At 45.8% G+C, this 70,702-nt stretch overlaps 6 protein-coding genes across 6 annotated transcripts in view; 3 read left to right on the top strand and 3 right to left on the bottom strand.

The window, feature by feature from the left end:
* Positions 1 to 23,663, top strand: part of FIGNL2 (fidgetin like 2) — a 61,674-nt gene extending 38,011 nt beyond the window's left edge. Inside the window, exon 2 of the mRNA XM_083427491.1 lies at positions 18,278 to 23,663. Coding sequence (XP_083283617.1) covers positions 18,292 to 20,445 — 2,154 coding nt within the window. The 5' untranslated portion in view covers positions 18,278 to 18,291 and the 3' untranslated portion in view covers positions 20,446 to 23,663. The remainder of the gene's footprint in view (positions 1 to 18,277) is intronic.
* A 21,448-nt stretch (positions 23,664 to 45,111) lies between these two features.
* On the top strand, positions 45,112 to 48,077 carry LOC310671623 (transmembrane and death domain protein 1-like). Its single transcript, XM_083427977.1, has 2 exons — positions 45,112 to 45,188; positions 47,097 to 48,077. Exon 2 carries the CDS (start codon positions 47,107 to 47,109, stop codon positions 48,007 to 48,009), a length of 903 nt encoding a protein of 300 aa, XP_083284103.1. The 5' UTR covers positions 45,112 to 45,188; positions 47,097 to 47,106; the 3' UTR covers positions 48,010 to 48,077.
* Positions 48,078 to 49,782: 1,705 nt separating this feature from the next.
* On the top strand, positions 49,783 to 50,358 carry LOC310672730 (histone H4). Its single transcript, XM_083430337.1, has one exon. It carries the CDS (start codon positions 49,794 to 49,796, stop codon positions 50,103 to 50,105), a length of 312 nt encoding a protein of 103 aa, XP_083286463.1. The 5' UTR covers positions 49,783 to 49,793; the 3' UTR covers positions 50,106 to 50,358.
* Positions 50,359 to 50,783: 425 nt separating this feature from the next.
* Positions 50,784 to 52,087, bottom strand: LOC310670049 (histone H3.2). The gene has a single exon (XM_083424493.1). The coding sequence runs from the start codon at positions 51,408 to 51,410 to the stop codon at positions 51,000 to 51,002; it is 411 nt and encodes a 136-aa protein (XP_083280619.1). The 5' UTR covers positions 51,411 to 52,087; the 3' UTR covers positions 50,784 to 50,999.
* Positions 52,088 to 52,743: 656 nt separating this feature from the next.
* On the bottom strand, positions 52,744 to 53,547 carry LOC310673140 (histone H2A type 2-C). Its single transcript, XM_083431075.1, has one exon. It carries the CDS (start codon positions 53,277 to 53,279, stop codon positions 52,890 to 52,892), a length of 390 nt encoding a protein of 129 aa, XP_083287201.1. The 5' UTR covers positions 53,280 to 53,547; the 3' UTR covers positions 52,744 to 52,889.
* A 1,408-nt stretch (positions 53,548 to 54,955) lies between these two features.
* Positions 54,956 to 55,648, bottom strand: LOC310670026 (histone H4). The gene has a single exon (XM_083424470.1). It carries the CDS (start codon positions 55,628 to 55,630, stop codon positions 55,319 to 55,321), a length of 312 nt encoding a protein of 103 aa, XP_083280596.1. The 5' UTR covers positions 55,631 to 55,648; the 3' UTR covers positions 54,956 to 55,318.
* Between the last annotated feature and the right edge of the window lie 15,054 nt (positions 55,649 to 70,702).

Below are 70,702 nucleotides of genomic sequence, written 5' to 3'. Positions count from 1 at the left end.
TGGAATGTCCCGCATTTCCTTAGTACGTCCCTATTTTCATTGCAAAAATGTTGAAGCAGGGGTCAGCAAACTTTTTCAGCCAGGGGCCGGTCCACTGTCCCTCAGACCTTGTCAGGGGCTAGACTATATATTTTTTTTGGGGGGGGGGGAATGAATGAATTCCTATCCCCCACAAATAACCCAGAGATGCATTTGAAATAAAAGGACACATTCTACTCATGTAAAAACACGCTGATTCCCGGACCGTCTGCGGGCCGGATTGAGAAGGCGATTGGGCCGGATCCGGCTCCTGGGCCTTAGTTTGCCTACCCATGTGTTGGAGGGTATGAAGATATCCGGCCCCTGAGGCAAGGAGATAAGTAACTAGACAACCTTTAGAAGACATTGGAAGGCAGCCCTGTATAGGGAAGTTTTTTTTTAATGTTTAATGTTTTATTATGTTTTTATATATGTTGGAAGCCGCCAACATATATAAAAACAGAGTGGCTGGGGCAACCCAGTGAGATGGGATGGGGTATTATTATTATTATTATTATTATTATTATTATTATTATTATATAGGACATCCCTATTTTCGTCAGAGAAATGTTGGAGGGTGTTATTTGCTCTAATCTGTAGGAGAATCTGTATGTGCTGATCTAGCGCAAAGCTAAAGAGAAAATGACCTTTCTGCCCCTCTCCCAGGAGGCCCAGAAATGTGCAACCTGACGTGAGCTCTCTCTGCGGGTGAATCTTTACTTAGAGCTCTTTACTATTCTCTTATTAGTGGCTCAAGCAGATAGATTTCTTTTTCTTTTTTTGGTGTGTGTGTGTATTTATTTGAAACGCAAGCAAACTGATGGCTGTAAATAATTTTGATGGCTTATGCAATGCCACGCGCAGCCAAATAACGCGGAGCCGAGGGAGAATATGATGAGCTTGCTGGAATAGATTGGCAACATTTTGCTTAATAACCAACTTTCCTTTCTGTGTGCGATCTGGTACCTCCATGCAAGTGTGTTAATCACCTGTCCTTTGTGGTTAGCAATCTACAAATTGCTAGGCGGAATTAAAATAACCCAGGCCTCCTCTGCATCTTGTCAGGGATGCTTCAGAAGAAGAGCATGCAAAGAGACACAGAGATGTCTATGGCTGCACTGGGAGTTTCGCGAGGGAAAATTGTAGGCTGCAAAAAAGCTTGTGTCTTCTTCTGCTTCTTTGGCGATCACTCGTAGCTGAGTAAGATTGTCTTCCATAAACACGGTTTTAACAACGAGTCTATAAGTGACTGTGGAGGCCAATTCTGCACCCACACGTCCTTTCACAGAGGGGACATAGGTTTCCGGGCGGGAGTTGATCACAGTGTGGATTTGCCAAGTGTGCCTTCCTCTTAGCACGTTTCTCCCTTGCGTCCTGAGTTCGAGTGTCTTCAAAGCCCATGACACCTTTGGTAAAGGCTCTTCTCCAATTGGAGTACTTGCAGGCCAGTGTTTCCCAATTGTTGGTGTTTATACCAAAAAAAATTTAAAATTTGCCTTGAGAGAGTCTTTAAACCTCTTTTGTTGACCACCAGCATTACTCTTTCCATTTTTAAGTTCGGAATACAATCGTTGCTTTGGAAGACGATAATCAGGCATCTGCACAAAGCTTGTGTATATACCGTATTTTTTGCTCTATAAGACTCACTTTTTCCCTCCTAAAAAGTAAGGGGAACTGTGTGTGCGTCTTATGGAGCGAATGCAGGCTGCGCAGCTATCCCAGAAGCCAGAACAGCAAGAGGGAGCGCTGCTTTTGCTGCGCAGCGCTCCCTCTTGCTGTTCTGGCTTCTGGGATTCAGAATATTTTTTTTCTTGTTTTCCTCCTCCAAAAACTAGGTGCGTCTTGTGGTCTGGTGCGTCTTATAGAGCGAAAAATACGGTAAGTGCCAACAGTGATTTACACCCAGCCAGCGAATATAACCATGTGATGCAAATCAGGCACTGAGAATTCATGTCCATCCAACTGGTGGTTTCCCCTGCAGGTATATTTTACAACATGCCACAGATGCAATCATAGTACATTTGTGGTGGGTGTATACAGGGCTGTCCACACGTCATTCCGCTTTAGTCATTGTTCAGCAATGCTTCCCTGATGTTACAGCATCATGGTCTTCCAGAGGTCTTCCTGCATTGTAGTGCAATAAATGTGGGATAAAAAAACAACAACCTCTAATTCAAAATACTTGTGGGATGAAAAGTTACAGGATTTTAGCAGGCATGGGACAGGAGTTGAACTGACTGGAAGCTAAGCAGGATGTCCGCTGTGAAACTTTTGCAGGTGCAAACAGTATCCAAAGTGTGATCGCTTCTAATCACCCCAATACCATCATGAGCACAAATGCTCAGGAATGAACAATAAAAGGGACATCTGTCAAGACCTTTAGGCACAGGAGAAAATACTGAGCACAAGTAACGTGTTTGTGGCATTTCATAGAATTGTAGAGTTGGAAGGGACCCTAAGAGTCATCTAGTCCAACCCGCTGCGATGCAGGAACCTCCGTTTAAGTATCCATGGCAGATGGCCATCCAACCTCTGCTTAAAACCCTCCAAGGAAGGAGAGTCCACAACCTCCCGAGGGAGACCGTTCCACTGTCAAACAGCTCTTACCATCAGAAAGTCCTTCCTGATGTTTAGTTGGAATCACCTTTCCTATAACGTGAAGCCATTGGATCTAGTCCTACCCTCCAGAGCAGGAGAAAACAAGCTTGCTTCATCCTCCATGTGATAGCCCTTCAGATCGTTGAAGATGGCTTTCATATCTCGTCTCAGTCTCCTCTTCTCCAGGCGCAATGAGCTCCTTCAACCACTCCTCATCAGGCTTGGTTTCCAGACGCTTCTTGGTTGCCCTGCTTAGCGCACCTTCCTAAATTGTGGTGCCCAGAAATGGACGCAGTATTTCCAGGTGTGGTCGGACCATAGATTGATAGAGTGGGAACTCCCAGGGGCCAGCTAGTCCAAACCCTTGTAATGCAGGAATCTTCTTCCCATCGTGGGGCTTGAACCCACGACCTCGAGATTAAGAGCCTCCTGCTATACCAAGCGAGATATCTGCATCTTTGCAGCCTGTTGAATACGTCAGCTGCATCTTGGTATAGCAGCCACCAATACACTAGGACAGGGGTCAGCCAACTTTTTCAGCCATGGGCTGATCCACTGTCCCTCAGACCTTGTGGGGGGCCGGACTATATTATTTTTTTTGAGGGGGGGGAAATGAACAAATTCCTATGCCCCACAAATAACCCAGAGATGCATTTTAAATAAAAGCACAGATTCTGCTCATGTAAAAACACCAGGCAGGCCCCACAAATAACCCAGAGATGGATTTTAAATAAAAGGACACATTCTACTTATGTAAAAACACGCTGATTCCTGGACTGTCTGCGGGCCGGATTGAGAAGGCGATTGGGCCGCATCCGGCCCCCGGGCCTTAGTTTGCCTGCCCCTGCACTAGGAAGATGAAGCTTTTCAAGGTTCTCTTAGCCAGAAGCCGCTACCCTATTTCTTTGTGTTTGGCCTTAAGCAAAGAGGCCAAGGTGAAAATGTCCTTCTGGAGCAGTGGGAAAGCTTGATATAAAAAGGTTCTAGAAACGAGACTTCTAGAACTGGTATTGTTTAATACCGCATTACAGTGTTGCATATATAATTTAACAAAGATGGGGGGAACATGCTTCCCTTAAAAAATAAATAAATCACCATCAAGGCTTCAACCCTGCCCAAGACGAGCACTTCGATTCCCATTAATTTCAACCGAGAGACCGAAACACATGTGCTTAATTCTCTTATTGAAATAAATTGAAATAAATGGGACTTGAAAATGGCTGGATGATGGCTCGAGCGTTTTGTTTCTTTCTGGATGTATCCCCATTTCCTTAGCAGCAGCAATTGCAACGCACCATTAGCACACGCTGTTTGGGAGCGGAGGGGCTTCCCATCATTCACTCACTCCCAGACACAAGCTAGATCATGGGTAGGCAAACTAAGGCCCGGGGGCCTGATCCGGCCCAATCGCCTTCTCAATCCGGCCCACGGATGGTCCAGGAATCAGCGTGTTTTTACATGAGTAGAATGTGCCCTTTTATTTAAAATGCATCTCTGAGTGATTCGTGGGGCCTGCCTGGTGTTTTTACATGAGTAGAATGTGTGCTTTTATTTAAAACACATCTCTGGGTTATTTGTGAGGCATAGGCATTCGTTCATTTCTCCCCCCAAAATATACAGTGGTACCTCGCAAGACGAATGCCTCGCAAGACGAAAAACTCGCAAGACGAAAGAGTTTTTTGTTTTTTGAGTTGCTTCGCAAGACGAATTTCCCTATGGGCTTGCTTCGCAAGACGAAAACGTCTTGCGCCTTTTTCTTAAAACCGTCAATGCATTCCTATGGGAAACCGTCAATGCGTTTCCTTTGGGAAACCGTGCTTCGCAAGACGAAAAATTCACAAGACGAAAAAACTCGCAGAACGAATTAATTTCGTCTTGCGAGGCACCACTGTAGTCCGGGCCCCCACAAGGTCTGAGGGACAGTGGACCGGTCCCCTGCTGAAAAAGTTTGCTGACCCCTGAGCTAGATGCTCTTTGCTAAGGAACTGAACAGCAGAGACATAGCCTCCAACATTTCTCAGATGAAAATAGGGACATCCTAAGGAAAAGCAAGACGTTCTGGAGTCAGATCAGAAACCGGGACAGCTTCTGTCAAATCTGGGACTGTTCTGTAAAATAGGGTCAGCAGAGAGTGTTTTTTAATCTAGGAAAAGACATACGGTGGTACCTCGGGTTACATACGCTTCAAGTTACATACGCTTCAGGTTACAGACCCAGATTATGCTTCAGGTTACATTACCCAGAAATAGTGCATCTGGTTAAGAACTTTGCTTCAGGATGAGAACAGAAATTGTGCTCTGGCGGCGCAGGAGGCCCCATTAGCTAAAGTGGTGCTTCAGGTTAAGAACGGTTTCAGGTTAAGAACGGACCTCCAGAATGAATTAAGTACTTAACGTGAGGTTCTACCATACAGTGTTACCTCTGGTTACGAACTCAGTTTGTTCCGGAGGTCCGTTCTTAACCTGAAACCATTCTTAACCTGAGGTACCACTTTAGCTAATGGGGCCTCCTGCTGCCGCCGCACAATTTCTGTTCTCATCCTGAGGTAAAGTTCTTAACCTGAGGTAGTACTTCCGGGTTAGCGGAGTCTGTAACCCGAGGTGTTTGTAACCTGAGGTACATGTATAGAAATATTTCCTTAGCCTCTTGGGCAGGCCTGGCTTTTTTGTGGCCTTTCCTGATTTTGTTAAATACGCCTCCGGATGTGCTGTTGTGTGCTTCAGGGGAACCTTACGCAGCTGCGATATTACATTTGTGCACATCGGTGCAAAGTGCAAGCTGATGTGCTCCTCTTGGGGCATGTAGGTAGAAAACGTGGCTGTGCCTGGGAATTTCTGGATTTTGAATTGTTTTGCAGATTTGTGCTTGCATGGGATGGCAACGGCTGGCTGTTTTTCCCCCCTCGAGCTGGTTAGGGGCCTTTGAAACGATGGCTAGGTTTTGTTTCGTTTAAATAATAAAAAAAAGGGGGGGTGGAGAGAGAGAGAGAAACTGCAAAGGAGTTTTTCCTTCTGCTGTGGAAGCAGCGGCCCAGGTTTGGGGAGCAGCAGGGGTGTGGGCTGGGGGAGAAGACACCCATTCAAAACATTGAACAGTTGGAAACCCTTTTGCTGTGGGGAGCCTTAGCCTAAAGAGCTCTCTCTCTTGCCTCCCCTCCGCCCCTCCCCAAACAAAAACCCAGTCCATAGTTGCTCCTGAATAGATTAACCAGATTTCCATAATTAGAGTGCGAGAGGACAATGGGATTCTCTCCTGTCCGGCCCCCCCTCCTTCCTTTTGTCTTGCGCTTTTAGATAATGGGGAAGCCAAGAGGGTGGGAAACTGACTGCCATTTGGCCACTGGACAGTAATTTTCTCACACTGCCAAGGGAGAGCATTGAAACATCTGCCTTCTACGGGAGCAGCAGCGTTTATTCACGTTGCATTTCAAATGCTTGACAACTTCTCTTCTCTCCCTCTGGGCCCCTTCCCCCTCCACTCCTGCTTTCTTTCTCTCCATCCCTCCTTTTCTTATTTTCTTATTTATTTTTTACATTTATTTTAAGGGCCTGCAACTAGTTCGCCTTTTTTTTTGGCTGCATTTTGCTTCTGGTTGCAATCAAAGGCAGCCTCAATCACACATTCTGTCTTCTTATACCATCTTTCAGATATAATTTCCAACCAGCTCTGCCAAAAATTTGGGGGCGCTCCCAACAGAGAGAGAGAGATCGCTTTTATAAATACATATATTTATTTCTCATATTCAAATGTCCAAAGTGCATTTAGCTTGACCTTCCAAGCAAAGCCCGCCTCCCGGCTGCCATCAGTAAATAAAAGATCGGATACAAAGAAATTGCCCTTAGTTAAAACATAACTTTTAGAAGAGCAACTCGCCCTTCGTTTGAAAGCTGCAAATGATGGAGAATTTTTACTCCCTCCCTTGGGGTGCTGTTCCAATGGTTAATCGCCCTCATTGTTAAACATGGGTGGGGTGGGGTAGAGAATTTTGTTCCCTCCACATTTTTAAGTCAATGGCTTTAATTCATACCTCCCCGATCCTTCAGAGCTCACCCTTCTCCAAATTTTTCAATGCAGTTCTCAGATCAAAAACATAGCAACTTTTGTTAAGAAAAAAAAATGACAGATAGTACGCATTTTGCTACCCATTTGCATCTAAACACAGGTTTTTTTTAATACATATGAGAAACACAAATCTATATTTATTTTGCATTATTTACATGCCATTTGGCTGCGATAAAACCTCTTTAAGTGGTTTACAAGAAAATAAAATAAAACATCAAACGTATCAGTAAATGATGGCTGAAAACAGGTGTTTGAAAAGATTCAAAAGATAGTTAAGAGGGAGAGAGAGTTTAAAATACAGGTCAGCATTGTACATACTTTATCTGAATAAGCTTAAAAATGGTTTAAGCATGTGCCGAAAAGAGTGGAGCGAAGGCATCTGCCTGGTGTCATGAGGCAGAGGGTTCCAAAGACTCCTTACAAGCGTGGAATAGGCATTATGCGGCACCTGTAGCACTGCCAGTTTCATAGATCAAAGTGGTTGGGTGGGCAAATAAAGGGTAATTTGATCCTGGAATTAATGCCACAACAGGACGTCACAGACTTAGGAGATGAACACATGCAAAACGGACACTAAGATGGAAATAAGACTTGATTTGTCCACCCCTAAACATGAGTTTCTGAATTCCTGCTTTATATTCTCCCTCTGTGTCTTAAATTCTAGTCTGTTTTGTGTGTGTACCTATATATATGTCTCTGTCTCTCGGCTGGTACAATGGACTTTGGATTTCCGCCAAACAAGCTATTTCGCATGCTTACCTGGCTATGGATTCTCTCTGCCCAGCAGAGAAACAGCCCCTTCTCCCTGATTGTAGAGGATAGCGCATGTAGCAGGAATTTTGTAAGAGAAATTCCAATGCTCGGATCTTATTTTACACGGGATGTGCAGGGTGCATGCCTGCTCTTTTTGCCACACTGAGAGAGTCTTTGGCTGCCTGAGTGCCCTTTAGGTTTGGTCAGGGATGGGGAACCTGTGGCCTTCTGGATTTGAAATCACATCAGCCCCAGCCAGCATGACCAACGGCTGGGGGTGGTGGGAAGAAGAAGAAGAAGAAGAAGAAGAAGAAGAGTTTGGATTTGATATCCCGCCTTTCACTCCCTTTAAGGAGTCTCAAAGCGGCTAACATTCTCCCTTCCCTTCCTCCCCCACAACAAACACTCTGTGAGGTGAGTGGGGCTGAGAGACTTCAAAGAAGTGTGACTGGTCCAAGGTCACCCAGCAGCTGCATGTGGAGGAGCGGAGACGCGAACCCGGTTCCCCAGATTACGAGACTACCGCTCTTAACCACTACACCACACTGGCTCTCAACAACATCTGGAGGACCACAGGTTCTTCACCCCTGGGTTAGGTTGAAATGATATGGGCAGATCACTCCACATCTTATTTCATGTTGGGACTCAGCTAAAAGGTAAAGTTAAAGGGACCCCTGACCATTAGGTCCAGTCGTGACCGACTCTGGGGTTGCGGCGCTCATCTCGCTCTATAGGCCGAGGGAGCCGGCGTACAGCTTCCGGGTCATGTGGCCAGCATGACTAAGCTGCTTCTGGCAAACCAGAGCAGCACACAGAAATCTACTTGCACTTTGACGTGCTTTCGAACTGCTAGGTTGGCAGGAGCTGGGACCGAACAACGGGAGCTCACCCCGTTGTGGAGATTCGAACCGCCGACCTTCTGATCGGCAAGTCCTAGGCTCTGTGGTTTAACACACAGCACCACCCGCGTCCCGTGGGACTCAGCTATGCACCTTCAAATAAAACGTTTTAAATGTGTTGTGAAGTGCAGTTGTACAAATATGACACCAGATGGCGAAAGTGAGCTATGCAAAATTCAACGTGCTTTCAAAACGTTTTAAAATACAGTGGTACCCCGCAAGACGAGTGCCTCGGAAGACGAAAAACTCGCAAGACGAAAGGGTTTTTCGTTTTCTGAGGTGCTTCGCAAGACGGATTTTCCTAAGGGCTTGCTTCGCTAGACGAAACGGCCCTGCCTCTCATGTCATGGTGACTGTCACTGCACACACGCACGCTCGCTTCCCCGCTCCTCCGGTTCCCTCCCACCTTCCGGCTGACGGCTCCTCCGGCTCCCTCCCACCTTCCCACTGACGGTTAGTGCCTCGCGCTGCTGCCCACCCCCCTCGCGTGCTCCCCTCAGAGAGCCGTTGCCGCCAGCGCCTCTCTCTCCCTGGAGTCGCGCTCCTGAGCCCCGCCGCCCTCCAGCAGCCGCGTCGCACGGTGGCCACAATGCGCGGGTAAGTCTGAGGTACCGGCTGCGGCAGCTGTCCTGCTTCTCCCCCCCCCCCCCCCGCCGTTGTCAGTGTTTAAATGCAGTGGTGCTTCGCAAGACGAAAAAACTCGTACAAACGAAAAAATGTCGTCTTGCGAGGCACCACTGTAAAGGATTTTCATAGCGTTTTTTTATATGTATGTAGATTGCACCTTGGAGTCTAGCATTTCCCCCCTGTGGAATCAGAGTTGGAAGGGACCACGAGGATCGTCTAGTAGACCAATTCCCTGCAACGCAGGAATCTTTCACCCAGCGCGGGGCTCAAACTCACAACCCTGAGGTCTGTTACCGCAGATTGTAAATTCCAAACGTTTAAAGTGCATTCAGATTTCCCCCAAAGAATCCTGGGAACCAGTGGCATGCAGTGAAATTATTCATAGGGGAACAGTTAGGGCTATAGGTGGCAGCTTGTGAGGGTGATGGGGAGGGCAACGTATCCAGTTGCCTCAGTTCAGTATACCTGAAGGAGCATCTCCACCCCCATCTTTTTGCCCGGACACTGAGGTCCAGCGCCAAGGGCCTTCTGGCGGTTCCCTCGCTGCGAGAAGCCAAGTTACAGGGAACCAGGCAGAGGGCCTTCTTGGTAGTAGCACCCGCTCTGTAGAACGCCCTCCTATCAGATTGCAAAGAGAAAAACAACTACCAGACTTTTAGAAGACATCTGACGGCAGCCCTGTTTAGGGAAGCTTTTAATGTTTAATAGGTTATTGCATTTTAATATTCTGTTGGAAGCTGCCCAGAGTGGCTGGGGAAACCCAGCCAGATGGGCGGGGTATAAATAAATATAATAATAATAATAATAATAATAATAATAATAATAATAATAATAATGTATTATAATTGTGAACCTAGGGCCTCCCTCCCTAAACCAGGCAGAAGCTTTCCAGACTTTGGAAAGGAGGTTCAAGCGGGAATGTATAGGGGACCAGCTTAGTTCCTCTATTCCACGCCACTGCTGGAAACTGTATTCAATAAAGGGTGCTGGGAATTGTAGCACTGTGAGGGTGCTACAATATTCAGGAATCTTTGGAGAAAGTCATCTGCTTCAAATATAAGGCATGTTTCTATCTGATATAATTTAGCAGTTCTTCTGTGTTCTGCTCACATTTTGACTCGGGAAAGGTCCCTTTGCGTTGTGTGTTTGTGTGAGAGAGATTTAAGGATCCCGTTCCATTCTGAATTGTAGCCCCGATCAGTGAAAATTGCAGGATAAGGTAGCCCCCCCCCCAATAGGAGGCTAGAGTGGTAATAAACTCTCCTGTCTCTTATTACATACATATAGTCTAAATTTAAATGGATTGTTCTCCTAGAATTACTCCTGGGGTAATTGCAGTTCTGCGAGTGGGATTAAATTTTAAAGAACCTTCCGCAAAGAAGGTTTCCAGCGAATTAACAGTTCCCAATGTCCTTTGTGGGGAAAAACCCATGATAGTGAAGGTGCTGTAAAAGTGGCAGGATGTGATTTTAAACATAGCTTTTCCAGTTCATAGGAAAGAGAGTGTATCCAAGGCTATTTTCAATTTTTTTAAAAATGAAGCGTTTATTTGGAAATGCCAACAGAAGCTTCATAAGGAGAAGGGGGGGGGGGAATACCCGAATCGTTTTAACAAACCGTGCTGTAAATATTAGAGCACCACTAGCCACAAAGAACAAAGGGCATCAAGATCCCCCCCCCCCTCTACTGCTTTCAGATGTATTTTATTTTCCTCCGGGGATCCCTTCCTAGGGGACTGTTTTCCTCCAAGACCCTCCCCCTACATCATTTAGTAAAGTGCTAAGGTAACCTCTCTGAGGAATCGTCAGTAGCTTGAGAGCCCAATGGCGGCCTAGGAAACACCATCGCCATAATTAAGTTCACATGCTGTGGCCTGAGAGAGATCTGCTACGAAGCGAGAGTCCGACAAGGTCCTCTCAAGTGCTAGGCTGCGGCTGCAGCCAGGAAGAAAGCTCAGCGTTGAAAGTCTTCGGAGCTTTAAGCCGGATGGTAAAAGTGCACATCTTCAAATTTGTAAAAGCCAGCATCAGATATTTTAGGCGAAAGAGCTACTGCATGTCATTTTTATTTTGGAAATCATTTTTTATTTGATTTTACAAATACAAAATGTAAACAAACCAAATACAGTGGTACCTCGGGTTACAGATGCTTCAGGTTACAGACTCCGCTAACTTAGAAATAGTACCTCGGGTTAAAAACTTTGCTTCAGGATGAGAACAGAAATTGCGCAGTGGCGGCGTGGCAGCAGCAGGAGGCCCCATTAGCTAAAGTGGTGCTTCAGGTTAAGAACAGTTTCGGGTTAAGAACGGACCTCCAGAACAAATTTAGTTCTTAACCAGAGGTACAACTGTACATCTCCATATATAGAGATTCTCTGAATCTCACTACATCCCCTTCGTGGGTCTTGTTCTCAACTTTTATAACTGCATATTATTCCATAATCTATATTTTATATCAGGGACGCGGGTGGCGCTGTGGGTTAAACCACAGAGCCTAGGACTTGCTAATCAGAAGGTCGGCGGTTCGAATCCCCGTAACGGGGTGAGCTCCCGTTGTTCGGTCCCTGCTCCTGCCAACCTAGCAGTTCAAAAGCAGGTCAATGTGCAAGTAGATAAATAGGTACCGCTCCGGCGGGAAGGTAAACGGTGTTTCTGTGCGCTGCTCTGGTTCGCCAGAAGCGGCTTAGTCATGCTGGCCACATGACCCGGAAGCTGTACGCCGGCTCCCTCGGCCAATAAAGCGAGATGAGCGCCGCAACCCCAGAGTTGGTCACGACTGGACCTAATGGTCAGGGGTCCCTTTACCTTTACCTATATTTTATATCAGTCCATATTATCCATAGTACTTGTTACAAGTGAAATTAAAATCCTGCTAATGTTTCCATCTGCTTGTATTGTCTCCTAAATAAATTTTCCCCATAAGCTACCGCATTTCAGATCCCATGTCATTGGAATCCATTTCCTAAACAGATGTGTTTCCGAGCACAATTCAGAATGTTGGTGCTCAGCTTTAAAGCCTAAATCAGGCATAGGCAACCTTTGGCCCTCCAGATGTTTTGGCCCACAACTCCCATGATCCCTAGATAACAGGACCAGTGGTCAGGGATGATGGGAATTGTAGTCCAAAACATCTGGAGGGCCAAAGGTTGCCTATGCCTGCCCTAAATAGCCTCAGCCCAGTATACCTGAAGGAGCGTCCCCAACCCCATCGCTCAGTCTGGACACTGATGTCCAGCTCCGAGGGCCTTCTGGTGGTTCCCTCATTGTGAGAAGTGAGGTTACAGGGCCTTCTCGGTAGTGGCGCCCACCCTGTGGAATGCCCTCCCATCAGATGTCAAGGAAATAAACAACAATCTGACTTTTAGAAGACATCTGACGGCAGCCCTGTTTAGGGATCTTTTAAATGTTTGACCCTCCTAGTGGTGCCGCAACAAAACTACTAGCACATTTGCAAAGCTAAGCAGGGACCAGTATGGTTTCAAGTTGGATGGGAGACTGCATTGCAGGGAGTTGGACTAGATCAGGGGTACCCAAACGTTTTCCAAAGAGGGCCAGATTTGATGAAGTGAACATGTGTAAGGGCCGACCAAAGTTATTGAGCTTTTTTAGGATTGAAATTGCTGAGCTTTTTGATCCCAGGACGTATACTGCCATGGGGGCAGGTTTAAATCGACCGGCAGGCCAAATTAGGCCCCCAAAACAGACTTTGGACATTCCTGGACTAGATGATCCCTTCCAACTCTTCAGTTATATGGTTTATTATGTTTTTATAAGTGTTGGAAGTGGCTGGGGCAACCCAGCGAAATGGGCAGGGTATAAATAACAGCACCATCATCATCAGCAGCAGCAGCAGCAGCCCAGGGCACCCAGGAACCTGGGATTTTATAGCCTTGGTTGAGACTTGGCTTGCTTTCAGTAGGGACCAGTCAAGAGGGAGAAGTTATGGAGCACTGTTTTTAACTAAGCTTCCTTTTCTTGGTGTAAATACAGTGGTGCCTCGCAAGACGAAAAGAATCCGTTCCGCGAGTCTTTTCGTCTTGCGGTTTTTTCGTCTTGCGAAGCAAGCCCATTAGCGGATTAGCGCTATTAGCGCTATTGACATTTTAAGGGCTAAAAACGGCTTTTTAAGGCTTAAGGGATTAGCGGTTTAGCTGCTAAAAGGCTTTTAGCAGCTTAGCGCTTCAGAAAAAGGGGTTGGGGAGTGAAAAAACAACTCAATTTTCGTCAATTTTCGTCTTGCGAAGCAAGCCCATAGGGAAATTCGTCTTGCGAAGCGCCTCTGCAAACGGAAAACCCTTTCGTCTTGCGGGTTTTCCGTCTTGCGAGGCATTCGTCTTGCGGGGCACCACTGTAGCAACGCTTTTTTAAAGAACCGACCACAACTTTGTATTGCGTGGTGCAAAGGAAAAAGAGACCTTGCAGCTACCAAGCATTTGTATACAGTGGTACCTCGGGTTGCATAAGCTTCAGGTTACAGATGCTTCAGGTTACAGACGCTTCAGGTTACAGACGCTTCAGGTTACAGACTCTGCTAACCCAGAAATAGTACCTCGGGTTAAGAACTTTGCTTCAGGATGAGAACAGAAATTGCACGGCAGCGGCAGGAGGCCCCATTAGCTAAAGAGGTGCTTCAGGTTAAGAACAGTTTCAGGTTAAGAACGGACCTCCGGAATGAATTAAGTTCTTAACCTGAGGTACCACTGTACTATGCTTGGAATTGCCTGTCCAAAGTGAGTGTTTTATTAGAAGGCTCCCATTGTCTTCATTTTTTCCAAAGCTCGCCCCCCCCCAGTCCCTTTTATTTGTTTACCCACCCGCCCATTTTAATTTATTTATTTACTCGGCCGGGAGTGGGGTGGGGGTAGCGATGAGAGCACCATCTCTGCGGACCTTTTGCCTAATTGTGGCACTTTTTAATATATAATGGGGAGTAAATGAAGGCAGGCCGCTGGAGAAAGCCCGGTTAAAGCTGCCATTTAAATCCTCCTGTGTAAGTTTTGATATCCAGAGTGAAAGTACAAATGCCATATAAGTCAATTAAAGCATTAGGTAATCTAATTGTACTGCGGCCACAAAGTGGCTTAGAGGCTGAATGGCAGTGCTAAACCACAACCCACACTTCAGCATTCTGCCCCCTCTCACCCCTCCCAGGGCCTTTTGTGAATGAGCAGAGGGGGGAGGACCCTGGAGGAGAGTGGGGGGGTCGGGTGAGGTAGTGGATCTGGTGAGCAAATGCACACACACAAACACAACACCCACCCACCAACAATGCTAAGGAAGGGACCTGGAAATGAAAAAAACTAGAAAATTTCCCAGAGAGTGGGATATAAACAGAGTTTATGTAAAAGAACATCGTCAAGAGATCAGTCCTTTGGCAGGCTTTGGTTGAGCTTCGGTGTGCAAATAGGATAATTATATAAAATAAAATTCCGAGTAAGTCAAATAACATGGAGAAAGTAAATTTTAAGTGCGTGTTTAAGGAATTTAAATCGGGAAAGGCAAGCGGAAGACCAGAGCTAATCACAAAGGGTGTACAAAGCAAGCATTGGTTAACGAATGAACAACTGTCCATTTTTTATTTCTCATTTTGCCTATAATATCTGTTATAAAGTTTTCAATCCATAACGCATTCAAAACACACACACAGAGGAAATGAAAAACTAGGATTGCAAGCGCGCTCTCTCTTTTTTTTTGCAAGCATCCTGCCAATCTCTATAATACGATACGAGCTGCTTCTTCTTCGTTCTGTTTTTCCTCCCCTCCTCCTCCTCCGCTTCTCTCGCGCTCCCTTTCTCTGGAGCCTCGAGGTTTTGGAATTTGCTCGGCCCCACAGCAAGGCTCCTGAAATGTCTCTACTCATTAGATCAGGAGGACGAGAGGAAGCCATGGGGCAGGGGGAGAAACACCCCAGCACAATTAAAGTTACTTAGGTCGGGGGAAACTGGTGATGCATTCCTCCAGCTCTGCCCTTGATTGCTTCATTGTGTGCATTCCGCCGCCTGCTTGCTATAAAGCAGCTGAGACCAGGAGGGAGGAGGAGGAAGGGGGCTTTGAGTCCCCCTGCAAGCGTTTCAAGCCAGCATGGCTGCCTTCTGTGTCTAAAGCGGGCCTCCACTTTGTGTAAGAACGTGGTTGCCCGATCGAGTAACCCAGGTTAATACTACTACTACTACTACTAATAATAATAATACAGTGGTACCTCGGGTTACATACGCTTCAGGTTACATGCGCTTCAGGTTACAGACTCCGCTAACCCAGAAATATTGCCTCAGGTTAAGAACTTTGCTTCAGGATGAGAACAGAAATCGTGCAACGGTGGTGCAACGGCAGCGGGAGGCCCCATTAGCTAAAGTGGTGCTTCAGGTTAAGAACAGTTTCAGGTTAAGAACAGACCTCCGGAATGAGTTAAGTTCTTAACCCGAGGTACCACTGTAATAATAATAATAATAAATTTCAAGTTTTTAGTTTATGCTAGGCATATATCTTTCAGGAAGCGGAAAAATACCCTAGCATAACGCCGGACACCAGTGGTTCTCAAAGGATGACAATTATGGCAGGAAGATTCAAGGACAATCAATATTATATTTGGGAAGACTCCATGTTCTTATGTAGCTGCATTGCTTTATATTTCCTGGATATCCCACAATTATATTACAGTGGTACCTCGGGTTAAGTACTTAATGCGTTCCAGAGGTCCGTACTTAAGCTGAAACTGTTCTTAACCTGAAGCACCACTTTAGCTAATGGGGCCTCCTGCTGCAGCTGCGCCACCGGAGCACGATTTCAGTTCTCATCCTGAAGCAAAGTTCTTAACCCGAGGTACTATTTCTGGGTTAGTGGAGTCTGTAACCTGAAGCGTATGTAGCCTGAGGTACCACGGTATATCTTTCAGGAAGCGGAAAAATACCCTAGCATAATGCTGTACAGCAGTGGTTCTCAAAGGATGACAATTATAGCGGGAAGATTCAAGGACAATTAATTTTATATTTCGGGAAGACTTCGTGTTCTTATGTAGCTGCATTGCTTTATATTTGCTGGATATCCCACAATTATATTATAATGTAGCTGGGTTATGGGTTACAAATCAAGCACTGCTAGGAGTTGTACCTCTGTCCTCCTCCCGCCACAAAATGTATTTCTTATCAATTAAAAAAAACAAAACAGTGTTGCACAAGCAAATTTTTATTCTGAAAGTGTGGCCCCGAAGGAAAACAATGGTGCCTGCATGTGTGCAAATAGTAAAAAAAATCCAAAATATTGTAATAATAATAACCACCCTCTTTGATAGTGATAGATTTTAAGAATAGCAGAAACAATCCTAAAGAAATTGGTCCTGTTGCCAAGACAAGCAGTTCCCTGGGGAGTTTGATCAGGAGGGCTGCAATGAGAAGGCCGGTAATGAGGGCGTCGGGAGCTTCCCTTGAAAGACAGTTTGCTTGTTACTGCTGATTTCCCCCTGTAGCCAGTAGCTGCGGGGAGGAGATCTGGTGTCGCCACACTGTTAGGAGCAATCCTAAAGCTTTACCCCTTCCTTTCAGCCTTTCCCCCTCCCAACGCTTCTATGTTAGGCAACTGGGTCTCAGGCCACCATTTTAATTCCCCACAATTCCCCCTGTGGGACATTGTTCCGGAGCACCCTGGGAAATTAAAACGATGTCCGCCTCCCAGTAGAGATCTGGCAGCTGCCATTTTGATTCCCCACAATTCCCCGCCAGTGTCGCATCATTTATTTATACCTTTCAAGTTTATACATTTCCTTAGTTTTACAATCAATTTAACATTTCAAAGTTTGACTTCCTTCCCCCTCTTTCTGCGGTTCCTTAAATTAATTTTCTGCATATCCAAATTAACTTAATTTGCTCATTTAATTATCTACTTTAAATATATACTCTTATGAAACTGCAGGTTATTACCATAACCCTGCCAATGGTTTTATCTGTAAATATTCAGTAAACCATTTCCATTCTTTTATAAAAAGAATTTCTTATTCTTCCGGTAAGTTTCGCCATTTCTGCATATTCCGTAAGTTTTTGTATCCATTCTTCCTTTGCGGGGACTTCTGCTTCTTTCCATTTTGGGGGCAAGTAGCATTCTTGCTGTTGTAGTAGCATGCATAAATAAATTCCTATACAATTTAGGTAGTTCTGTTCCTATTATTCCCAAAAGACAAAATCTTTTTATATATTTTAATTTTTATTAGTTTTACATATAATCACATTACACAGTAATATATCTTCTTCTTATAACTCTTTGGGCTCAACTGAGCCTATCAACTTTCTTCCCTCCCGCCTAATAAAGTTAAATTTTGCATCTTTACTTTTCACTTTATTTCCTATCCTTGTTACCTAAAATATTAAATTACTCAACCTGAATAGGTAGCAATTTCATCTTACACATCTTCAACTACCGTATTTTTCCGTCTATAAGATGCCCCCATGTGTAAGATGCCCTCTAATTTTGGGGACTCCGATTTAAGAAAATGGGGGGGAAGATGGCCTCCTTGTATAAGACGCCCCCACATTTTTGACATTATTTTTAATGGAAAAAAACATTGTCTTACACATGGAAAAATACGGTAACCCTGCTAGTGATGTTAATTGCTTACAGTTGTCTTTCAAATGTAATATAGATTTATTCCAGTCCTTTTGGAATGCTTGGTCTCACTGCTTCCGGATTCTTCCCGTCAGTTTTGCCAGTTCTGCAAAGTCCATCATTTTCATCTGCCACTCATTGGTAACTCCTGTTGTTTCCATTTTGGGGCTAACAAAATTCTTGCTGCAGTTGTTGCATATAAGATTTTTTTTTATCTTGTCTGTACCCAATACAAAAAGCTTCTGGTTTTTAAACAAAAGTGTTTTTAAACATTTTCTTTAACTCATTACTGTATTTTCCCCTTTATAAGACACACTTTTCCCCTCCTAAAAAGTAAGGGGAAATGTGTGTGCGTCTAATGGAGCGCATGCAGGCTTCGCATGGCGAAGCCAGAACAGCGAGAGGAATCGCTGCACAGCGCTCCCTCTCCTCTCGCTGTTCTAGCTTCTGGCTTCGCTGCCGAAACCTCTGCAGGGCAGGGGGAGCCTTCATCTCGCTGCCCTGAAAAGGCTTCGCGCGGCTAAGCCAGAACAGCGAGAGGGATCACTGCGCAGCAATCCCTCTTGCTGTTCTGGCTTCTGGGATTCAGAATTTTTTTTTTCTTGTTTTCCTCCTCCCCAAAACTAGGTGCGTCTTAAGGTCTGGTGCGTCTTATAGAGCAAAAAATACGGTATCTATCACCCCAAAGACAAAACCTAATCCTGGTTTTCTTTGCTGCTTTTCCCCTAGCTCTTTTGTCAAACATGCACTGGACACCCGAGCATGCTCAGCCCCTGAACCAGTGGCCAGAGCAGCACCTTGATGTCTCCTCCACAACCTCATCGCCTGCCCACAAGTCGGACCTCTACCACAGTAGCCGGCAGCGCTTCAACTACGCCTGGGCCAACGATGACATCTCTGCCCTGACCGCCTCCAACCTGCTGAAGAGGTATGCTGAGAAGTACTCCGGAGTACTGGACTCCCCATATGACAGGCCGCCGGGGCTCAACACCTACGGGGATGGCGCCTTTGGGCCCCTCAACGGCCAGAAGGGAGAGATGGAGCCTTGGCCGATGGCGCACAGCTCAGAGGGGGCTTACCCTTTGACCCCGATGCACGATGGATTGCCCACCTCCAAGGGGATCATCCCTCCTGCTGTCACCCCGGGGAACAGCCTTGGGACCTCCCCGGTGGTCTCCAGCAATCTGTCGGACTCCATTTACCCCAGTAACACATGCGGGGGACCCCCGACTTCTGGCAGTCTTGGTCCGTCTCAGGAGTACCCTTCAGGCTACAGTGGGGCCTACTTGCCATCGGGCTACTGCAGCCAACCTGCCTCGGCGCTTCCGCCTCCACACCCGTCCACCTTGCATAGCTCAGGCCTCCTTCAACCCAGCCACCCTTCCACGGCGCTGGTCCCCAGCTACAGCTCCTCAGGACCCATGTACAATTACGCCTCAGGCAGCTACCCACCGCAGCCTGGCTATGGCACCATTCACCCTCCCCACCCGTCAGCCTCGTATTTGCCCTCGGGCATTGCTGCCCCCACACCCATCCCTCCTTCCTCTCGCCCCCCTGTCGTCCCTGGGTACAGCTACCAGAGCCCCCTCGCTGTGCCACCCCTCAGCGGTGAGTCGGGGAGCACTCTGAAAAGGAAGGCCTTTGATCTCGCCGGCGGTGAGGATGACGGCGAAGGCCGGTATCGCAAATACAGCTATGAGCAACCAAAGTCTCCGTATCAGATGTCCGACAGCGGTGAATGTAGAGGAAATGGGTTCAGCCGCAGCTCTGAGGTGCCTTTCAAAGGGGGGAAGAGGCCCGCAGGCGTGGCGGCCACCACCGTGGCTTCCGAGGAGCCTGTGGGGAAATACAACAGCCAGCCCATGAAAGGCCTGGTGTCGACGGCTTACAGCGTGGGTGAAGCCCCGCTGAGGCCTAGCGAGACCTTTGAGAAGTTCACCCCTCCGGCTGCCAACGGGGAACATGGAGGAGAGTCCTTTGCCCTCAGGATGCAACCCAAGCCGCCACCCTTCAGCAGCGACAACAGCAGCCAGACTGTGGAAGAGCAGCTGAAAGCCATGGACCCGTTTGTTCTGGAGCTGGTGAACAACAAGATCATTGATTGCGGTCCTCCAGTTCAGTGGACAGACATCGCAGGGCAAGTCTCTGTCAAAGCTGCCATCGAGGAAGAGCTGGTGTGGCCCATCTTGAGGCCAGGTGCTTACACTGGGGCAAGCCGGCCACCCAAAACCATCTTGCTCTTTGGACCTCGCGGTGTCGGGAAGACCCTGTTGAGCAGATGCGTTTGCACCCAGCTGGGGTCCACCCTGATGAAGCTCAGCGGGACAGCCTTGGTCTCCAAGTGGAAGGCAGAAGCCGAGAAGATCCTGCAGGCCACGTTCTTCGTGTCCAACTGCCGGCAGCCGGCGGTCGTTCTCCTCACCGACGTGGAATCCCTCCTGGAAGACGCCGCTGTCCTGAAGTCCCAGCTCCTTTCCTACCTGGATAACCTTGCTACCTCAGGCGAGCAGAACGTCGTGGTCATAGCAACCACCACCAGGCCTGGCAACCTGGACGAAGCCACCCAGAGGAGGTTTGCCAAGCGCTTCTACATCTCCCCGCCAGACAGCATTGCCAGGCGGCAGATCCTGCAGCATGCTTTAGCCCAGCAAAACTACTGCCTCAGCGAGAGGGAGATGGCCTCCATTGTCCAACTCACCGAGAGCTATTCCGGCAGCGAGCTCCTCCACCTCTGCCAGCAGGTTGCGTCCAGCAAGCTGCAGAGCCTGCCGGGGCAGCTTCAGCCCACCTCCTACAAGGATTTCGAAAGCGTTTTCTGCAAAATCCACCCTGCCGTCTCTCAGAAGGAGCTGGACTTGTACGTGGAATGGGATAAAATGTATGGGTCTCGGCACTAGTGGAGAGTGACCGGCTTTTTCTTTTTCGATGGTCTCGGGTCTCTCTGAATGGAAGGTGTTGGGAGATTTGCTTTCCTTCTCTTGCTTTTGCTGTTAAAAGCTTTGCCGCTCCGGGCGTTCTCCTTGAGAGGCCGCAGCCTGCCTGCCTATGAAAAGCAGGCGATGGGTGAGGAGTCGTCTGTTAGAAAGTCACACCTAATTTTGGATGCAAGGACTTCCCCTAGATTGATTTGCGTACCCCCCCCCCCTTTAAAAAATGTCTGAAATTTTGACTGTGTGGTGGTTGTTGGGTCTCTATGTTTATGAAAAGTAGTTGCTGAATGAACTCAGGATAACCTATTTATTATTAATCTGTTCCCCCAGTCATCCCTTTCTGTACCAGCATTGTAAAGTATTCGGCCAGGTATTGTCCCCTTCCCAACTCTTTTTAACACTGTACCTCCTGGTTATTTCTGCAGAGTTCTTAACTTCCATGGAAATGGCACGATGCTGTCATTCACTGCTTTATACTCTGATACAGACTCATTTCCAGGGGCATAATTTAGCCCTTGATGTTCTTTAAAGCCATCAAGAGCATCGTTGTTAAAGCAGATGGCATCAATGGGTTTTAAGGGAAGGCTTTTGGGATTTTTTTTTTTTAATGTAGATTGTTTATTAAACTAGCATCCTTTTTATTTTTGTAATGTATGTAGTGGGTTCTCTCTTTCTTTTTTAACTACTCAGGAAAAATAATTTACCTCAAAACAAGAAGAAGAAAAAAAGAATGTTTTTTTTGTTGGTTTTTTAAACTCAAGGAAAATAAAATATGACCTGGAGGGATTTCCAAATGTGTTTTAACACACACTTGATTCCCGTTTTAAAAGCAAAAGGTAAGGAGAGGAAAAAAGGAACAAGAATAAACTTGAAGTCGTTACAAAGATGAAAGTTGAATGTATTTCAGGGGCGTTTCACAATATATTATGTCATAACTTTATTTTTATTTTTTAAAGAAAACATTTTTACCATAGCGTTTTGGTGGAGTAAATGTCTTCAAAGGATAAGTATTAGTGCTGTAGTTTTGAAGCCATGGCTAGTACCACTTTTTGAAGGAATGTTTCTATTCATTTCCAAATTCCAGGTTGCCAATCCATTTCCCTTTGATTGTGGCCTCTGATAGGACCTCTCGAGCTTTGCCGCAGCAAGAAAAAAAGCACCCAAACCACTAGTTCTCAAATTTCCCAAAGTATAATTTATGGGGAAGCAAATAAAACAGGTGCAATTGCATTATTACAATTACATTTTTAAAGTCTCTCTGTGTGTGAAGAGAGAAAGCAAACGTACATTTCAGCATTTAATGTAGGGTTTCCCAGACTTGGGTCTCTAGCTGTTTTTGGACAACACTTCCCTTCGTCTCTGACTACTGGTCTTGCCAGCTAGGGATGATGGGAGTTGTAGTCCCAAGTCTGGGAAACACTGATTTAATGGATGACCCTAGAGACATTTGCCTCATGGAGCTGAGTTTGCCCTGTGAAGGCACCACTCTGCCTTGACTGCCGTAATACACTGCAGAATACACTTTTGTTCACCTCTGGACGCATTGTCCTCATTTAATTTGTCATAGCCCATAATACGTTGCCATCTTGGTGTGTTCAAAGTGAGCTTCACCAATTGCAACGTGAACTGGCAGCCTAGGCTTTAACATTCACTCTGTGTGTGTGTGTGTGTGTGTGTGTGTGTGTGTTAAACTCAAGGTGCATCCATTCATAAATTACTTCATATGGATATTGAGAGGGCTTTAGGCCCAACCTAGCACCCCAAATTCAGTACTAACCAATGCTTTAACTAACGTCCCATTTGCTTTCTGAAAACATGTCTTTATTGAGTCACTCTTGGTCTTCTGTAGCCTTGCATTCTTTTCTGTTTCTGTTCTCCAGCCTTTCTCCTCCCTCCTATTTACCTGCTTCCCTTAGAAACTGTTGACCCCATTTTAAGTGTCCATAGTTCACAGGTTTAGGCTTTGACCCTAAAGATACAGTCCTATGCATGGGTTGGATTTATTTCAGAGTCCAAAAACTCAGAAATATACCAAAAAATATACCAGAAAAGGAAGTCTACCAGAGTATACTCACTTCCTTTTAAAGGCCAAAGATTGAACTGGCAAGACTTTCAACTACTGAAAAACAAAAATAATAATAATTGTATGTGGTTTCCCTTTTAAGAATTTCTCACTTGAATATATTACAAGTGTGTAAGGAAACTTTGCAAGTTATTTTCAGGATAAGCTGGTGAAGGAAGTAAGCTTGAGGGAGGGAGGGAAGAAAGAAAGAAAGAAAAGAGAGAGAAAGAGAGAGAGAGAGAAGGTAAATGTCTGCCTTTTCCTGCAGACTGGGACAAGGAAATATTGTACATTTATTTGGCATATTTGCTCTCTGAACAATTTTAGACTTCCCAGTGAGGCTTTTTCAGATTCCTAAAAGACCTATCTCTTCATTCTCCTACTGAGCAAAACCAGCAGTGGAACATTGACCCAGACATAACAGGGAGGCTACCTACACACACATTTTGACGGCACAGGTTGATACCCTAATTCAACTGAGGCTAGTATAACACTTAAATAGTTCCTCTCCTTCTGATATTCTGGAAGGCTTTACAGATCATCTTGGAAGAACCATGGTCTTTGGCCTGTGAGATGGACCTGGTCAAATTCCAAACCCAAAGATTGACTCCCTGGAATTAGTTTGCAGGGATATTTTGCTTCCTGATAGTTGTTCACTGACACTCTGTCACAGGGGTTATCCATAAACGCAGAAGATAACAAAGCTCAGCTAGCCGAGATACATTGGGAAATACTTCAGTGCTGTTGACTTGAGAACCTGTATGTCTTGTTCTAGATTCTGCTAAGCAGGCCTTTCTTCATTGCATCTTCCAGGCCAGTTGTCTCTCTTTCTCTCCTGCATTCTGTAAGCTGATTTACATTACTACATAGTGGTAAATGGCTTCCTGAAAATCTTCAAAAAAAACGCACAGGCTTCTTTTTTTCAGCCAGAGCTCAGATGGATGTCATTGCCATTCTAAGAGAACAAGGGAGAAGTTTCATGGTGAGGTCCAGCTCCGATTTTTCTAGAAAAATAGCACTGGCAGTGTGACTGTGGTCAGTGAGAGCACCTGTGATATTTAATAATGATGGGATGAAGCTGCAGAGTGGAGTGGCAGTTTTACCTGAAAAGTTGTAAACTGACAGCTACAGTGGTACCTCGCAAAACGAATGCCTCGCAAGACGAAAAACTCGCAAGACGAAATAGTTTTTTGTTTTTTGAGTTGCTTCGCAAGACGAATTTCCCTATGGGCTTGCTTCGCAAGATGAAAACGTCTTGCGCCTTTTTCTTAAAACCGTCAATGCATTCCTATGGGAAACCGTCAATGCATTTCCTATGGGAAACCGTGCTTCGCAAGACGAAAAATTCACAAGACGAAAAAACTCACAGAACAAATTAATTTCGTCTTGCGAGGCACTACTGTACTTCTGATTTGAGGGTGAAGAGCTCTCCTTTAAGTCTCAGAAAAGCCAAAGCACTTAACACCATAAAGAGAGAATGGAACCAGGAGACTTGGGTTCAACACCAAGCTTAGCCATGAATATCGCGGGTGGCCTACTCTACTTACCTGTTTCATATGAAATTAAAATAAAATGCTTTGTGAGCATCTAGCATTGTTAAGCACTTTGCACATTAAAAGTGCTATATGTTTGTTAATGTAAAAGTTACCAACCAATTGTCCTCTTCACACATTTTTCACTAAACCAATTCAGTAAGAGAACTTTCTTCATAAGTTCAAGAGCTGTTTCTATACCCTCCAATATTTCTCCAATGAAAATAGGGACATCCTATTCCATGATAGTGAATAACAACAACAATAACAATGTTGTTGTTGTTTAGTTGTGTCTGACTCTTCATGACCCCATGGACCAGAGCATGCCAGGCACTTCTGTCTTCCACTGCCTCCCGCAGTTTGGTCAGACTCATGCTGGTAGCTTTGAGAACACTGTCCAACCATGTCTTCCTCTGTCGTCCCCTTCTCCTTGTGCCCTCAATCTTTCCCATCATCAGGGTCTTTTCCAGATAGTCTTCTCTTCTCATGAGGTGGCCAAAGTATTGGAGCCTCAGCTTCAGGATCTGTTCTTCCAGTGAGCGCTCAGGGTTGATTTCCTTCAGAATGGATAGGTTTGATCTTCTTGCAGTCCATGGGACTCTCAAGTATCTCCTCCAGCACCATAATTCAAAAGCATCCATTCTTCGGCGATCAGACTTCTTTATGGTCCAGCTCTCACTTCCATAATCACTACTGGGAAAACCGTAGCTTTAATAATAATAATAATAATAATACCCCACCCATCTGACTGGGTTACCCCAGCCACTCTGGGCAGCTTCCAACATAATTAAACATTAAACATTAAAAAAAAGTCCCTATACAGGGCTGCCTTCAGATGTCTTCTAAAGATTGTGTAGTTACTTATCCCCTTGGCTTGGAGTTTGCATAACTCCATACCCTCCAACATTTCTCCGATGGAAATAGCGATGTCCTAAGGGAAAGTGGGGACCCAGGTGGCACTGTGGGTAAAAGCCTCAGTGCCTAGGGCTTGCCGATCGAAAGGTCGGTGGTTCGAATCCTGCGGCGGGGTGCGCTCCCGTTGTTCGGTCCCAGCGCCTGCCAACCTAGCAGTTCGAAAGCATGTCAAAGTGCAAGTAGATAAATAGGGACCGCTTACTAGCGGGAAGGTAAATGGCGTTTCCGTGTGCGGCTCTGGCTCCCCAGAGCAGCGATGTCACGCTGGCCACGTGACCCGGAAGTGTCTCTGGACAGCGCTGGCCCTTGGCCTCTTTGAGTGAGATGAGCGCACAACCCTAGTGTCTGTCAAGACTGGCCCGTATGGGCAGGGGTACCTTTACCTTTAAGGGAAAGTGGGACATTACGGGGTCAAGTCAGAACCTGGGGCGGCTTCTGTAAATCCAGGACTGTCCCTGGAAAATAGGGACACTTGGAGGGTCTGTGTTTCCCTTGTGCATTATCTCACTAATAACCCACAACTGAGCTACCTGCCTTTGAAAAGTATTTTCTGAACACAGAATAAGCCTGTGGCCAGTGCTGGCTGTTTCATGGATAAAAATGGCCTTACAGGGCATTTCACACATTACACAGGGAACATAAAGAGAGCCTATTCGATCAGACCGAAGGCCCTTCTAGTCCAGCATCCTGTTCTCCCATTGGCCAACCAGATGCCTACAGGAAGCCCGTGAGCAGGATCTGAGCAAAAAAGTTCTCTCCTCAACCGTGATTCCTAGCAACTAATATTCAGAGGCCTCTGACGATGGAGGTAGAACTTAGCCATTGATAGATCCACGCATTTTTCTAATCTTCAAAAGCCATCTAAGTTAGTGACCATGTAGTCCTTCTTTTTCTCTATCCCGAATCTTCTAACAATCAGCTTCTTTAGATGGCCTCTGGTTTTAGAATCCTGAGAGGAGAACAACTTCCTATCCCCTTTCCCCATATCTTGGATAATATTATATCTTGCTTTTTCTTGAAACTAACCGTCCCCCCCAAGGGTTGTAACTTTCCCTTGAGGGGGAGCTGCAGCAGCCGCCTGATCGTTTTGGTTGCCCACTTTCTGAAACTTTTATCAGCTCTACAATTCCTCCCTTTGAAGGTATCATGAGCAGAATTGTGCAGAGTATTCCATGTTTGGCTTCATAGATTTGTAGGATGGTGTTATGATATTGACAGTTTTAATTTCAATCCCTTTCCTAATAAAAACGTGCTCTAGATCATTGATGAACACGTTAAAAAGCACAGGCCCAATCCTTGGAGAACTCCACTTTCCACCTTCTTCCATCTGAAGAACTCTTCATTTATTCCTACTCTCTGCTTTCTGGACCTTAAGCAGTTCCTTCTCTTATTCCATGACTGCTAAGCTTTCTCAGAAGTCTTTGGTGTGGGTACCTTGTATAAAGATTTTTGAAAGTCGAAGTATGCAGTGTCAAATTCTTGGCACTCTCAAAGAACTCTGAAAAATTGGTGAGACGGGAATTATCCTTCGCAGCAATGCTCATTCTGTTTCAGCAAGACTTGTTCTTCTATATATTTGGTAATTCTATCTTTAATAATCCTTTGCACCAGTTTTCCTGGAGCAGACGTTAAACTAACCAACCTGTAATTTCCTGAATCCCCTCTGGATCCTTTTTTTAAAAATTGGTGTTACATGGGCCAATTTCCAGTCCTCAAGTACATTGGCTGATCTTAGGGACAAGTACTTGTTTTTGGAGTTCAGCAATTTCACATTTGAGTTCTTTAAGAACTCTTGGGCGGATGCTATCCAGACAACACAATTTATCATCTGTTAGGGCTAGAACTGTAGCTTGTCACCACCATTTGCCTAAGTAATAGTAATAATAACAATAATATTTTTTTCCAGACTCTCTACTTGAGAAACTTCAGGCACAGGGATCTATTTACCTGACATCTTCTGCTGTAAAGGCAGGTGCAAATAATTAATTCAGCTTCCTTTTCCTCCTTTATCACACCTTTGATTCCCTTGTTATCCAAAGATGGTCTCCTGTCTCTAATGTATTTGAATAATTTTCGTGGTGGTCTTTGGGCTTTTAGCAATGTGCTTCACGAAATACTTCTTTTTGCATTCCTCATTGCCTTCTTGCATTTATTTTGTCTGGGGAGTAGACAATTAAGCAGGGAGTAGACAGAGGGTAGCAATGAACTCCCCGTTGAAGTTTTCATTTAAAACAGAAACTAGCTTTTATCTGGTTTTATACTGAACTGAAAGCTGAAACGTGGACTTGGACTGAGGCCTACTGTTTGGCTTCAGTTTATATACTGCACTTAACCTAAACCAGGACTGCTCATACTGAGAATGGTTGCCATATTTGAAGAAGTGAAAATCCAGACAAATTGCTGCTTTTCAGAAATTTCCCCTGATACCACTTCCACCGTTGAAATCCCAGGAATATTGGGAAAATCGGGATGTATGGTAACCCTAATAATAAGGCTTTAAAAGTGAAACCCACTCTGTAATTTTAAGTTACTTACACTCTATTTTTTTCAAAAAATGAACTAGTTTTTAACAGGTTTTAAACTGAACTGAAGGCTGAAACCTACAGCCGTGGCCTTCCCTTGTTCTTTAGCATGTATGCTATTCTTTTTTTTATTTGAAAGCCCCCAACCCTTTTAACCTATAAAACCAGAACTTGTTGTAAAAGCTGAGTCTACCTTTTGGATTCTCACTAACTAGATATGTATTACATGGAACTATGTATTTGCAGTTTTATTTCCGCATCTTTCTCTCTCTCTTTTTCACCCCACATTCAAAATTGGGATTCAACCTAGGTTTCTGGTTTAGTGTGACCCCCTCAAGATTTTCCCGCTAAGGTAGAGGTAGCTCCCATGCTTGGATAGAGTTGAAAACTTGTTGTTTAGTCGTTTAGTCGTGTCCGACTCTTCGTGACCCCATGGACCAGAGCACGCCAGGCACTCCTGTCTTCCACTGCCTCCCGCAGTTTGGTCAAACTCATGCTGGTAGCTTTGAGAACACAGTCCAACCATCTCATCCTCTGTCGTCTCCTTCTCCTTGCACCCTCCATCTTTCCCAACATCAGGGGCTTTTCCAGGGAGTCTTCTCTCCTCATGAGGTGGCCAAAGTATTGGAGTCTCAGCTTCAGGATCTGTCCTTCCAGTGAGCACTCAGGGCTGACTTCCTTCAGAATGGATAGGTTTCATCTTCTTGCAGTCCATGGGACTCTCAAGAGTCTCCTCCAGCACCAGAGTTCAAAAGCATCAGTTCTTCGGCGATCAGCCTTCTTTATTGAAAACTAGGTTTCTGAGCTGAAAACTAGGTTTCTGCAAACTAGGTATCGGCTCTTAGAGTTAACGCCTGAGCTCTTACATTTGTGCAGGATTCAGCTCCTAGCACATAGTGCCCCTAATGCTGCCCCCTTTTGCGGTTTCAGCTTTATTAAATAGGTTGGTAGTTAGCTTTCTAGTTACCCAGCTGTTTAACTCTCTTGTTACCTCGATTCTTTGTCACTGAGGCCAAGATGTTTCATCAGCTGGGAATGCTCTCTTGCCTGTGGACTGGTAAGAACACCCAGCTTGCTAACCTTTATCTTTCTCCCCATTAGTGGTAAAGCAGCCCAGGGTTTTCTGGGCAAATAGCAAGAATGGAAAGGGTGAAGCACCTAAGTACCTTGTCCTTGTCTTCTGCTCCTCGTTTCAGCCTCCTCACAGCTGTTTTCCATGAAAACACTGAACTACCCATCACCTGCAGTTTGGTCCTTGTGGCTTAAAGGTAAAGGTACCCCTGCCCGTACGGGCCAGTCTTGACAGACTCTAGGGTTGTGCACCCATCTCACTAAAGAGGCCGGGGGCCAGCGCTGTCCGGAGACACTTCCGGGTCACGTGGCCAGCGTGACATCGCTGCTTTGGCGAGCCGGAGCCGCACACGGAAACGCCGTTTACCTTCCCGCTAGGAAGCGGTCCCTATTTATCTACTTGCACCCGGGAGTGCTTTCAAATTGCTAGGTTGGCAGGCGCTGGGACCGAACAACGGGAGTGCACCCCGCCGCGGGGATTCGAACCACCGACCTTTCGATCGGCAAGCCCTAGGCGCTGAGGCTTTTACCCACAGCGCCATCCGCGCCCCTCCTTGTGGCTTACACACCTAAAACTGCAAATGTGTGAATCCGCCCACCAATACTGAACCAACATTAACATGCCGGCTGGTCTCTCACTCCCTTAGAAGTCACTGGAGAGAACGTGGGTAGCTCTTTGTGGTGTGACAATCAAGACCACAGCATTCTCTCTGCCCGGATTTCATATTGGCAGCGGGGTTTGACCGGTTTTGATGCAACAGCTGCACTCTTGAGCATCTATTTTAAAAGCCAAGAAACAAATATATGCCCCCCTCAGTGTCAAAACTGCAACTTAAGTGAGTGGTGGGAAGACTTTGGTCCCCCTACACTCTCTCAGCAAGGCAATTGCATCTGATAGCACTTTATTTTCGTTTTAATTAACTAGGGCTGTTACTCTTCCGGTGACACAGTTATGGGTGCTGTGGTTGTGGTGGCTTTCCTGCTTGCATATATAGTGGTGGTACCTCGGTTCTCAAACGGCTTAGTTGTCAAACAAATTGGCTCCTGAATGCCGCAAACCTGGAAGTAAGTGTTCCGGTTTGCGAATGTTTTCCGGAAGCCAAACGTCCGACGCGGCTTCCGCTTGAGTGCAAGGAAGCAGCCAATTGGAAGCCACACCTTGGTTTTCAAATGGTTTTGGGAGTTGAACAGACTCCCAGAACGGATTAAGTTCAAGAACCAAGATGCAGTGGTACCTCAGGTTACAAACGCTTCAGGTTACAGATGCTTCAGGTTACAGACTCCGCTAACCCAGAAATAGTACCTCTGGTTAAGAACTTTGCTTCAGGATGAGAACAGAAATCGTGGGCGGTGGTGCGGTGGCAGCAGGAGGCCCCATTAGCTAAAGTGGTACCTCAGGTTAAGAGCAGTTTCAGGTTAAGAGTGGACCTCCAGAACGAATTAAGTGCTTAACCCGAGGTACCACTGTATCCATTTTCACCAGTGTTATTTCCATGGGAAGAGATGGTCCCTGTTATATAAGGGCTTACATTTGCATTCCTTTTCATTTGCTTCAACTCCTTGATTGAGACCTCCAGCGGGTAGCAAGGTTTGGCGTTTACCAGGGCCCCAAGACCAGCGGAGTGCCCACTGCTCTAACCGTACTACCATTTCCCCTTGGAATTGCAGAATTGTAGAGTTGGAGGGGACCCCAGAGCCCATCTAGTCCAACCCCCTGCAATGCAGGAATCTTAGCTAAAGCATCCATGACAGATGGCCAGCCAACCTCTGCTTAAAATAGCCTCCAAGGAAGGAGTGTCGGACACTGTTCCACTGTCAAACAGCTCTTACTGTCAAAATGCTTTAGTCGGAATCCCCTTTCTTGTAACTTTGGTTCGAATTCTACCCTCCAGAGCAGGAGACAACAAACTTACTCACTCATCCATGAGACAGCCCTTCAGATATTTGAATATGGCTCTCATATCTCCGCTCAGTCTCCTCTTTTCCAGGCTAAACATACCCAACTACTTCAACCATTCCTCATAAGGCTTCGTTTCCAGACCCTTGATCATCTTGGTTGCTCTCCTCTGCGCACATTCCAGCTTGTCAACATCCTTCTTAAATTGTGGTGCCCAGAACTGGACACAGTATTCCTGGTGTGGTCTTGCCTCCCCCGAGCTTCTATTTGCCCCGTGGGGCAAAACCTAAAAGCACACAAGCAAATTTCTCTTCCTCCCCACCCCCCTTTTCCTCTTAGCCATATTTGCAATAAACAGTAATATTCTGGAGACAGAAATTAAACTAGCACTTTTCTGAGGCTTGATTGGAAGCTGTTGACACCCTGCTGTCAGCCTTTTCCATCGACTCGTAAGCTTTAAAGATAATGAGTGAGTTCAGAACAAGAGTGAACACACACAGGTCAGGAGATGGATAGAATTGCAGTGTCACTGTGGAGCTGGGTGTCAGTATAATGCACTTCAGTTGTGTTCTGGAAGAAACCATTGACAGCTTCCATGCTATGAAATTCAGTAGCTTCCGTCAATTGGCTGGATGTACCCAATGCCATTTAACTTCTCTGTTTTCGAATACCAAGGGTGGTTCTTACCACACCGGGGGGGGGGGGGGACCACTATAAATAAGTCAGAAATTAAATCGTTATAACAAAAGAAAAAACCCGCTATGTAAAAATCACATAGAATTTTTTTTGCTGTCTGGCGCCATCTGGTGTCGCATGTTTATAACACATTCAGGGCATTGTGGTGTTTTTTTTGCCTAATGTAGCTGAGTCCCCAATTTAATTTATGGCACAGATTCCTGAAAATAATAACTCCTACGAGAACCAAATTTCTGTTCCTCAAGCAAATCTGCAGAAAACATGGGCGGTTGCTTGGGAACTTAGCAAACCGCTTCTGGCTGATTAAAAAAACTCAGAAACTGCCAGAAATGAGGGAGGGAGAAAAGCATCTTCTTCAAAACAAACAAACAGACAAAAAAAACCCCCGATTGTGCAAATTTTGTAACTTTTTGGTAAAATAAGCAAAAGTTTGTGTTGGTTTTGATCACTGAATTTTACATTCTTTTGCACAGAGCATAGTTTGTGCTTGGGAGAAGAACTTTCCCAGAATTTCTCTAGAGGTAATTGTGGTAGCATTAGCTGAAAATGGACCTTGTGAAAGACAAGGGTATCTAGCCTGGCTAGAGGACTGCCTCTCAGAACCAAAGGTTTATGTATGCTGGGCTGTGTTTTCCATTCTCGGGACTTCTCTTTATAAGACATGCCTAGGATGGCACAATGTAAGGCGAAGAAGATGCGACTTCCTTTGTAATGAACATTGCACACCACACCAAATTAAGGGCACTGCCGTTTTTTAAATTGCCCGTGAGATAGTTCTGGGGTATGTAGGTGAGCAAATGGAGTTCACAGGATTGGTTTCTTTTAACCCTTGCCTGTCTCAACAGGTGAGATGCAAGTGCTTATGGAGGTGATTTTGGCTCATTCACACTGATGGGTGGATAGATGCCGACTGGCCATCTGGCCCCTTTAAAAAAAAAATCAAATTATAGCGCTTTTGTTCTTCTGCTTCTTTAAGGTGGAGGTGAGAAGGAACCCAGGAGTAGGTTGGTAGGGTGAATGCAGGATTGGTTTACATAGGGGAAATGGGGCTGTTTTATTACTGACTAATAATAATAATAATAATAATAATAATAATAATAATAATAATTTATTTCTACCCCGCCCATCTGGCTGAGTTTCCATAGCCACTCTGGGCGGCTTCCAACAAAAGATTAGAAATGCATTAAAAGTGAATGAGGAAAATGGGATTATTAGTCTTTCAGCCTTTCTCAACCTTGGGTCTCCAGATATTATTGGACTACAACTCCCATCATCCCTGACTGCTGGCCCTTCTCACTACAAATGGTGAGAGTTGTTGTCTGTCAACATCTGGTGAACCACGGTTGAGAAAATCTGGTTTTGCGGGGGGGGGGGGGAGACAAGAGGAAACAATTTCGGGAGAATTGAGTTTTGGAAAGAAAAAATGAATTTGGGGGAATCTAATTCAAGAGGAAATCATTACAGGGGCCCATACCTCAACTTGTGCTTGGGTTTCATTTCTTGGGTGAGTTGTCTGTCAAACTCACTGGTTTACTTCTGCAGAACTGATGTGCTGCTGCAGCAGCAGTGTGAGATTTGTTGTTTGCGACTCAAATTCTTCCTGTTTCCGCTTCCAAAAGCTGTAATCTGGATTCCTTTCAGGAGGCTTACAAACAATCAGGGAAAGAAAGCAACAGACACCCCTGATTCTTTGTGCCCAGAATGCTGGTACACTGTCTCCGAGCATGGAAGCTCATATTTTTCTGTCACAATTGATAGGAGGATTTTGCCACCCACAGGTAGGGCTGGAGCAGGTAGGAGTGTCGTGTAGATGGAGGAAAGAGTCTGTGGCTTAGCAGAGTAAGGGGGACTAGCCATTACTAGTAGCATTTTGGAAACACCAGGATGAGTGAGAGGGGAAAGGTTAAGCTGCTCCCATATTTACACCAGATCTGTGCTTGTTGTGGACTTGTATACATTTACACAGGTTACAACAATCACTAATAACTTCAGAAAATTCTGGTTGTCCAAATTCAGCTCCAACTTTATCAATCGCTATATGTTGGAGCTGCCACCAAAAGCAACAGTCTTTTTGCTCATCGCAACTAAATGCTTCTGGCTGCTTAGTTATATGATTTTGTGTGTGTGTGTGTGTGTTTAGGCAGTGTCTCGAGAGTTCTAAAATGAAGTCACAGTCTCTTTGAAAAGCTGTGGAAAGGGAGCAAAGTTCTTACTGACAAATGTTGAAGTGTGCCTCACACTCATTTTTGGCATGCAATTTGCTGTTACACCTGTGAAAGCAAGTTAGCTTTTGAAAACAAGAGTTTCAGTGCCTGCTGGTCTCTCTCTCTATCTCTCTCTGTCTCTCTCTTATACCAAAGCCTATATCTGCTCCTTACCTACATGTCATGCGCTGAAAAATCCCACACTACCAAAAATAAGCTATGAGGCTGTTGCTCGGTGATGTGCTTTAAGCATGTTGCCAGAAACAGCCCCTTCAAACGCGTTTGCTGGAGAGCAAAACCCACCAAAAAACACACAGACTCGCAGCGTGGTAATTTGATGAGTGAAGCCACATTTTGCGATCTCATAGACCCACTCTAACCTCAAATGCAGAGGACCACTTTTGTCTCTCCCTGCCAACTAGCAGTTTCTCAAATGATTCAGATAAAGTCTGAGGCTCCTTATAAGCAGTGCTATTTTATTTTCTAGAAAAAGAGGTCCGGGAGCTCGCCACGCACTTCTCCCTTGATCTCTTAGAATGGCAATGGTGCCCATCTGAGAGGCGCTGGAGCTCCAAAAAGCCCTGCTTATATTTGATGAAGATCAGCAATGCAGAAAGCTCTCCCACCACCACCAGTCTTTCTGAGCAATGTGCAACTAGACGCAGGAGAGAGTCTTGCTTGTGTCCTAGATTTCCCAACAGTTCTGGGCGGAACTCTGGGACAATGGATTTTGCATTCTAGAATGCTCCCCTCCCCAGAACCTTCTATAATGCGTAAAAGTTCCTCAGCAGGCACAGCAGTGGGGAAAGGAATCTAAAAAGCACCACTCATTGTTTCTAAATCACAGATGGTTTTTTCCCCGTTGCGTCCACTCCAACAGTAATAGTGGAAAATCCATCATCATTAAAACCCTACGATGCTGGTAAAATTTAGATGCTGGTAAAATCTCCAAAGGGAGATTTCCTTTGGAAAGAGGGCACAGTCTCTTAATATCATTCGGGTGCCTTCGAATGTATCTCATGGGTATTCCTAGCTATATACCTCAGGAAGATTGCCTCTTTTTGTTTTATTTTCTTCTGCTCCTCCAAAAAGTGGTACTGGAATTTTGAAGACTTTTTTTTAATTTTTAAATCGTTTTTGACTTTGTACATCCTCTGTAACCATTTCTACCTCATTTTGCAACATATTGTACATGAAAGTATTTAATTCATGTCTTATTAATGTCTGAAAAAAAATGCGTTTGAACTGTAATGGTCTACCTCAGAAAATACTGTATTTTAAAAAGAAAAGTATTTCACAGTATTAAAGAGATTACATGGAATGGAATCGTGTTGCATCGTTTTTGTTTTCTAAACTCAGCTTATCAGTTCGTCTTGGATTTTTCTGATTTCAGTAATGGTGCTGAGAAACATCCGCAGGGAATGTTGCGCTCTATTGCATGAATAAATGCACACTGAAAACATCTTCAGGAAGCAGTTTGATAGAGTAGCAGCAATAGGAAAAAGAGTTTTGCACATGTGATATGGAGTTTAGGGTTTTCTTCAACATACTGTCTCTGTCAGCTGTTGCAGTTACACTTGTAAAAAATAAGCTTATAGATAACAATGTACTCTTGTGTCCTTATAAAAGGAATATAAACTCAAATATTCAGGAGATCGCAAAGTTTGATGAACTAGGACCAGCGGAGATGGACTCATTGCATGTAAGTCTAAAGGTCTAACTTAAAAGCAGAGCATCTCAGGAGAACTGAAAGGAAGGTTGATATAGTTATGTGCATGATAACCCTTGGCATATTTATTCAAAAATGATATCTTCTGAATTCAGTGGGAATTCAGTGTGTTCTGTACTTACAAAAAAGGCACAAGTGCAGTTGGATCATATGCAGTGAAATTCACCCCAGTTATCTTGTCATTCATACCTAATTTTCTGTATTTACAATGGCTCTTTCCCAAGCATAATAATAATAATAATAATAATAATGCTTTTGCGAGAGGAGAGGACCTAATTTACACAACCGGTTGCGGAAGTCAACGCCTGTGTGGGTGGTGCTGAGCCTAGAACTTGCTGATCAGAAGGTCGGCAGTTTGAATCCCCACAATGGGGTGAGCTCCCGTTGCTCGGTCCCAGCTCCTGCCAACTAGCAGTTCGAAAGCACATGAGAAGTGCAAGTAGATAAATAGGTACTGCTCCGGTGGGAAGGTAAACAGCGTTTCCGTGCGCTGCTCTGGTTCGCCAGAAGCGGCTTAGTCATGCTGGCCACATGACCCGGAAGCTGTACGCCGGCTCCCTCGGCCAATAAAGCGAGAAGAGTGCTGCAACCCCAGAGTCGGTCACGACTGGACCTAATGGTCAGGGGTCCCTTTATCTTTAGGACACTTATGGGTCATAAACACACTTCCCTCTCCAAAGCAGTTTTGCATTTAAAGACAAGCAAATGGGCAAATGAGGAACATTTTAAATGCATAAAGTGGTCTTTTTTAAAGTTATTATAAAGGGATGTCTGCCTGAAGCATATGGGAGGAGGAGCAAATGATTGATCTGCTGGTATGTACATCCCTCATGAGGGACATGGGTGGCGCTGTGGTCTAAACCACTGAGCCTAGGGCTTGCCGATCAGAAGGTCGGCGGTTCGAATCCCCATGATGGAGTGATCTCCTGTTGGTCTGTCCCAGCTTCTGCCAACCTAGCAGTTCGAAAGCATGCCAGTGCAAGTAGATAAATAGGTACTCCTGCGGCAGGAAGGTAAACGGCGTTTCTGTGCGCTGCTCTGGTTTCTGTCACGGTGTCCCGTTGCGCCAGAAGCTGTTTAGTCCTGCTGGCCACATGACCCGGAAAGCTGTCTGTGGACAAACGCCGGCTCCCTCGGCCTAAAAGCGAGATGAGCGCCGCAACCCCATATTCATCTTTAACTGGACTTAATTGTCCAGGGGTCCTTTACAACCCTCATATACAGTGCCGGATTTACGTATAAGCTAAACAAGCTATAGCTTATGGCCCCACTCTGCCCCCCCCCCCCCAATTTCACTATTAATAGACTTCTTCTTAATTGCATTTCAGTTCAACAATTACTTTGATAAAATACATATTTTGTTATGTACAAATGGCTTTAGATACCTATTAGTTCCATAAATTACCATATAGCATATATTCAACACAAAAAACAGTGACAATTTGTTGTTGACAAAGGACAGCTGGACGTATAAAGGGCTCCATTACCTTCAGTAGCTTAGGGCCTCATCAAACCTAAATCTGGGCCTGCTCATATAGACTGCAAACCTAGGAGGGAGGTGGGATCATAGTGGCTGAAGAATTCAGCATCAATTCTTTCTTTCTCGTAAGCTCATCACCACCCTGACTTGTGGGAAGCGCAAGCATTCTTCATTTCATTTCCGAACCGCTTCCTAGCAAAATCCCCGAAGCGATTTGACAACATAAACACGCAGCTACCAAAAGGTATACAATGGCTTTCAAACAGCTAGAGTTGTATTCTTTTGTCTTACCTCTTTGAACATCCCTCCCCACATTTAGGTGGTTGTGTGAATCAAAACCAACCAACCAAGCCAAGCTTCGTTAAGAAAGAGATACCGTATTTTTTGCTCTATAAGACTCACTTTTTCCCTCCTAAAAAGTAAGGGGAAATGTGTGTGCATCTTATGAAGCGAATGCAGGCTGCGCAGCTATCCCAGAAGCCAGAACAGCAAGAGGGATTGCTGCTTTCACTGCGCAGCGATCCCTCTTGCTGTTCTGGCTTCTGAGATTCAGAATATTTTTTTTCTTGTTTTCCTCCTCCAAAAACTAGGTGCGTCTTGTGGTCTGGTGCGTCTTATAGAGCGAAAAATACGGTATACAAAATCTGGATTTGGGGTCTGGAAGGTTTCATGTGCAGCCGGTGATCTGGGTCTCCTGGCTTGCAACTTGGGGGGGGGGGCGCAGGATCCAGGAATCCATATGGTGGGATGCTGCTGCCCCCTGGCGGCACAACTACCAATCAAAACAATAAAGGTATTTGCTTATACCAACCTCTGTAGTTCCTAGACAAAAAGTACAGTCATACCTCGGGTTACAGACACTTCAGGTTGTGTTTTTTCGGGTTGCGGACCCGCCGAAACCTGGAAGTACCAGAACGGGTTACATCTGGGTTCCGGGGGTCGCGCATGCGCAGAAGCACTAAAATAGCACTTTGCGCATGCGCAGAAGCGCCAAATCGCAACCCGTGCATGCGCAGATGCGCCACTGTGGGTTGCGAACACTGCGGGTTGCGAACGTGCATCCCGCACGGATCACATTTGCAACCCGAGCATCCACTGTATGTGAAAACAAGCCTCTCAAATCCTGTCACCTTGTTGATGAGCGCTGAAATTTGGAGGAAGGGAACACAATTTCACCCAGCATCCAACTGTTGGTACAACAACAGTTGCTCCAAAGGGTGTGGCTCCCAGTGGAAATAGACCCAGTTTCTCTATCTAGTCCCTACTAAGGAGTTTTGGTTTTGCTGCCACTGCAAAGGTTCGCAGCATTGTCAACTGATTGCGTCCTCTGAACAAAGCCTCAGACCTCGTACCATGCAGTGCCAGATTTACGTATAAACTAAGCAAGGTATAGCTTAGGGCCCCACTCTCTTGGGAGCCCCACAAAAATTTAAAGAAAAAAACATACCTGGATGTACGTTTCTAAAATATAAGATAAAAAACAAATAAAATAAAACCTACATACAGCAACAGTGTTTTATGTTGTGTAGGCTCCTATGATGTAAGTAATGGGCCCCGCCTGCTAACCTGCTCCCTAAAATATCACTGTTTTGCTCTTTTCTATATATAGGGTAAAGGGGATGTGGGTGGCGCTGTGGGTTAAACCACAGAGCCTAGGACTTGCCGATCAGAAGGCCGACGGTTCGAATCCCTGCGACAGGGTGAGCTACCGTTGCTCGATCCCTGCTCCTGCCAACCTAGCAGTTCGAAAGCACCTCAAAGTGCAAGTAGATAAATAGGTACCGCTCTGGTGGGAAGGTAAACGGTATTTCCGTGCGCTGCTCTGGTTTAGTCATGCTGGCCACATGAGCCGGAAGCTGTACACCGGCTCCCTCGGCCAATAAAGCGAGATGAGTGCCACAACCCCAGAGTCGGTCACGACTGGACCTAATAGTCAGAGGTCCCTTTACCTTTACCTTTATATATAGGGTGCCTACATTCTGCATGGACTGGTTGCATGGCAACATGTAGCATGGAGCTGCAGACTGCAGTGCAGCCCAGTTGAATGTCGGCCAAGCTGTTGCACCAGTTATCTAATATTAAAAAGTGCTTGTAGACTGATGACCAGGCAGCATAGACTAAGGGTATGAGTCTTATGCCTACTGGTTGATTTCATGGAATACATAATTTATTTTCATCCCATTATAGCTTAAGATACCTATTAGGTCCATAAATTGCCATATAGCATATATTCAACACAAAAAACAGCAACAATTGGTTGTTGACAAAGGACAGCTGGACACGTAAAGGGCCCCATTACCTTCAGTAGCTTAAAAGAACAGCCTCTCCCCACACAAACCAGTCCAGACCATCGGACCCCCTTTCTCCGTGCGCCCCTCTGAGGGAAGCTCCAAGAGTGGTGACTTGAGAACAGGCCTTCTCAGTGGTGGCTCCCATTTATGGAAGGCTCTCTTCAGGGAGGCACTTCTGACACCATCGCGCTCTGTTTTTAGGCAGCAGGCAAACTAATTCTTTTTTCCCAGGCTTTTGGATCTTCCTGTTTAGTTTTAGTGAAGAGGGGTTGAGTTGGATTTGGCTGTGTGTGATATCTCTTGATTGTTTTATTCTTTCTTTCTTTTTTACCCTTGCTTCTTTTTTCTGGGGGGAAATGCCTAATAAATATTCCCCCCCTTAATCTACCTGTGCTAATTTATTACATACCTGCAGTAGATTATTATTATTTCTTACATTTACATACCAACCTGTATTTTAGGTTGTATAATTCTTGTTTTTACCCTTATTTACTTTTTTTCTGTGAAACAATGCCTAATAAATATTTTTATTACTCTACCTGTGCTAATTAATTACATGCAGGCAGTAGATTATTATTATTTCTTAATAATTTACATACACCTTATCCTCACAACAGCGCTGTGAGGTAGGTTAGGCTGCAAGGGAATGACTGGCCCAAGTTCACCCAGTGAGCGTTATGGCTGAGTGGGGCCTCAAACACTGGCCTCCCAGGTCCTAGTCCAGTGCTCTAACCATTACACACCACATTTTATGTGAAAGAACGCTAAAAAATGACACCCCACTTTACCGGCGAGGTAAAGTCCAGCACTCTGCTGCCTCACTCATTGTAAGGCGGTGATCAGTTATTATGTGTCCTTGCTGTCATTTCCCAATACCTTTTCCCATTTCTGGGTTGGTTAGAGTATAATGCTGATAAGCACCAAGGTTGCAGGTTCTATTCCCATATGGGGCAGCTGTTCCTGCTTTGCAGAGGGTTGGGTCTGCAACCCGCAGCTCCGGAGCCGCATGTGGCTCTTTTACACCTTTGCCGCAGCTCCGGGGCAGATACTAGCGAGGGGAGGAGGCGCATTGTGCGTCCCGACACTCCCCACTGTGGCGGGCGCTGTACTGGCTGTGACGTCGCATGGGGGCAGTGCGTGCGTTAGTTACGCACCGTCCCGACGTCACCTTCCCGCCTGCCCGCTACATTGTAAGGGGCATGTACGCTGGTCACTGCATTGAAAGGGGGCATGTACTGTTTTGAAGGGGAGTGAAGAACCCAAACACACAAAAAGGTAACTTGTTAATTTAACGTCTGTTTCCATGAGGAGGAGTAATTCTGAGGGGTCAAACAAAGAAATAATAAAAAAGTGACAAAAAAAGTTATTTTTATAATGATGAGTTTTGCGGCTCCCAGTTTTTTTCCCTTCAGAAACGGGTCCAAGTGGCTCTTTTTGTCTTAAAGGTTGAAGACCCCTGGACTAGATGATCGTCAGGGTCCCTTTCAACTCTCGTGCCATGCAGATACACTGTTCTTTCAATACTCCTCCTTTCAGTGCTCTAAAGGACAGGTTTCCAAATGCCTCGAAATCAGCCGGCGCACATGAATCGAGGGAACCAGGAGAATGGACCAGTTGTGAGCTTTCGATAATTAAAAAACCTTTTGCTAGCTTGGGGGAGAGATCTGCTTCTGGCCCCTGACGCAACGGCCAATGAATGCCAGATGTGCAAAGGCCACAATTTTGCCTCAACAGAGGCCTCTTGTCTCTCCGCCACACCATCCAAGCTACAAACTCGCTGGCGGAAGAATGTGCGATCGAACCCCCTGCGATGTGCAAAATTCTGGGCCGCGGCATTTCATCTGCAAGTATCGCATCCAATGAACTATTTCTCCCGGGGAAAAGGAAGGCCCAGAGGGATCGCCTTAATTGCGACTCAATTAAATAGCATTTTTCGAACTTTAGCCCAGCTTGAAGTGAGAAGAGTTTCAAAGGCGCTTCTCTGCCCTTTGGAATCTATGAATGAAATTCAAGGAGGTGGACCCTTCGTGGGCCTCTTTGCTCAGTCACAAACCCTGGATTATTTGTTTTCATTCCCCAGCAAGGCAGTAACTTTTTCTTTTTTTAAGTGTGTGTGGGGTGGTGGGGGAGATTCTTTGCAGGGAACAATGAAACCACTGTGCTTTTCTAAGAGGCGCTCTGGCAGATTTACAGGAAAGCGCTTTCCTACAGCTAGTAGAAGTTCTCCATATATCACACATACACACACACACACACACACATCCAAGGGTGCAATTAGAAAGATGCGAGAAACATGAACTTCTTAAAAGATCACAACAGGCAACATCTTCCAAGGCAACAATGCCCACTTACACCACAAAGAACTCATAACCCACCTACTTTCAGCAGCCAGAAACACCATAACCAGACACTGGAGAGACCTGTCAGGAGTGAGCATGGACCAATGGTACCGAGTAGTATGGAAAATAGCCCTACTAGAAAAATCAACCAATAAACTGAAACTGACATGGGGACAAATAGCAGAAGACGCCTGTTATGTACTGAGTTGAATCGGATCCAAAATGCAGCAGTCTGATTGGTCCTAGAACAATGCAGCAGTCTGATTGGTCCGCAGGAGCCACCCAATCCAGTTCCAGGTGGAAGTGACTCCGCAACCTGATTGGCCTACAGGAGAATCCCGGAATTAGCCAATCCTGTGCGGCCCATTGTGTAAATTATGTATATAAAGCAGATATTTTGGGGGAACACTCATTCCTCTTCACCACTATGAGCTGAATAAAGAGCATGAAATCCACTCTTGACTCTGAGTATATTTCACTGGCGATGAGGATGGGATCCCGCTGAGCTGACCGCCACACACAGCACCGCCACACCACTGCCTGCTTCATCGCACCGTGTATCCAGGCTTCAGCTCCAGGACCCAAGGAACTCAGAATAGCAACCGACAGCAGCTTTCAGCGCCTTCACCCCTTTATCACATACACAGCCCAACAAGACAATGACAAAAATCCACCAACAGCATACAAATCAGTATGGCTAACCTGATCCAAAACACCCACCCACCTCACTCACACACACAGGAAAACAAAGACCACCACAGCCAACTACAAATGAATAACCACACCCTAGGCCAACCCCAACCTCTCTCACCACCAAAGGAACACAAGCGAACAGCAGAGAACCTGCACAAGCGACGCTGACACAAAACCCCACATATATTAAGTAAAATAGAAACATCCCCACCCAACCCCACCTCCACTCATCTTTCCCCCCATCTCTTTCCCCCTTTTCTTCCTAATGTATCAGCAAATGAAACAGATTTGTTTTAAAAAAAATTACATGGGGGGAAAAATACGAGAGACAGAGACATTGCACATACTTTTGTAAATCAAGAAAATCTTTAATAAAAATACATTTTTTTAAAAAAAAAGATCACAACAGCAAAATAGTGGCTGAATGTGGTCATAGGAGAATACTGTGCCTGCCCATGCAGAAATACAATATTTGGGGAGGCAAAAAACCACACCTCCCCTTGCACCTTCTATTTTCAACACCTGAATTTGGATTCTCTTCTTCCTTCGTGCTGAGACCGTCACCCTATAGACACAGACCCTCCAAATCTCCCCGTTCTCCAGCTACAGTCCTGGATTTACAGAAGCTGTCCCGGGTTCTGATTTGATCCCGGAATGTCCCGCTTTTCCTTAGGACTTCCCTCTTCTTTTTCATTTTTTAATAGATTTTATGGATACATCAGAACACCAACAACAAAACAGAAACACCCCCCCCACACACAAAAATATACAGCAATAAAAAGAAATAAAAAATTAGATGACAATAAAAGTTACAACCAACGAAACTTAAAACATTTACACCACATAAATATAAATAACGTAAAGTTTTGACTTCCTTCACCCTGATATTGGCTTTTTAATTGATTTCTTTTCAACTGTTTCCTTTGTGAATCATTGTTATGATTGTCTCACATACAAACCTAAGAATAATAAACCACCTTGCAGAAATTCATCAAAACAAATCTTGATTGTTCGAGACCATTTTCAAGTTTCTTCTTGACTATGCCAACAATGGATCAGTGGTACAATGGACCACAGCGCCTGGCTGTTAACCAGGAGGTTGGTGGTTCAAGCCCACACTTCGGTGATGTTTGATACTTTTCCTAATGATCAGTGGCGTGGGGGGTGCAGGGGGGGCCGTCCGCACCAGGCGCAACATCTGGGGGTTAGGGTTAGGGGGCGCAAATCCACGGGTTAGGGGGTGCAAATTACTTGCCTTGCCCCGGGTGCTGACAACCCACGCTACGCCACTGCTAATGATCCCTCACAAGGAATTCACCTTTTTCACAGCTGCTGCGCATGGGGGACACCTTCGCTGAGCTCCCCACTACAACCCAAAGGTCTCATTGTCAGATGCCACGAACCTGCATGTGAAATTATGTTTTTTTTGCTCTGCAAAAAATTATGGTCTTTTGCCACTTGTAGTTTAATGGTGAATTTTGGATATAATGGAGATGTAAAAGATTTGGATTATTATAAAAGATGCAGGAGGAAAGGACTAACAATAGGACCCACAAAGGGGATGAGGGAAGTCCAGAAGATCCTGTGGAATCTTGTTTTTATGTTGTACGTTGTAATTTATTATTTGTACCCCAGCCACTCTGGGCGTCTTCCAACAAAGATTAAAAATACAGTGGTACCTCAGGTTCCATACGCTTCAGGTTACATACACTTCAGGTTACAGACTCCGCTAACCCAGAAATAGTACCTTGGGTTAAGAACTTTGCTTCAGGATGAGAACAGAAATCGTGCTCCAGCGGCACGGCGGCAGCAGGAGGCCCCATTAGCTAAAGTGGTGCTTCAGGTTAAGAACGGACCTCCGGAATGAATTAAGTACTTAACCCGAGGTACCACTGTACATTAAATGTTGGATATGTGATTGTAAAACTTTTTTTCAAAAAACCACATGTGTGTGTGTGTGTGTGTTTTGTCCTAATTTTCACCACTTTACACTTGTTTGCATTGAACAGTTTTTGCCTTTTTAACGCCCATCCAGTCAACTTGGAGAGATCCTTTCGAAGGGCCGCACAATCCATTTTTATTTGATACGATCCCGAATAACTTGGAGTCATCAGCAATCCTGGTCACCTTACCTGAAGCTACGGCATCATGACCAACAGCCAACCCTCCTCGAGAGTCTTGAACTGGAGAGAAGATTATTTATGAATAACCAATAAATAATAAAATTATCAACTTTTCTCTGGGTAGGATTAATCTTCGGCAGAGTACTGCCACCTGCTGGTTGATAAAAAATCACAAGATGGAAAACAGTCCATTGTGTCATTTGCGGTTGTTGTTTGTATTGAAAAAATGATTAAATTATATATATATTATATATATATATGTGTGTGTGTGTGTGTGTGTGTGTGTGTGTGTTGTTGTTTAGTTGTTTAGTCGTGTCTGACTCTTCGTGACCCCATGGACCAGAGCACGCCAGGCACTCCTGTCTTCCACTGCCTCCCGCAGTTTGGTCAAACTCATGCTGGTAGCTTTGAGAACACTGTCCAACCATCTTGTCCTCTGTCGTCCCCTTCTCCTTGTGCCCTCCATCTTTCCCAACATCAGGGTCTTTTCCAGGGAGTCTTCTCTTCTTATGAGGTGGCCAAAGTATTGGAGCCTCAGCTTCAGGATCTGTCCTTCCAGTGAGCACTCAGGGCTGATTTCCTTCAGAATGGATATGTTTAATCTGCTTGCAGTCCATGGGACTCTCAAGTGTCTCCTCCAGCACCATAATTCTAAAGCATCAATTCTTCAGCGAGCAGCCTTCTTTATGGTCCAGCTAGGTTGAAAACAGTCCATCTAAGCCAGGCTTCCTCAGCCTCGGCCCTCCAGCTGTTTTGAGACTACAATTCCCATCATCCCTGACCACTGGTTCTGCTAGCTAGGGATCATGGGAGTTGTAGTCCCAAAACATCTGGCGGGCTGGCAAGTGGTTCCATTACCTCAGTGTTGTCAGCACTGACTGGCAACAACTACCCCAAGATCTGAGGCAGTTTCCTTCAGGGCCGAGGAATCTCCAACAACTGCTGAACTACAATTCCCATCAGCACCAGTTAGCACGGCCAATGGTGGTGGGAGTTGTAGCTGAGCTCAGCCACAACCTCCTCTCCCAGTAGGCAGAATGGAAGTGGACTTCTGCCTCCGTTTATGACATCAGATACTCAAGGAGATTTGAAATTCCACAGCAATTGCTCTGCGATATTCCGAGAGAGACGTCCCCTGTTCTGGGAGTTAAGCCAGGTAACCCTCTCTCTTTGCCCCCAACTTAAAATCGCTTCACAGCCAGCCTTCCCTCAGAGCCGAATCTTATATGTAGAGAAAGAAGACAAGATCTCATGATGTTTTATTTATTCATTTCACTGCATTTCTAGCTCTCCCACCTTTTCCTCCAAGGATCTCAAGGTAGCATAAGTGGGTTCCAGACCCTCCCAGTGTCCCTATTTTCCTGGGACAATCCCAGGTTTACAGAAGCTGTCCTGGTTTCTGATTTGATCCAGGAATGTCCCACTTTTCCTTAGGACATGATCCCTCTTTTCATCAGAGAAATGTTGGAGGGTGTGGAGTTCAGTAACTAGACAACCTTGAGAAGACATCTGAAGACAGTCCTATATGGGGAAGTTTTTTTAAATTAATGCTTAATGTTTTATTATGTTTTTATATATGTTGGAAGCTGCCCAGAGTGACCGGGGCAACCCAATCAGATGGTTGGGGTATAAATAAATATAACAACAACAACAACAACAACAATAATCATTATCATTATCATTATATTATTATTATTACAGTGGTACCTCGGGTTACAGATGCTTCAGGTTACATACGCTTCAGGTTACAGACTCCGCTAACCCAGAAATAGTACCTCAGGTTAAGAACTTTGCTTCAGGATGAGAACAGAAATCGCGCAGCAGCAGTGGGAGGCCCCATTACCTAAAGTGGTACCTCAGGTTAAGAAGAGTTTCAGGTTAAGAACGGACCTCTGGAACGAATTAAGTTCGTAACCAGAGGTACCACTGTATTATTATTATTATTATTATTATTATTAATAATAATAATAATAATAATAATTCATCTTAAATACATCATATCCCATAAAGATTTCAGGCAGTCACAATGGCCCATAATTATTGTAGTCCTGTTTATTCCATGGACACCCAAGTTCCTGCCATTCTGCAAAATTCACACTGTCTACAAACGCAGTTGTAAAGGCACTCGGCTGCCAATATTCCCTTCCCAAATAGGACACCTTTGCAGTAGAGAAACAGTGGGTGTTTTGTGTGTGCTACAGCACTGCAGAAACACAGAGAAACTAGAAGATCTACAGACCTCTGCTTCCAAAAATTGTAGCTGATCCTCATTTGAAGAACAAAAACATCTGTATGCCTGCAGTTTAGAAAAGGATCAGAGGTGGTGATGATGATGATGATAACAACAACAGAATGGGATGTCCTTGGGATGCGGGTGGTGCTGTGGTCTAAACCACAGAGCCTAGGGCTTGCCGATCAGAAGGTTGGCAGTTCAAATCCCCGCAATGGGATGAGCTCCCATTGCACGGTCCCTGCTCCTAGCAGTTCGAAAGCACGAAGTGCAAGTTGATACAGTGGTACCTCGGGTTACAGACACTTCACGTTACAGACTCCGCTAACCCAGAAATAGTACTTCTGGTTAAGAACTTTGCTTCAGGGTGAGAACACACACACACACACACACACACACACACAGCCCCTCCGAGCCAAAGGCCCAAAGGCAGAAAGCCGAGCCAGCAGCCAAACAAAGCCTTAAGAGGTGGTTCCCACAGCGCAGCACCCGGCAAAGGGGATGCAGCAAGGAAAACCACCGTCACCTCTCCGCTGGGAAGCGCTGAGCAAAGGCGAGTCCCCAGGCAACGCGGCTGATTTGATCGGCACAAGGCATGCAAGCTCCACCCCGCAGTCGTTCTTAGACTCCTTATTGGGCAGCCGAGCAATGCAGTTGAGGAGCTTCCCTGGCCGGCAGGGAGCCGGGAGGAAAAGGAGCTGCTTCCTTTGAAAGCCGGGAAATTTACAGGATAGCAACAATCCGGGATAGCAGCGGGAAACGGCGCTGGAATAAGGGAGTTTCCCGTCAAATATGGGTAGGTTGACAGCTATGCTCTCTTCTCTCTGGCTCCAGGACTTCCTCAATGCTGATTCTCATCGGAACAGCCCTTTTCCTCTTGGTGTGTCCTGCCTTGCCCGACGACACGGTGGCCGACGACATTGGCAGCCACATGATGGGCCGCATCTCGGAGCTCCTGTCCCCTGAGGAATGCCAGGCCTTCTACGCCAAGCTCACTGGGCCCGAAGAGAACGTGAACGAAGAGCTCCAACGCCTCTCGGTGGAGAGGAACCCCATTCGCAGGCGACGGGAAATCGCCACCACCGAGGCCTGCAAAGCCACCCTCAACGGCTGGCTGGAGACGGAAGGAGACGCCATGTATTGGGACCGCCTGTCGAGGGCTCTCCAGGCCGTCGGGCGTCCCGACGTCTCCCTGGAGCTGGGCAAGAACCTCAACCAAGACAAGAGTCTGGAGATCAAGAAGAACGTGGAGGGATACCACAAGACGGTCCAGCGCTTGACCTCTTCGCTGCTCCTGGAAGAGAATGAGATGGGTGGGAGCGAGGGGCCAGGAGGCCGGCTGCGGAGAGAGGGATCTCAGGCCCAGCTGGAAGAGGGGGATTGGGACAAATTGGAGCTGATTATAGAGAGGAGGCCCCTGCCGCCATACAACAGGAGTATCTTTCAGTGGGTCACTCCACTGGTGACGGGGATCGTCGGGGGATTCCTCACGTCCTTCGTCGTGGTGGCTCTAGCCGTCTATTCTTTCTTCTGGATCCTGAAGCAAGAAAGTCCCACCCCCACGACGCCCAACTGGGACTCTGTGCCCGATATGATTTTCCGCTCCCCTTCGCCCAAGCGTGGGGCCATCTACTACTCATTTCAGCAATTTGATGATCTGGGGAAGCGCGGTGGTGAGACGGAAGATTACGGCGATGACGACGATAACGAGGAAGACTGGGAGAAAGATCCCACTGTTAGGTCTTAAGTAGAGCCAGCCTTATTAAAACTTGTATTATGGAGAATGTAGATTAAAAATAAAACATGTTTGCTTAAGAGGTCCAAAATGTGAGCTTGTTTTACAGTAACGTAACAATTGCCATGGGACGCAGGTGGCTCTGTGGGTTAAACCACAGAGCCTAGGACTTGCCAATCAGAAGGTCGGCGGTTTGAATCCCTGCGACAGGGTGAGCTCCCATTGCTCGGTCCCTGCTCCTGTCAACCTAGCAGTTTGAAAGCACCTCAAAGTGCAAGTAGATAAATAGGTACCGCTCTGGCGGGAAGGTAAACGCGTTTCCGTGTGCTGCTCTGCTCTGGCTCGCCAGAAGCGGCTTAGTCATGCTGGCCACATGACCCGGAAGTTTACGCCAGCTCCCTCGGCCAATAAAGCGAGATGAGCGCCGCAACCCCAGAGTCAGTCATGACTGGACCTAATGGTCAGGGGTCCCTTTACCTTTTAACAATTGCCATCTTGAGCCAGGTCATTGTTCTGATGATGATGATGATGATGATGATGATGATTTATTTGTACTCGGCCCATCTGACTGTTTGCCCCAGCCATTCTGGGTGGCTTCCAACACACATAAAAACATAATATAACTTCAAACACTGAAAACTTCCCGATACAGGGCTGCCTTCAGATGTCTTCTAAAAGTTGTGTAGTCCTTTATCTCCTTGACATCTGATGGGAGGCGGCATAAAAAAACACCTCTGCATGCTAGGTCAAATTTCCAAATACTGTACTGTCCTGGGTTACTTAATACCCAGTGTAATCTCAGCAAGGGATGAAATGCATAAGATGACAGAAGTCTGGTAGTATTATTAGTGGCACAGAAAGGGGGCTTTCAGTAGATGCTCCCTACATGTCAAATTGCTCCTGCCAGAATTCCCTCTCCTCTTGAAGTAAAAAAAAAAGGACTGTCCTCTTCCCAAGTTTGATCAATTCCTCCACCCTTTGCTCTGAACAGGGCAAGGAGAAGCAGCCGCAATGAGAAAAACAAATCAAAACTGAAAAGCTCCTATTTCCAAGCTAAATGTTACTAGCATGCTCTTACAAACTTATTTAAGTGGGGGTGCAATGGAGCGGATGCATTCTGCATATGTAGAAAACAATCACTTTAAAAAATCTAATCTCTGGCATGTAGTATGTGCAGAGTTAAGACTTTTAAGAGTGGGATTTTAAACCTATTGTTTCAGCTGTAATAATAACAATAATCCTCTCCAAATAACTTATTTACTGGGTGGTTTAAGATGGGCATCCTTAAAGCCAAACTACAGAGGAGGAGATACCAACTGAGTCACAATCAAAGGCAGAATTAAAGTCGCTTCAACCTGTTTCAGTCGATATAAGTCCTCTTTAAGCTTTTCTCGTCAATAATTGGAAAAGCACAGAGATTTCTTTAAAGAGAAGGAAAGAAGTAAAACAACAGTGGGCTTGCGATTTGTGATTGGAAATGACCACACGATTTTGCAAAAATATATTCTGTAACCAGTGGAAATATACTCTCACAAATGTTATGAGAATCTTAAAAGAAACGTTCCGATCAGTAAACCTTTGGGTAGAAACCCTCAGCGCTCTCGGAACGCGCCAAATCTCGAGTTTGAATTTGATTGGCCATTTCAGCCTGCCATTCTCTCACCCAATGGGGGATAAGGGGTGGAGCCTAACTGTTTCAGGCTGAAGTTTTCCCTCCGGTCCGACTCCACAATACATAAAAAGAAAGGCTACGGCGAACTGCTTCATTTTGGGGGAGGCGTCGGAAAGAGGCAGTCATGTCTGGTCGTGGCAAAGGAGGCAAGGGGCTTGGCAAAGGAGGCGCCAAGCGCCACCGCAAGGTTCTCCGAGACAACATCCAGGGCATCACCAAGCCCGCCATCCGACGTCTGGCTCGCCGAGGCGGAGTCAAGCGCATCTCGGGGCTCATCTACGAAGAAACGCGTGGTGTCCTCAAGGTCTTTCTGGAGAATGTCATCCGCGACGCGGTCACTTACACGGAGCACGCTAAGAGGAAGACGGTCACGGCCATGGACGTTGTCTACGCCCTGAAGCGGCAAGGACGCACGCTGTACGGCTTCGGAGGCTAAGCTCCCTATAGCACATCATAATAGTTCTCAAAAGGCCCTTTTAAGGGCCAACCACTTTCTCACTCAAAAGAGCTTTATCGCTTCTTTCGAAGCAAATGTGCGTATCTGCAATTTCATGATGTACCTAAAGCCCAATCTTGCCACAAACTTAGAAGGCGGAAGCTGCGTTTTTAAACCAGTGTGCCTTTAAACTGGAAACTACAAATCTTGAGAGCGCGGGGAGGGGGCAATGAATATTCCTTCTGAATAAACCAGGAAGCTGGCTTCAGGGGTGGTTTTGAACACTGCATACATCCCACCAGAGTCCCACAGACGCAGCCATGCAAATAGCTGATTTGGGGCGGGGGGGGGGGGAGAGAAGTTATACACTACATGGACTTTCACGTTTGCACCGCAGAATCACTATTCATATGAAAAACTATGCTTCACTTAACCTTAGTGGCTTTACCAAGAAACTAACAGATTCGAGAGAGGAACAAATGTTTGTAACTTACACCTGGAGCCTAAAATTTTGCTTTAGCTGAGGTACCTTATGGCTACTAGGAATGTATCTCACTAGTTGGTACCCCGTGGGCTTTCTCTTTTATAAGTTCACATTAATCGAGGTAACTGGCATGTTTTTATTCTGTTCTGTTTATCTTGTATTTTTATGCTGTAAACCTCCGAGATCTAAGTTTATCAATTCTTCGGGTATGTCTCAGGTACCCCAGTACGATTCATTTTACATGGCTATAGGGACGGCTAAGGCGACATATACTGTGAAAGTACGAAGCGATTCACACAATCGTAGCAGAAATGTGACTTCAGCTTTTTTCTTGAAGGAGTGGCGGCTCTAAAAAGAGCCTTTGGGTGGGTGGGTGGCGGAAAGGGAGAGCGGCTGGCTGCGGCTCCCTTTTAAGCCCTCTCGCCACGGATGCGGCGCGCCAGCTGGATGTCTTTGGGCATGATGGTGACCCTTTTGGCGTGGATGGCGCACAGGTTGGTGTCCTCGAAGAGGCCCACCAGGTAAGCCTCGCTGGCCTCCTGCAGAGCCATCACTGCCGAACTCTGGAAGCGAAGGTCGGTCTTGAAGTCTTGGGCGATCTCCCGCACGAGGCGCTGGAAAGGCAGCTTGCGGATCAGCAGCTCCGTGGACTTCTGGTAGCGGCGGATCTCGCGCAGAGCGACGGTGCCCGGGCGGTAGCGGTGGGGCTTCTTCACGCCGCCTGTGGCCGGAGCGCTCTTCCGAGCTGCCTTGGTGGCCAGCTGCTTGCGCGGAGCCTTCCCGCCAGTGGACTTGCGAGCGGTCTGCTTGGTACGAGCCATTTCTCCTTGCAGCAAATACCAATCTCTCTACCGTCGCCTTCGCCTGGAATCGAAATGAGCAAGCCGCCTGCGTGCGGACCATTTATATAGCTCGCTCGCTTTGTTCTGATTGGCTGAAAATAGCCATGTAGCCGTTGGAAACATTTGAAATTCCCGGGCTTGTTCGCGATTGGGCATTTCCTTCATTCTCCCCTGTTACGTCAACCCCCCGGCATAAGAGATCAGAAAGGGTAGAGTCACGCACACACCGCCAGCTTCCGATTTGAAATATTAAAATCTTGCTTTGCGAGGGTCTGAATTCGAGTCAATGGAGCGCCAGGCGTTTCCAATCACATTCAGTTGAGTTATTGGTTTGACAGGCATTTGAAGGGACAATTTAAAGAAGCTAATGTTTTGTTGCAATCTGCTCCCATTGACAAAAGGCAGGGCGAGGGGCGGGGACATAAATTTCACCACCATTTGGAAACATTGCTTAGCCATCCTGATTACAAACTACCCCGGAAGTGATCGGATTTTTGTTTTGGAGATAGGAATTCAAGAAACCGGCAATCGACATTGCTGAGTGGATTACAGGAAAACAGAGGGAGGCGATGAAGCCCTTTGCTACAGCAACTGTTGTGATGAAAGCGGTCGCAATACTTTGCTCCCCCCCCCCCGGAACGGGTGGAAAAGTATCCGGTGGGAAATAAAACCGGGCTACTGCGAACTCCACCCCCACGTCTGCAGATGCCTTAAATTAAGAATAGATCATGGACCACCAGCTGACGTGTACCTTGATAGTTTTTGGAAAGTACTGTATTGAATATGGGGCATCCAATGTTGCCTAGTACTTAACGGCTGCCAATCAAACTGCAGGGCTTTGAAAACTAGTCTTTGCTTCAGCAGCCAGCAATACGAGGCTAAAAGCGATGGACTACATTGCAGGGTGAATTCATGAACTAGGGCAGATGCATTTCTTACTGAAGACGCAAGTGAGAAAGCGCAAGTCTTTTGGCTTCAATCTTAATCTAGAGCAGAGCTTTCCAAACTTTTTAGGTTGGTGACACAGCAATTCAGTTTTGCTAGCGAACTCTTTTTAAGTTTGCGCGACACACCTACATACTGCAGCCGGCACACAAACGTGTCGCGAGTTTGGAAAGCTCTGATCTAGAGTGTGAGGCTCTAGCAGTACAACTCATGAAACAAAGCAAGAAAATGGCGTCCGAAGTAACCCGGAAGCCCTTTTTCGACAATTTGGAATTGCTAGTCTACTTTAAAGACTATTACTCCCAATCTTTTTATACTGGCTTGACCCTCTTGGATAACTGAACAGCAAGTTTCACTAGCCTCCTGCTTTTGTGTGTAAAAACGCACTAAATATGTTGCTTATTTCTACTTGCTCGATTTTAGCAAACCAGAATCGCAGCTCCTCTTTTGACACCGTGGGTGGCTCTTAAAAGAGCCGTTTGGTTTTCAGGCTGCTCGAAACGTTTGGAGCCTTTACTTGTTTTTCGCCTTGTGGCTTTCGGTCTTCTTGGGCAGCAGCACAGCCTGGATGTTGGGCAAGACTCCGCCCTGCGCGATGGTCACTTTGCCCAGGAGTTTGTTCAGCTCCTCGTCGTTGCGAATGGCGAGCTGCAGGTGACGAGGGATAATGCGCGTCTTCTTGTTGTCTCTGGCCGCGTTGCCCGCCAACTCCAGGATCTCAGCGGTCAGATATTCGAGCACGGCAGCCATGTAAACCGGAGCCCCGGCGCCGACTCTCTCGGCGTAGTTGCCTTTCCGAAGCAGGCGGTGTACGCGGCCGACCGGGAACTGCAGGCCGGCCCGCGAAGAGCGAGACTTGGCCTTAGCCCGAGCTTTGCCTCCCTGCTTCCCGCGTCCAGACATAGCAGAGTTCTTCTCTGAGATCGAATCCGACGTACTACTCGCAGCGAGCTAGAATTCGGAAAGGGAACTTTCAGCTTTTTATGCGTTCCATTGACTTGTAAATCGCGGCCCGTGATTGGCTGGAGAGGCCATCGGGTTTAAACCAACCAATGAAAAGCAAGGTTCTCGTTTTTGATCAATGGAAAGAGGAGCCAAAGCAGGCTTCCAATAGGAAACGTGTATTTTACAATCCTGTCTTTTACATATGTAGGAGGATGATGCGGAGGCATTTGCTACTCGCGGGTAACCCCCCCACACACCTTTTATTGCGACCGACCGAGAGAAAAAGAACTGCGAGCAAACTTTTTTCTTAGTCTGTGAAAAGTTCACCAAATCAGATCATATTCACATGCTCCCGCCCATGTGTCTTGGGTGCTTTAATAATAATAATAATAAATTTTTATTTATACCCCGCCCTCCCCCGCCAGACCCAGGCTAAAGTCTGCTAACGCCAGTAAAATTACAATAAAAACATAATGGGGGCGGGGGGGACGACGGACGACGACGACCAATTTAAAATACAGGTTAAGATACAATTTAAAATGCAGCATCATTTTAATAGTAGCCCATAGTTGAGATTGGGGTTGGACAGGATGACTTTTGGGTCCCTTCCAGTTCTATGATTCTAAGTGTCCATTTTAACACATCTTCCTCATCCTCAATCCTTCGTTTCAGCTACAGGCGTGCATTGAATGGGGCAAACATGAAATCCACCTAGTTCCTGCTCCCTGCTCATAAAGCATGACTAGGTAACTAATCCATGGGAATGTCTTTAAGTAAATTCCCTAAATAAATGTTATCTAACATACCTGATTGCTTTTATGCATCACGCAGCACGGATCCTTATAATGACTGTGCTCCTATCCTGCTTTTGAGAAGGGCAAAGGAATCTATTGTCAGAAGTAAAAAAAAAAAAGGGGGGGGGAGAATAAGTGAGTACCCGAAAGCAGAAATATTACATGTATATATACAAGGCGCTGCGTTAGGTGCCCTCTAAACAGGCAACTTAAAGCTGTCTTCATAATGCTTTATTAGCAAGTTCGATTCCCAAATGGGATAGCTGCATATTCCTGCGTTGCGGGGGATTCACTAGATCAGGGGTCAGCAAACTTTTTCAGCAGGAGGCCGGTGCACTGTCCCTCAGACCTTGTGGGGGGCTGGACTATATTTTGAAAAAAATTAATGAACGAATTCCTATGCCCCAGAAATAACTCAGAGGTGCATTTTCAATAAAAGCACACATTCTACTCATGTAAAAACACCAGGCAGTCCCACAAAGAACCCAGAGATGCATTTTAAGTAAAAGCACACCTTGTACTCATGTAAAAACACGCCGATTCCCGGACCGTCTGCTGGCCGGATTTAGAAGGCGATTGGGCGGGATCGGCCCCCAGGCCTTAGTTTGCCTACCCATGCACTAGATGATTGTCAGGGTCCCTTCCAACTCTACAATTCTGTGATTAATGAGGCCTCATGCATTTTGTAATATTTGCCACACACACTGATTGGCTGATTTGACAATTTCACCATTTCATTGGTTCAAACTGAGTACAACTTGAAAGAAGCAAATGGGGAACAAAAAGCATGCCTACTCCCCCTGTGGCACCTCATTCAACCCAGCTCATTTATTTACCTTTCCTTCAAGTAGTTTAAGGCAGTTTACACTCCACCCTTCCCACCCTAACAAAGATCCAGTAAGGTAGGTTAGGTTGGCACCAGTCACTTCGTACTTTAGCCTTGGTCTTGCATCTGACACGGTCATTACGCCACACTCTCTAGAAACCAGAGTTTTAGAACCTTCCCAAAGGGTAGGTCTAGGTTAGTGTATTTTTTGCCGCACTTGAAAGACACTTTCCTGGATTAGGGTCCATCCCGGGAGTGCGGGGAGATTGTAAAGCTTTGAGTAAATTCTTTAGCAGTGTCTACAGCTCTATCTAAGAAAGATTTGAGTGGCCCTTAAAAGGGCCTTTTGAGAACTATTATGATGTGCTGTAGGGACCTTAGCCTCCGAAGCCGTACAGCGTGCGTCCTTGCCGCTTCAGGGCGTAGACCACATCCATGGCCGTGACTGTCTTCCTCTTAGCGTGCTCCGTGTAAGTGACCGCGTCGCGGATGACATTCTCCAGAAAGACCTTGAGGACGCCGCGTGTTTCTTCATAGATGAGCCCCGAGATGCGCTTGACTCCGCCTCGGCGAGCCAAACGTCGGATGGCGGGCTTGGTGATGCCCTGGATGTTGTCTCGGAGAACCTTGCGGTGGCGTTTGGCGCCTCCTTTGCCGAGCCCCTTGCCTCCTTTGCCACGACCAGACATGACTGACTCTTTCCGACGCCTCCCCCAAAGTTAAGCGGCTCGGCGTGGCCTTTCTGATTATGTATTGTGGAATCGGACCGGAGGGAAAACTTCAGCCTGAAACAGTTAGGCTCCACCCCTTATCCCCCATTGGGTGAGTGAATGGCAGGCTGAATCGGCCCATCAAATTCAAACTCGAGATTTGGCGCGTTCCGAGAGCCCTGGGGGTTTCTACCCAAAAGTTTACTGATCAGAACGTTTCTTTTAAGATTCTCATAACATTTGTGAGAGTATATTTCCACTATTTACAGAATATATTTTTGCAAAATCGTGTGGTCATTTCCAATCACAAATCGCAAGCCCACTGTTATTTTACTTCTTTCCTTCTCTTTAAAGAAATCTCTGTGCTTTTCCAATTATTGAGGAGAAAAGCTTAAAGAGGGCTTATATCGACTGAAACAGTTAGGTTTAAGCGACTTTAATTCTGCCTTTGATTGTGACTCAGTTCCAATCTGGACTAGGCTCCACCCCCTTATCCGCCGATTGGGTGAGTGAATGACAGGCTGATTCGGCCAATCAAATTCAAACTCGAGATTTGGCGCGTTCCGAGAGCGCTATTGGTTTCCGCCAAAAGTTAGTAGGTTTCTTTTGAGTTTTTAAAACGTATTAGACATTTCCACTTACTTATAGTTTGCCTTCATTGCCGTTATTGAGGCGAAAAACCTAATGGCGCTTATGAAACAGCAAGGTTTAAGCGGTGTTAATTCTGCCAGGATATAGCTCAGTTCTCCGTCATTCCTCATGGTTTGATTTCAAAGATGTCCGTACTAAATGACGTTATGAAAATGCTATTTGGAGAGGATTATTATCATTAAAAGAGTTTGAAACTTTGGGTTTAAAAATCCACCATTGAAAGCAGCTGGCTTCTCTGCACATACACACCAGAAGCTAGATTTTAGTAACTGGTTACTTTGTATGTACATTTAGTGGTTGGCTGTAGTGGTTCAAAGCTTATTCCAAAGATCAGCAGCCAATTCCTTTCTAATCTTTCTCTCTCAAAGCTCCTTGAGCCCAGAAAAAAAAGAGGGGGGGGTTTAACCCCAACAGAATAGTATTCAGATACCGGCTTCTATTGTACCCTACTTTCCAAGGTCTGCAATAATTGCTTTTGCAATTATAACAGCAATAATTGAAATACTTTATTGTCGCTTGTACAATTTGTATACAGTGGTACTTCGGGTTACATATGCTTCAGGTTACATACGCTTCAGGTTACAGACTCCGCTAACCCAGAAATAGTGCTTCAGGTTAAGAACTTTGCTTTAGGATGAGAACAGAAATCGTGCTCAGGCGGCGCAGCGGCAGCAGGAGGCCCCATAGCTAAAGTGGTGTTTCAGGTTAAGAACAGTTTCAGGTTAAGAACGGACCTTCAGAACGAATTAAGTACTTAACCTGAGGTTAACCTGAGCTACCGCTCTGGCAGGAAGGTAAACAGCGTTTTTGTGCACTGCTCTGGTTCGCCAGAAGCGGCTTAGTCATGCTGGCCACATGACCCGGAAGCTGTACGCCGGCTCCCTCAGCCTATAGAGCGAGATGAGCGCTGCAACCCTACAGTAGTCCGCAACCGGACCTAATGGTCAGTGGTACCTTTACCTTTACCTTTAAGCATAGGACCCAAAAGAAAACCAACAGAAAAGGAGAGTATCTACATTTAACCAATTGGAAGACGAGCTACTCTTCCTATCCAATGGGAATGGGGGCAGTGCAAGCCACTTCATTTATATCAATGAACCTTGAGCCCCAGTGATGGTGTTAACCAATCAGACAGCTGGAATTAAGCTGCTTTCATGTGCATGTTGAGTTAGTATTGTAGAAGCGCTCCTAGGCTAGGATGAAAATTCCTGCGGCGGCTTAAAAGCTGAAAGTCCGCTGCATCAAGTGCATGAAATCCAATCTGCTAAATATTGCACACATGTATATTGGGGGCTGGGAGGAGGGAGACGTAGCGAGGTGAGTTTAAGGGGAAGAAATCATCATTGTCTACGACCAGGCAGCGACTGTCACCTAAAAGCAAAATAATTTCACTGGCCAATTAACAAGCACATTGATCACTGCATGTTCCCACTGACTACAATTACCTATGACCGCCCTGAAATAAGAATAAAAATGGGGTCCCTCCAAAGGGTTCAGCTTCTTAAGGAAGACTGGACCTTGGGAGAGAGCGTGACTTTTAACGCTCAAACCAGTTGTGAAATGAACAGAGCAAAATGAACAAAAGCAAAGCAGCTACAAGCCTGATCTTTATGAAAGCTGTTGCAACAGGGTGCTCCCCCCCCCCTCAGGAGGCGGAGGAGGGACCCAGGACAAAGGTGTGCAAGCTCTTATATAGACATTTTAAATTCCCCGCCCTGGAGTCCAAGACCACCCCCAGAAACATCATACATACATCACAGAAAAGGCTGTCTACAACAGAAATCTGAGTGCGTTGTTTTTTTCTCTTGTCTGCTAGGTTGCTTGATTGGATTACCTGGGCATCCTGGCCACTCTTTTGTTCCTCAGTTCCTGAATCCAGGTCACAGGCTCACACCCTATTCATATCTTAAATGTGCCCTTAAGACAGGATTTGTGAAAGAGACAATGGGGAGATTTCCCATTTCCTTTGACCTTGCAGAGAAATATTTGAGGTCATTTTGGGAGAGAAAAAATGTTTTCAGGACTTTTCTGTGGGTTTCAGACACGTGGTTTACATATTTGTATGCGTTTGCTTGGTACATTTAGGAACATCTATTTTATATATATAGGGACGCGGGTGGCGCTGTGGGCAAAACCTCAGTGCCTAGGACTTGCTGATCGTATGGTCGGCGGTTCGAATCCCCGGCAGGGTGAGCTCCCGTCTTTCGGTCCCAGCTCCTGCCCACCTAGCAGTTCGAAAGCACCCCTAAGTGCAAGTAGATAAATAGGTGCCACTTTATAGCGGGAAGGTAAACGGCGTTTCCGTGTGCTGCGCCGGTGCTGGCTCGCCAGAGCAGCTTTGTCACGCTGGCCACGTGACCCAGAAGTGTCTCCGGACAGCGCTGGCCCACGGCCTCTTAAGTGAGATGAGCGCACAACCCTAGAGTCGGACACGACTGGCCCGTACGGGCAGGGGTACCTTTACCTTTATTTTATATATATAAGACCTTCAAATTCTTATAACAACCCCGTGATACGGAAGGGGGGGCATGTCTTCTTCACCTCCTTCTTCGCTACAATATATCCATTTATTTCCAATTGTCAATGACAAAAGGGACTAAAATCTATAAAATTCATAGAAAATCAATGTGCCAATTTGCTCAATTTCTCTAGGACTCCATGACACCTTCCCTGTCCTCCATAATCCCTCAAGCAAGGTGTCAAGACCCTAATCCTGTCAAATCACTCTGCCAAGTCTTTCCTCTGGGCAATGCCAGGTGGCAGACCATGCATACATGGACCATTGTCTTCTCATCACCGGTACTCAGGATGTGCTTATCTATGTTTATCTCCAGCTCTGCATATCCCCCCCTCCCTCCTCCATATGTTAATCCTGTGTAACCCAACCTCTTCTTAATGTATTCATGATGTAATTGGGATGTATTTTGCACTGTATTCTGGGACATGGAGGGAAGTTTCAAAAATTAATGTCACCCCTTTCTTGCTGTTCAATCTCGCCTTGAACCTGTTGCGCAATAAACATGGATCTTCTGCAGTTTGCTCCAGTCTCCGGCTGAACTCATTTTCCTCCGCAGGGACCCGCGGACTTAGTCGGACGAACTGGGTGGCAGAGCAGCCTCGCACCCAGATTTTGCCGTAACACCCCCTAACCATGTGTACATGTGACTGCCACACTTTTTGCATAGGTTTTAGTTCTCTTAAGCCTTAATTCTTTGCCTCTCGCTTGCCTTTGCCTTCTCCCCAGTCAAAGACGGCGAAGCAGATCCACAGACGTGACTGGAGTCAAGGGGGAAATTGCACACTCCAGCCGCCGACGCAGTTGCACTGCCTTTTGCACCCCACAGCCCTTGGTGCAGTCGCACTGCATCATGTCTTTGGGGCATGGCAATTTAGAGCTCATTTGCCTGGAATTAGGGCAAGGATCAATCCCTTACACAAACTTCATGACAAAGCGGAAATTGAAACAATGAAATCCTTTGTTGGCCTTTCTTTTTAGGTGTGAGGAAATTACCCTGAGGCGTTTGTATGCCACTGCTTGGGTTTTTCCTAATCTGGTCTACTTCCTCTGCCTTCACTAGCAGCTTACACAAACACCGAACAGGCATAGCATTTCCTGAAAGCATCTCCAGACCAGGTGAAGGTTTTGCTTCCCAAATGCCAATGCCTTTTTGAGGCATAGGAACAGGGACTGTAAAAAAGATTGCCATGATTAAGAAAGGATAGAACACCCCACAGGCTGGGTCAGGCAGTTTTGAACTTGCAGAACCCGCCTCTGAATAGGATTGTCTAATAACCTGTAATCTAAAGGTAATTGTTCTTAAAACAACAGCTCCAGAATATAGAGTGCATTGAATAGTGTCCTAACTAAATGAGCACAGGTTTGCAGCCATGTATCACATACCCTCCAACAAAAATAGAGATGTCCTATTCTATTATTATTGTTGTTGTTATTGTTGTTGTTGCTATTGTTGTTGTTATTATTAATAATAATAATAATAATAATAATACCCCACCTTTCTGACTGGGTTGCCCCAGCCACTCTGAGCGGCTTCCCTCCAAGATTTCTCTGATGAAAATAGGAACGTCCTATTCAATAATAATAATAATAATAATAATTTTATTATTTATACCCCACACAACTCACTGGGTTGCCCCATTTACTCAGGGCGGTTTCCAACATATATAAAAGCATAATAAAGCATTAAACATTTTTTTAAAAACTTCCCTATACAGTGCTGCCTTCAGATGTCTTCTAATGTCTAGTTACTTATCTCCTTGTTTTAGGGGTTACATAACTCCATACCCTCCAATATTTCTCCGATGAAAATAGGGACGTCCTAAGGGAAAGTGGGACATCCTGGGATCAAATCAGAAACCAGGATGGCTTTTGTAAATACATTACTGTCGCTGGAAAATAGGGTGACCTCTCTCCATTGTTTTCAATGCATTTTGACATGCCTAGCTTTGCATAGGAATGGGCATGCAGACACAGGACAATTTTGGGACGTGTCGTTGGTACACACCATTTAAAGCACATGAACCACTCAGATCCTGGAAACTGTAGTTTAGACCTCACAGAGTGACAATTGCCAGAACCCTTGACAAACCACATTTCCCACTTTCCCAAAGGATCTTGGAGACTGTAGTTTAGAGCTGCAATCCCCAGTACTCCTAACAAACTATGGCTCCCAATGTCCTTTGGGGGTCGTCATGCGCTTTCCCGTGTGCTCATGTGCTCCCATGGACTGCAAGAAGATCAAACCTCTCCATTCTGAAGGAGTGCTGAGCCCAGTGGGCCCTGAGTGCTCACTGGAAGGACAGATCCTGAAGCTGAGGCTCCAATACTTTGGCCACCTCGTGAGAAGAGAAGACTCCCTGGGAGAGACCCTGATGTTGGGAAAGATGGAGGGCACAAGGAGAAGGGGATGACAGAGGGCAAGATGGTTGGACAGTGTTCTCGAAGCTACCAGCATGAGTTTGACCAAACTGCAGGAGGCAGTGGAAGACAGGAACGGCTGAGGAACGGCTAAGGGAGCTGGGCATGTTTAGCCTGGAGAAGAGGAGGTTAAGGGGTGATATGATAGCCATGTTCAAATATATAAAAGGATGTCACATAGAGGAGGGAGAAAGGTTGTTTTCTGCTGCTCCAGAGAAGCGGACACGGAGCAATGGATCCAAACTACAAGAAAGAAGATTCCACCTAAACATTAGGAAGAACTTCCTGACAGTAAGAGCTGTTCGACAGTGGAATTTGCTGCCAAGGAGTGTGGTGGAGTCTCCTTCTTTGGAGGTCTTTAAGCAGAGGCTTGACAACCATATGTCAGGAGTGCTCTGATGGTGTTTCCTGCTTGGCAGGGGGTTGGACTCGATGGCCCTTGTGGTCTCTTCCAACTCTATGATTCTATGATTCTATGACAGGAGTGCCTGGCGTGCTCTGGTCCAGGGGGTCACGAAGAGTCGGACACGACTAAACGACTAAACAACAACAACCACATGTGCTTTAAATGAATGGTCCATACATAGCCGTTGTTACTTTCAATGGTATTTGTACAGCTTTAAAAAGTTGGGTGAGCTAGAAACGATTGTGTTTCTTTTCTTTACAAATAAACGCTAGTCGATAAGAAGGGCAAGTACATAATTTCCTGCTCCCTCCTTAAATAAAATAGTTCAACCCTATCGAACCCATGTGCCCATGATTGCATGAGTTGGGGATTTTCCATTCTATTTCCTCTTCGTAAAGGAGGTCAAGTAAGCAGAGCAAAAGTGATTCCTGCTCCACCTGTCATTCTGTAAACAATTCAAGGTTCTTTTCTTGAATCTCCCCACCTCTTGGTTCCTACTTGAGACAATGCTAGATGTCGAAAGTAACTGTCTGGTCCTCTTTGCAGATTGCCTATGTCACAGTCAGGGCCGGATTTAGGTTTGATGAGGCCCTAAGCTGCTGAAGGTAATGGGGCCCTTTCTATGTCCAGCTGTCCTTTGTCAACAACAAATTGTCGCTGTTTTTTGTGTTGAATATATGCCATATGGTATCTAATAGGTATCTAAAGCCATTTGCACATAACAAAATATGTATTTTATCATAGTAATTCTTGAACTGAAATATAATTAAGAAGAAGTACATTAATAGTGAAATACAATTAAGAAGAAGTATATTAATAGTGAAATAATTATTAATTGGAAAGCTTTGGTTTGGGAACAGACTTCCGGAATGGATTAAGTTTGAGAATCAAGGTACCACTGTATATAAAGGTAAAGGACCCCTGACAGTTAAGTCCAGTCGTGAACGACTCTGGGGTTGCAGTGCTCATCTTGCTTTACAGGCCAAGGGAGCTGGCGTTTGTCCACAGTTTTTCCAGGTCATGTGGCCAGCATGACTGGTGAAACCAGAGCAGCGCACGGAAACACTGTTTACCTTCCCGTCGGAGCTGTATCTATTTATCTACTTGCATTTTTGGCATGCTTTCGAACTGCTAGGTGGGCAGGAGCTGGGACCGAGCAACGGGAGCTCACCCCGTCGCGGGGATCCAAACTGCTGACCTTCTGATCGGCAAGCCCAAAAGGCTCAGTGGTTTAGACCACAGTGCTGCCCGTGTCCCTCTGTCCCACTGTATATAGAAATAAGCAAACCAGTGATATTTAAGGGAGCAGGCTAGCAGGTGGGGCCCATTACTTACATCAAAGGAGCCAACACAACCCAAAACACTGTTGCTGTATGTAGGTTTTATTTTATTTGTTTTTTATCTTATACAGTGGTACTTTGGGTTAAGTACTTAATTCATTCCAGAGGTCCGTTCTTAACCTGAAACTGTTCTTAACCTGAAGCACCACTTTAGCTAATGGGGCCTCCCGCTGCCACTGCACAATTTCTGTTCTCATCTTGAAGCAAAGTTCTTAACCCGAGGTACTATTTCTGGGTTAGCAGAGTCTGTAACCTGAAGCGTATGTAACCTGAAGCGTATGTAACCCGAGGTACCACTGTATTTTGGAAATGTACATACAGGTTTTTTACCTTCTAATTCTTTTGGGGGGGCCCCAAAAGAGTGGGACCCAAAGCTATAGCTTGTTTAGCTTTTACATAAATCTCGCACTGGTCATGGTTCCTAAACTGTGGTCCTCAACAGACCACCAGTGGTCTGTGAGCTTCATTTGGGTGATTTGCAGTATATCTGTGAAGAACACTTACCATAGAACTCACATTGCAATCCAATAAAATCCAATAGAAGAAACGGAGGAGGCAATAAAAATGCAATTAAAAAACATACAGCATCTACAATTGCTACAGCAGGCAGGAAAAAATGGTCTGCTACTACCCTCAGCGATTTTCAAGTGGTCCACACATGGGGAAATTTGAGGACCATAGAGCCAACTCCTAGGGGCCAAGGTCCCTTCGGCCCCCCCAAAAGAATATTTGAGATGGCTCCCCCCCCCCCCGCAAGTTGATGGACACTGCCATTCAAATGGTGTGGGTGCACTGTGTCATGTGATCAATTATGCCAGGTATGGCTTGCCTGCCCCCTCCCCAATATTTTATTCAAGTTGGCACCCCTGTTGGAAAGCATTGGGTTGTTGTGTTTCTCAAACACCTAGGTAGACAAAACTCCTTTAGTAATTTTGTGGAAGAAGAAATTTCATCAAGGGTAGTTTTAAATTATTATCATATATCATATAATGTTTTGTTGTTTAATCATTTAGTCGTGTCCGACTCTTCGTGACCCCATGGACCAGAGCAAGCCAGGCACTCCTGTCTTCCACTGCCTCCCGCAGTTTGGTCAAACTCATGCTGGTAGCTTCGAGAACACTGTCCAACCATCTGGTCTTCTGTCGTCCCCTTTTCCTTGTGCCCTCCCTCTTTCCCAACATCAGGGTCTTTTCCAGGGAGTCTTCTCTTCTCATGAGGTGGCCAAAGTATTGGAGCCTCAGCTTCAGGATCTGTCCTTCCAGTGAGCCCTCAGGGCTGATTTCCTTAAGAATGGAGAGGTTTGCTCTTCCTGCAGTCCATGGGACTCTCAAGAGTCTCCTCCAGCACCATAATTCAAAAGCATCAATTCTTCGGCGACCAGCCTTCTTCATGGTCCAGCTCTCACTTCCATACATCACTACTGGGAAAACCATAGCTTTAACTATACGGACCTTTGTCGGAAAGGTGATGTCTCTGCTTTTTAAGATGTAAAAAAGGTAAAATACCTTACCTTTATAATATAATATCATACAAAGGCAGTCATGCAGATCTATAAGAAGCTCCAAAACCCATAGATGGGCAATATCTTTTATGAGGGTCAACCAAAATATGGGGAATTATTGCAAATGCCTTTGAGTTAAATATGCAGACTGAGCACATTCACATTTTCAAATGATTCTTTAAAACATCCTTTAGCTATCTAAATCAAAAAGACGAGAGAAAGAAAATTCACATAAAATGTATAATATTTGATGTCTCACACAGTTCTGTAGGTCCTTTCCTATAACCCATACATTTCCCCTACCATTTCAACCCATTTTCTCTATCTGATGGCATGTATACAGCTGCTGTGTTCATTATCTGAAAATAATATGGGATATGGGATGCTGATGTTCTGTGTCAGGACTTAGCAGCATTAGATTTTTTCCAGTTTGGGGCAAAAACGCTCTTTTCAGCTGTGAGCATACTTTCCATCATCATATATATATATAAAATTCATAAGTATTGCTCTTGGAGAAGAAACAGATTTATCTTCTGTAACATTTTGTCAGTAATTCTCATTCCAAATGGTTTTGCAACTTTCCAGCTCCACGAAATACGGTGGAGAAAATCAGCCTCTTTCATCTTTTTCCTACATCTCAAACATACATTACATTTGTGTCTGTACATTTCATTCAACCTTTGCCGGCTCGCAGTACCCACTGTGAGATTATTTTACAGAAGCTTTTTTTAAATGCCACATTCAATGTATCCATTAATCCCGCTTTATAAATATATTTCCATTCCCCCCCCCCCCCCGCTATCTGAGAAACTGATTTTAATATCTTTCCCCATTGCATCTTGAATTTATTATGCTTAGATTCCACTTCCATCAGTATTTCATAAATGCATGCCAACACACCTCTGCAACGCATCTAAAATGGCCTAATATGCCTTTGCATCTCATCATTTAATATCTAACATAGTTCGGTAACGTAAATGTCAAATGTTTATGCGCATGTACTGAAAGTTTGGGGAACTCATTCTGGACTTCTGCAAACCTTCCCCCGTTCCCCCAAATATTGCATCTTTTATGCACATCCCAAACAGTTCCTAGGGAGAAGCAGAGACAAGATTGTACCTGATTGCCTACCTTGCCTACCCACTGATGCTTGCCAAAGTGGAAGGTGGGGCGAATTCTTTCCTTGGTCAGGTGCAGACAGAGGCATAGCTAGGTCTAGGCTGGCGCCTGCCTAGGGTGCAGGCTCAGGGTGTGCCTCTTGCACTCTGGCTTGGAGTGGCTAGGAGCCAACCCACCCGTGTGCTCCCTAGGGTGCTCCTCTGGGCTGTCTGCATGAGGGAGGGGGGGGAGGCAGGCAGGCAGGCAGGCAGGCAGGTAGGCAGGCTGACAGACAGACAGACAGACAGACAGACAGACAACAGACAATCAGAGGATGGGGTGGAGGAGGAGGAGAAGTACCTTGCATTAAAAAGGGATACAGTGGTACCTTGGTTCTCGAACATACACTGGTACCTCGGGTTACATACGCTTCAGGTTACAGACTCGGCTAACCCAGAAATATTACCTCGGGTTAAGAACTTTGCTTCAGGATGAGAACAGAAATTGTGCTCCGGCGGCAGCAGGAGGCCCCATTAGCTAAAGTGGTGCTTCAGGTTAAGAACAGTTTCAGGTTGAGAACAGACCTTCAGAACGAATTAAGTTCTTAATCTGAGGTACCACTGTAATCCGTTCTGGAAGTCCATTCGACTTCCAAAGCATTTGAAAACCAAGGTACAGCTTCTGATCGGTGCAGCTCCCCGGAAACAATAGCCGACAACTGCATCGCACGTTCGGCTTCCAAAAATCGTTCAAAAACCGGAACACTTACTTCCATATTTTCAGCGTTCAGGAGCCGAAATGTTTGAGTAGCAAGGCGTTTGAGAACCGAGGTTCCACTATACGGGTTACAAACATTTCAGGTTACAAATGCTTTGGGTTACAATCTCCGCTAACCCGGAAGTAGTACCTCGGGTGTCGAACTTTGCCCCAGCATGAGAACAGAAATCGCGCGGCGGTGGGAGGCCTCATTGGCGAAAGCACGCCTCAGGTTAAGAACGGTTTTGGGTTAAGAACAGACCTCTTGAACGAATTAAGTTCATAACCCAAGGTACCACTCTATTAGTGATGAGGCGATAACTATCTAAAACCATACCCTTCAACATTTCTCTGATGAAAATAAGGACGTCCTATTCCATCATCACCATCGACTGAATAGACACGAAATTAGTTGTGGAAGGCAAACCATGTTAAACCAAAATTGAGCTACCAGCTCTGGGTATTGTCTGTTAGAATCTTGCCGGCAAAATATAATAATAATAATAATAATAATAATAATAATAATAATAATAATAATAATATCTTTATTGTCATTGCCCCCTTCGGGGACAACGAAATTACTTGGGCAACGAAATTACTTTCATTTACATTTAGCTTTGTAATTTATTTGCATAAGGATTCCAGCATATTTCTAGGAACTCATGTTTATAACCAATTAAAATCCATTACAGTGCTAAGGTTGAACGTTCCGATTGCTCCTTGTGAAATGGAATTCTCCCCTTTTCCTGCTGCCCTAAATCTGTTCTCCCTCAACCCTGTGGAGCAGATCTGGGGGGTGGCAAGGGGCACTCACTGCGGGAGAAAAGGGGGAAAGCCCTGTTGCACCAGCAGTAATCCTTGCACCCAGTGGTGTAGCGTGGGTTGTCAGCACCCGGGGCAAGGCAAGTAATTTGCGCCCCCTAACCCGGGGCAAGGCAAGTAATTTGCGCCCCCCCCCGCTGCACTGTCCCTCCCCCAGATAGTCCCTCGCTCTCTCTCCGCACCGCACCGCACTCCTGGCACCCTCCCCTCCACAGTGGGCGGCGACTCGGCGGCTCGGATCGGATTCGCACAGCCAGCACTGCAGTGAGAGAGAGTGAGTGAGCCAGGTAGGGGCAGAGAGCTGCGAGTGCGAGCGCACCCCCCCCAGATGCTGCGCCCGGTGCGGCCGGCCCCCCCTGGGCCCCCCACGCTACGCCACTGCTTGCACCTGCAACTCGAAGCACATCAGCCCCCCTAAAGATGATCAGCAAAGGAAACCGGTGGTCCTTCTGTTTATGTTCTAATCCCTGCCCCAGTGGGTTGCTAATGTGCAAATTCAAACCTTGATTAGGTGACCAAATAAGCAACACACAACCTTATAATCAGCTCCCCATTCCAATTTAGGTCACCTCCAGACCGTCAGTATTTAGTGGGCGGGATTCAATCACACACCAGAAATTTAGATTAAATTAAATTAAAGCGGGTCAAAGCATTCGGTCACAACAAATCCACTTTTTTAAAAAGTGTGTGGGGGGGTGTAGTTAGGAAAGGGCTACTGTAGACAACCTAGTTATTCAACATTCGTTCTGATTTGCTGGCACAAAGCTGACTATAAAAGTTAGACTACAACCCCATCTACATTTTACATGTAAAGCAGTGTTCTGCCAATTTAAACAGTCATTGCTCGCCCTAAAGAATTCTGGGAAGTGAAGCTTGTTAAGGGCTCTGAGAGTTCCCAGAACTGTATCAATCAATCAATTAATTATCAATTAATCCCTCTTCCCAGGGAACACTGGCAGCTGTAGCACTGTGAGGGGACATTATAGTGATGTTGTTGCCAGTTTCTGGTCCCTCAGCCTTCTTGATGAACATTAATCTCCCCAAAGGGGCTGTCTTAGGTTTTGAAATGGGAAGGACCTATTCAGAATTACGGCTATCTTTGATTCGGTATTTCCCTGGGCAAGAAAGTGATGCCCAGATTACCCCTTTTTCACCAGTCTGTCCTCGATACGATAATCTTTATTGTCATTGTCCCATACAGAACAACGAAATTGAAAAAATCTACATAATTCTGCCTCCTCTCCATGGAGCTCTCAGTCGCAGTGTCTGCCGCCATCTTAGTAGCCTTTTTCCTTAATAATATGGAGCATTTCTTGTAAGAAACAGGTACTTACTTGGTTACGCCTAGGACACCCAACTGGATAGGAAAACAAAAGTAGCCACAAGAACAAGCTAAAGGCAGAAGACCCATTACTGTAACAGGGACCCCGTCTCCAGCATCCTAGAGCCCACATAATGATATATTATTATTATTATTATTATTATTATTATTATTATTATTATTATTACCCCACCCATCTGGCTGGGTTTCCCCAGCCGCTCTGTGCGGCTTCCAACAAAGATTAAAAATATATTAAAACATCAGTCATTAAAAACTTCCCTAAAGAGGGCTGCCTTCAGACGTCTTCTAAATGTCAGATAGTTGTTTATCTCTTTGACATCGGGTGGGATGGCGTTCCACGGGGCGGACGCCACTACCGAGAAGGCCCTCTGCCTGGTTCAGCATGAAAGGGAACCTTTTCATCACTGAGCAGTCTTCTCACTCTTTGTGCTGAATGGAGTCAATCAGAGTGGGCTGGAAACTGAGGATTGGCTCATAGGGTCACTCTGGAGAAGGCGCTATTGGAGTAGATGTGCAGAGTTCTCCTTTAGCATTAAAAAACAAACAAAACCCAAGTTATGTAATTTCTTCCTGTTGTTGTTCTCTGGGTCTGAGGATGACAGGCTGCACATCTGAAATGTTGGATAGTTGCCTCCATAGGTAGTCCAACTTGGTGATGGTGATTATTGATTATTGGCAGTGATATGGAGAAGGGCCAGAGCCATAGCTGTCAACCGTCCCTTATTTGGCGGGAAAGTCCCATATCCCAGCGCCGTGTCCTGCTGCTGTCCCTTATTGATGATGTCCCTTAAATTTCCCGGGTTTCAAAAGAAGCAGCTCCTCTCCCTCCCTCCCTGCCGGCCAGGGAGGAGGGAGGCTCCAACTGTGTTGCTTGGCTGCGTTGCTCACCCAATAAGGAGTCTAAGAACGACTGGGGGGTGGAGCTTGCATGCCTTGTGCCGATCAAATCGGCCGAGTTGCCTGAGGACTCGCCTTTGCTTAGTGCTTCCCAGCGGAGAGGTGATGGTGGTTTTCCTTGCTGCATCCCCTTTGCCGGGTTGCTGCGCTGTGGGAACCACCACTTGAGGCTTCGTTTGGCTGCTGGCTGGGCTTTCTGCCTTTGGCTCGGAGGGGCTCAGAAGTTGAACATACCTGTGCTCGGAAAATCCCTTATTTTGGCTGCTGATCTCTTATTTTTGAGGCTGCCGGTCCCTTATTTTCAAATCTGTAAGTTGACAGCTATGGTCATAGCTCAGTGGTAGAGCATCTGTGTTGGACGCAGAAGGTGCTAAGTCTGGCTAAGAGAGAGATAGTCCCTGCCATAAATCGTGCAGAGCCGCCATGTTTGTCATTGCATGCAACACTGAGCCAGGTGAGCCAAAGGTATGACTCACTAGAAAGCAACTTGTAACGCTTCCACGGAGCAGGTCCTCTTCTGTTAGCTGCTTAGGTTCTGGTGTTGAATAACCTTGTTTGGTAAAAACTTTGCAGCCCTGTAATGTCATCTCTCAGTTTCACATCCTGGCTCATTAAGCCTTGTGTGTTTGCGATTCTCACACTGCAGGTTTGTAAATTGACTTTGTCACGTTGCATGGAGAGGTGACATTCCTCCTACATCCTGTCTCTGTGCAAGGACTGAGGCTGCACTGCACACCAAAGTCTTGCACACCACCTCAATCTCTGAGTGGTGCAGGATTCCAGGGGTTCCTGGCACTTACCTGAGGTTTGTAAGGTCCCGACCTTGAAGGACCAGGTGCGCAGCCTGGGAGTCATTTTGGTCTCACAGCTGTCCATGGAGGTGCAAGTCAATTCTGTGTCCAGGGCAGCCGTCTACCAGCTCCATCTGGTATGCAGGCTGAGACCCTATCTGCCTGCAGACTGTCTCACCAGAGTGGTGCATGCTCTGGTTATCTCCCGCTTGGACTACTGCAATGCACTCTACGTGGGGCTACCTTTGAAGGTGACCACTAATTTTTTAAAAATATTTTATTTTAATTTTTTAACAGTGTTTTTATACATTCACATCATTTTCAATTGTTACACTCCTGGGATTACTTAGAACCCTTGAACTCCCCCCCCCCTTTCCAATTTTTCCATATATATATGTGCATCTAATTACATTTTTCTGTGGGACGCGGGTGGTGCTGTGGTCTAAACCACTGAGCTTTGGGCTTGCCAATCAAAAAGTCGCGGTTTGAATCACCGTGATGGGGTGAGCTC

This window comes from Podarcis tiliguerta, assembly GCF_965153285.1.
Source record: "Podarcis tiliguerta genome assembly, chromosome: 2".
NCBI classification, from domain to species: Eukaryota; Metazoa; Chordata; class Lepidosauria; order Squamata; family Lacertidae; genus Podarcis; species Podarcis tiliguerta.
Note: the sequence above shows the minus strand (reverse complement) of the source record. Positions and strands in the feature narration are given on the sequence as shown.

Excerpts from the sequence above, each read along its gene's own strand:
- LOC310671623 (XM_083427977.1), top strand. The coding sequence starts at position 47,107 with ATGCTGATTCTCATCGGAACAGCCCTTTTCCTCTTGGTGTGTCCTGCC.
- LOC310670026 (XM_083424470.1), bottom strand. The coding sequence starts at position 55,630 with ATGTCTGGTCGTGGCAAAGGAGGCAAGGGGCTCGGCAAAGGAGGCGCC.
- LOC310673140 (XM_083431075.1), bottom strand. The coding sequence starts at position 53,279 with ATGTCTGGACGCGGGAAGCAGGGAGGCAAAGCTCGGGCTAAGGCCAAG.
- LOC310670049 (XM_083424493.1), bottom strand. The coding sequence starts at position 51,410 with ATGGCTCGTACCAAGCAGACCGCTCGCAAGTCCACTGGCGGGAAGGCT.
- LOC310672730 (XM_083430337.1), top strand. The coding sequence starts at position 49,794 with ATGTCTGGTCGTGGCAAAGGAGGCAAGGGGCTTGGCAAAGGAGGCGCC.